At 33.2% G+C, this 72089-nt stretch overlaps 2 long non-coding RNA genes across 2 annotated transcripts; one reads left to right on the top strand and one right to left on the bottom strand.

Annotated features, from left to right (window-relative positions):
* Positions 1-50979: 50979 nt before the first annotated feature.
* LOC125386792 lies at positions 50980-53542 on the bottom strand. The gene is made up of 2 exons (XR_007227185.1): positions 52825-53542; positions 50980-51557 (listed from the first exon to the last, which is right to left on the bottom strand). It is a non-coding gene; the product is annotated as an uncharacterized LOC125386792 (long non-coding RNA).
* Positions 53543-62676: 9134 nt separating this feature from the next.
* Positions 62677-71354, top strand: LOC125386779. The gene is made up of 3 exons (XR_007227170.1): positions 62677-63195; positions 69713-69937; positions 70513-71354. It is a non-coding gene; the product is annotated as an uncharacterized LOC125386779 (long non-coding RNA).
* Positions 71355-72089: the final 735 nt, after the last annotated feature.

Raw genomic sequence — 72089 nt, 5'->3', positions numbered from 1 at the left:
CATTAGGTAACAATATACAACGTTATACGTTATTACGTAATAGTATATATCGCTATACGTTATATGGTGATACTATATATCGTTATACGTAATAGCGTAACAATATACAACGATATACGTTATTACGTAATAGTATATAACGTTATACATTATAACGTAACAATATACAACGTTATACGTTATCACGTAACAATATACAACGTTATACTCTATTGCGTAATAATATACAACGTTATACGTTATTACGTAATAGTATATATCGCTATACGTTATATGGTAATACTATATAACGTTATACGTAATAGCGTAACAATATACAACGATATACGTTATTACGTAATAGTATATAACGTTATACGTTATATGGTAATACTATATAACGTGATACGTTATAACGTAACAATACACAACGTTATAAGTTATTACGTAATAGTATATATCATTATACGTTATATGGTAATACTATATAACGGTATACGTTATTTCGTAATAGTATATAACGTTATACGTTACATGGTAATACTGTATAACGTTATACGTTATATGGTAATACTATATAACGCTATACATTATAACGTAACATTATACAACGTTGTACGCTATAACATAATAATATACAACGTTATACGTTATTACGTAATAGTATATATCGCTATACGTTATATGGTGATACTATATAAAGTTATACGTTATAACGTAACAATATACAACGTTATACGCTATTACGTAATAATCTACAATGTTATACGTTATTACGTAATAGTATATACCGCTATACGTTATATGGTAATACTATATAACGCTATACGTTATTACGTAATAGTATATATCGTTATATATTATATGGTAATATATATCGTTATCCGTCATTAGGTAACAATATACAACGTTATACGTTATTACGTAATAGTATATATCGCTATACGTTATATGGTGGTACTATATAACGTTATACGTAATAGCGTAACAATATACAACGATATACGTTATTAAGTAATAGTATATATCGTTATACGTTATTACGTAACAATATACAGCGTTATACGTTATACCGTACCAATATACAACGTTATACGCTATTACGTAATAATCTACAATGTTATACGTTATTACGTAATAGTATATACCGCTATACGTTATATGGTAATACTATATAACGCTATACGTTATTACGTAATAGTATATATCGTTATATATTATATGGTAATATATATCGTTGTCCGTCATTAGGTAACAATATACAACGTTATACGTTATTACGTAATAGTATATATCGCTATACGTTATATGGTGATACTATATATCGTTATACGTAATAGCGTAACAATATACAACGATATACGTTATTACGTAATAGTATATAACGTTATACATTATAACGTAACAATATACAACGTTATACGTTATCACGTAACAATATACAACGTTATACTCTATTGCGTAATAATATACAACGTTATACGTTATTACGTAATAGTATATATCGTTATATATTATATGGTAATATATATCGTTATCCGTCATTAGGTAACAATATACAACGTTATACGTTATTACGTAATAGTATATATCGCTATACGTTATATCGTGATACTATATAACGTTATACGTAATAGCGTAACAATATACAACGATATACGTTATTACGTAATAGTACATTACGTTATACGTTATTACGTAATAGTATATAACGTTATACGTTATTACATACTAGTATCTAACGTTATACGTTATAACGTAACAATATACAATGTCACACGTTATAACGTGCCAATATAGAATGTTATACGTTATTACGTAATATTATATAACGTTATACATTATAACGTAACAATAAACAACGTTATACGTTATAACGTAACAATATACAGCGTTATACGTTATTACAGAATAGTATATAACGTTATACATTATAACGTAACAATAAACAACGTTATACGTTATAACGTAACAATATACAGCGTAATACGTTATTACAAAATAGTATATAACGTTATACATTATAACGTAACAATATACAACGTTATACGTTATCACGTAACAATAAACAACGTTATACGTTATTACGTAATAGTATATGACGTTATACATAATAACGTAACTATATACAACGCTATACGTTATCACGTAACAATATACAACGTTATACGCTATTGCGTAATAGTATACAACGTTATACGTTATTACGAAATAGTATATATCGTTATATATTATATGGTAATATATATCGTTATTCGTCATTAGGTAACAATATACAACGTTATACGTTATTACGTAATAGTATATTTCGCTATACGTTATATGGTAATACTATATAACGTTATACGTAATAGCGTAACAATATACAACGATATACGTTATTACGTAATAGTATATAACGTAACACGTTACATGGCAATACTATATAACGCTATACGTTATAACGTGACATTATACAACGTTGTACGCTATAACGTAATAATATACAACGTCATACGTTATTACGTAATGGTACATATCGTTATATATTATATGGTAATATATATCGTGATCCGTCATTGCTTAACAATGTACAACGTTATACGTCATTACGTAATAATATACAACGTTATACGATATTACGTAATACTATATATCGTTATACGTTATATGGTAATACTATATAACGGAATACGTTATTACGTAACAGTATATAACGTTATACGTTACATGGTAATACTATATAACGTTATACGTTATTACGTAATAGTGTATAACGTTATACGATATATGGTAATACTATATAACGTTATACGTTATAACGTAACAATATACAATGTTATACGTTATAACGTACCAATATAGAATGTTATACGTTATTACGTGATATTATATAACGTTATACATTATAACGTAACAATAAACAACGTTATACGTTAGAACGTAACAGTATACAGCGTTATACGTTATTACATAATAGTATATAACGTTATACATTATAACGTAACAATATACAGCGTTATACGTTAACACGTAACAATATACAACGTTATACGTAATATGCTAATACCATGTTAATTCTGTATAACGTTATACGTTATTTCGTAATAGTGTATAACGTTATACGTTATATGGTAATACTATATAACGTTATACGTTATTACGTATTAGTGTATAACGTTATACGTTATATGGTAATACTATATAACGTTATACGTTATAACGTAACAATATACAATGTTATACGTTATAACGTACCAATATAGAATGTTATACGTTATTGCATAATAGTATATAACGTTATACATTATAGCGTAACAATATACAACGTTATACGTTATCAGGTGACAATATACAACGTTATACGTAATATGCTAATACTATGTTAATTCTGTATAACGTTATACGTTATAACGTAACAATATACAACGTTATACGTTATCACGTAACAATATACAACGTTATACGCTAATGCGTAATAATATACAACGTTATACGTTATTACGTAATAGTATATATCGTTATATATTATATGGTAATATATATCGTTATCCGTCATTGCGTAACAATATACAACGTTATACGTTATTACGTAATAGTATATATCGTTATACGTTATATGGTAATACTATATAACGTTATTCGTGATAGTGTAACAATATACAACGGTATACGTTATTACGTAATAGTATATAACGTTATACGTTATATGGTAATACTATATAACGTGATGCGTTATAACGTAACCATATACAAAGTTATAAGTTATTACGTAATAGTATATATCGTTATACGTTATATGGTAATACTATATAACGGTATACGTTATTACGTAATAGTATATAACGTTAAACGTTACATGGTAATACCATAGAACGTTATACGTTATTACGTAATAGTATATAACGTTATACATTATAACGTAACAGTATACAACGTTATACGTTATCAGGTAACAATATACAACGTTATACGCTATTGCGTAACAATATACAACGTTATACGTTATTACGTAATAGTATATAACGTTATACATTATAACGTTACAATATACAACGTTATAAGCTATTGCGTAATAATATACAACGTCATACGTTATTACGTAATGGTATATATCGTTATATATTATATGGTAATATATATCGTTATCCGTCATTACTTAACAATATGCAACGTTATACGTCATTACGTAATAATATACAACGTTATACGATATTACGTAATAGCATATATCGTTTTACGTTATATGGGAATACTATATAACGCTATACGTTATTACGTAATAGTATATAACGTTATACGTTATAACGTAACAATATACAATGTTATAAGTTATAACGTACCAATATAGAATGTTATACGTTATTACGTAATATTATATAACCTTATACACTATAACGTAACAATAAACAACGTTATACGTTATAACGTAACAATATTCAGCGTTATACGTTATTACATAATAGTATATAACGTTATACATTATAACGTATCAATATACAACGTTATACGTTATCACGTAACAATATACAACGTTATACTCTATTGCGTAATAATATCCAACGTTATACGTTATTACGTAATAGTATATATCGTTATATATTATATGGTAATATATATCGTTATCCGTCATTAGGTAACAATATACAACGTTATACGTTACTACGTAATAGTATATATCGCTATACGTTATATGGTGATACTATATAACGTTATACGTAATAGCGTAACAATATACAACGATATACGTTATTAAGTAATAGTATATAACGTTATACGTTATTACGTAATAGTATATAACGTTATACGTTATTACGTAATAGTATATAACGTTATACGTTACATGGTAATACTATATAACGTTATACGTTATATGGTGATTCTATATAACGCTATACGTTATAACGTAACATTATACATCGTTGTAAGCTATAACGTAATAATATACAACGTCATACGTTATTACGTAATGGTACATATCGTTACATATTATGTGGTAATATATATCGTTATCCGTCATTACGTAACAATATGCAACGTTATACGTCATTACGTAATAATATACAACGTTACACGTTATTACATAATAGTATCTAACGTTATACGTTATAACGTAACAATATACAATGTCACACGTTATAACGAGCCAATATAGAATGTTATACGATATTACGTAATATTATATAACGTTATACATTATAACGTAACAATAAACAACGTTATACGTTATAACGTAACAATATACAGCGTTATACGTTATTACAGAATAGTATAAAACGTTATACATTATAACGTAACAATAAACAACGTTATACGTTATAACGTAACAATATACAGCGTAATACGTTATTACAAAATAGTATATAACGTTATACATTATAACGTAACAATATATAACGTTATACGTTATCACGTAACAATATACAACGTTATACGTTATTACGTAATAGTATATGACGTTATACATTATAACGTAACTATATACAACGCTATACGTTATCACGTAACAATATACAACGTTATACGCTATTGCGTAATAGTATACAACGTTATACGTTATTACGAAATAGTATATATCGTTATATATTTATGGTAATATATATAGTTATTCGTCATTAGGTAACAATATACAACGTTATACGTTATTACGTAATAGTATATATCGCTATACGTTATATGGTAATACTATATAACGTTATACGTAATAGCGTAACAATATACAACGATATACGTTATTACGTAATAGTATATAACGTAACACGTTACATGGCAATACTATATAAGGCTATACGTTATAACGTAACATTATACAACGTTGTACGCTATAACGTAATAATATACAACATCATACGTTATTACGTAATGGTACATATCGTTATATATTATATGGTAATATATATCGTTATCCGTCATTACTTAACAATATGCAACGTTATACGTCAATACGTAATAATATACAACGTTATACGATATTACGTAATAGTATATATCGTTTTACGTTATATGGGAATACTATATAACGCTATACGTTATTACGTAATAGTATATAACGTTATACGTTATAACGTAACAATATACAATGTTATAAGTTAGAACGTACCAATATAGAATGTTATACGTTATTACGTAATATTATATAACGTTATACACTATAACGTAACAATAAACAACGTTATACGTTATAACGTAACAATATACAGCGTTATACGTTATTACATAATAGTATATAACGTTATAGATTATAACGTGTCAATATACAACGTTATACGTTATCACGTAACAATATACAACATTATACGTTATTTCGTAATAGTGTATAACGTTATACGTTATTTCGTAATAGTGTATAACGTTATACGTTATATGGTAATACTATATAACGTTATACGTTATTACGTATTAGTGTATAACGTTATACGTTATATGGTAATACTATATAACGTTATACGTTATAACGTAACAATATACAATGTTATACGTTATAACGTACCAATATAGAATGTTATACGTTATTGCATAATAGTATATAACGTTATACATTATAGCGTAACAATATACAACGTTATACGTTATCAGGTGACAATATACAACGTTATACGCTATTGCGTAACAACATACAACGTTATACGCTATTACGTAATAAAATACAATGTTATATGTTATTACGTAATAGTATATACCGTTATACATTATATGGTAATACTATATAAAGCTATACGTTAGTACGTAATACAATATAAAGTTATACGTCATAACGTAACAATATACAACGTTATACGTTATTACGTAATAATATACAACGTTATACGTAATATGCTAATACTATGTTAATTCTGTATAACGTTATACGTTATAACGTAACAATATACAACGTTATACGTTATCACGTAACAATATACAACGTTATACGCTATTGCGTAATAATATACAACGTTATACGTTATTACGTAATAGTATATATCGTTATATATTATATGGTAATATATATCGTTATCCGTCATTGCGTAACAATATACAACGTTATACGTTATTACGTAATAGTATATATCGTTATACGTTATATGGTAATACTATATAACGTTATTCGTGATAGTGTAACAATATACAACGGTATACGTTATTACGTAATAGTATATAACGTTATACGTTATATGGTAATACTATATAACGTGATGCGTTATAACGTAACAATATACAAAGTTATAAGTTATTACGTAATAGTATATATCGTTATACGTTATATGGTAATACTATATAACGGTATACGTTATTACGTAATAGTATATAACGTTAAACGTTACATGGTAATACTATAGAACGTTATACGTTATTACGTAATAGTATATAACGTTATACATTATAACGTAACAATATACAACGTTATACGTTATCAGGTAACAATATACGACGTTATACGCTATTGCGTAACAATATACAACGTTATACGTTATTACGTAATAGTACATAACGTTATACATTATAACGTTACAATATACAACGTTATAAGCTATTGCGTAATAATATACAACGTCATACGTTATTACGTAATGGTACATATCGTTATATATTATATGGTAATATATATCGTTATCCGTCATTACTTAACAATATGCAACGTTATACGTCATTACGTAATAATATACAACGTTATACGATATTACGTAATAGTATATATCGTTTTACGTTATATGGGAATACTATATAACGCTATACGTTATTACGTAATAGTATATAACGTTATACGTTATAACGTAACAATATACAATGTTATAAGTTATAACGTACCAATATAGAATGTTATACGTTATTACGTAATATTATATAACGTTATACACTATAACGTAACAATAAACAACGTTATACGTTATAACGTAACAATATTCAGCGTTATACGTTATTACATAATAGTATATAACGTTATACATTATAACGTATCAATATACAACGTTATACGTTATCACGTAACAATATACAACGTTATACTCTATTGCGTAATAATATACAACGTTATACGTTATTACGTAATAGTATATATCGTTATATATTATATGGTAATATATATCGTTATCCGTCATTACTTAACAATATGCAACGTTATACGTCATTACGTAATAATATACAACGTTATACGATATTACGTAATAGTATATATCGTTTTACGTTATATGGGAATACTATATAACGCTATACGTTATTACGTAATAGTATATAACGTTATACGTTATAACGTAACAATATACAATGTTATAAGTTATAACGTACCAATATAGAATGTTATACGTTATTACGTAATATTATATAACGTTATACACTATAACGTAACAATAAACAACGTTATACGTTATAACGTAACAATATTCAGCGTTATACGTTATTACAGAATAGTATAAAACGTTATACATTATAACGTAACAATAAACAACGTTATACGTTATAACGTAACAATATACAGCGTAATACGTTATTACAAAATAGTATATAACGTTATACATTATAACATAACAATATATAACGTTATACGTTATCACGTAACAATATACAACGTTATACGTTATTACGTAATAGTATATGACGTTATACATTATAACGTAACTATATACAACGCTATACGTTATCACGTAACAATATACAACGTTATACGCTATTGCGTAATAGTATACAACGTTATACGTTATTACGAAATAGTATATATCGTTATATATTTATGGTAATATATATAGTTATTCGTCATTAGGTAACAATATACAACGTTATACGTTATTACGTAATAGTATATATCGCTATACGTTATATGGTAATACTATATAACGTTATACGTAATAGCGTAACAATATACAACGATATACGTTATTACGTAATAGTATATAACGTAACACGTTACATGGCAATACTATATAAGGCTATACGTTATAACGTAACATTATACAACGTTGTACGCTATAACGTAATAATATACAACATCATACGTTATTACGTAATGGTACATATCGTTATATATTATATGGTAATATATATCGTTATCCGTCATTACTTAACAATATGCAACGTTATACGTCAATACGTAATAATATACAACGTTATACGATATTACGTAAGAGTATATATCGTTTTACGTTATATGGGAATACTATATAACGCTATACGTTATTACGTAATAGTATATAACGTTATACGTTATAACGTAACAATATACAATGTTATAAGTTAGAACGTACAAATATAGAATGTTATACGTTATTACGTAATATTATATAACGTTATACACTATAACGTAACAATAAACAACGTTATACGTTATAACGTAACAATATACAGCGTTATACGTTATTACATAATAGTATATAACGTTATAGATTATAACGTGTCAATATACAACGTTATACGTTATCACGTAACAATATACAACATTATACGTTATTTCGTAATAGTGTATAACGTTATACGTTATTTCGTAATGGTGTATAACGTTATACGTTATATGGTAATACTATATAACGTTATACGTTATTACGTATTAGTGTATAACGTTATACGTTATATGGTAATACTATATAACGTTATACGTTATAACGTAACAATATACAATGTTATACGTTATAACGTACCAATATAGAATGTTATACGTTATTGCATAATAGTATATAACGTTATACATTATAGCGTAACAATATACAACGTTATACGTTATCAGGTGACAATATACAACGTTATACGCTATTGCGTAACAACATACAACGTTATACGCTATTACGTAATAAAATACAATGTTATATGTTATTACGTAATAGTATATACCGTTATACATTATATGGTAATACTATATAAAGCTATACGTTAGTACGTAATACAATATAAAGTTATACGTCATAACGTAACAATATACAACGTTATACGTTATTACGTAATAATATACAACGTTATACGTAATATGCTAATACTATGTTAATTCTGTATAACGTTATACGTTATAACGTAACAATATACAACGTTATACGTTATCACGTAACAATATACAACGTTATACGCTATTGCGTAATAATATACAACGTTATACGTTATTACGTAATAGTATATATCGTTATATATTATATGGTAATATATATCCTTATCCGTCATTGCGTAACAATATACAACGTTATACGTTATTACGTAATAGTATATATCGTTATACGTTATATGGTAATACTATATAACGTTATTCGTGATAGTGTAACAATATACAACGGTATACGTTATTACGTAATAGTATATAACGTTATACGTTATATGGTAATACTATATAACGTGATGCGTTATAACGTAACAATATACAAAGTTATAAGTTATTACGTAATAGTATATATCGTTATACGTTATATGGTAATACTATATAACGGTATACGTTATTACGTAATAGTATATAACGTTAAACGTTACATGGTAATACTATAGAACGTTATACGTTATTACGTAATAGTATATAACGTTATACATTATAACGTAACAATATACAACGTTATACGTTATCAGGTAACAATATACAACGTTATACGCTATTGCGTAACAATATACAACGTTATACGTTATTACGTAATAGTACATAAGGTTATACATTATAACGTTACAATATACAACGTTATAAGCTATTGCGTAATAATATACAACGTCATACGTTATTACGTAATGGTACATATCGTTATATATTATATGGTAATATATATCGTTATCCGTCATTACTTAACAATATGCAACGTTATACGTTATAACGTAACAATATTCAGCGTTATACGTTATTACATAATAGTATATAACGTTATACATTATAACGTATCAATATACAACGTTATACGTTATCACGTAACAATATACAACGTTATACTCTATTGCGTAATAATATACAGCGTTATACGTTATTACATAATAGTATATAACGTTATAGATTATAACGTGTCAATATACAAAGCTATACGTTATCACGTAACAATATACAACGTTATACGTTATTACGTAATAGTATATATCGCTATACGTTATATGGTAATACTATATAACGTTATACGTATTTGCGTAACAATATACAACGATATACGTTATTACGTAATAGTATATAACGTTATACGTTATTACGTAATGGTACATATCGTTATATATTATATGGTAATATATATCGTTATCCGTCATTACGTAACAATATACAACGTTATACGTCATTACGTAATAATATACATCGTTACACGTTATTACGTAATAGTAAAAGGTATGTAAATATGAAACCGGAATTTCTGTATAGAAAGAAAAGTTTATTGTATGATAATTATTCGTTATATGGTAATACTATATAACGTTATACGTTGTTACGTAATAATATGCAGCGTTATACGTTATATGGTAATACTATGGTAATACTGTATAACGTTATACGTTATATGGTAATACTATATAAAGTTATACGTTATAACGTAACAATATACAACGTTATACGTTATTACGTAATAGTATATAACGTTATACGTTACATGGTAATACTATATAAAGTTATACGTTATAACGTAACAATATACAACTTTATACGTTATTAAGTAATAGTATATAACGTTATACGTTATATGGTAATACTATATAAAGTTATACGTTATAGCGTAACAATATACAACGTTATACGTTATTACGTAATAGTATATAACGTTATACGTTACATGGTAATACTATATAAAGTTATACGTTATAACGTAACAATATGCAACGGTATACGTTATTACGTAACAATATACAACGTTATACTCTATTGCGTAATAATATACAACGTTATACGTTATTACGTAATAGTATATATCGTTATATATTATATGGTAATATATATCGTTATCCGTCATTACTTAACAATATGCAACGTTATACGTCATTACGTAATAATATACAACGTTATACGATATTACGTAATAGTATATATCGTTTTACGTTATATGGGAATACTATATAACGCTATACGTTATTACGTAATAGTATATAACGTTATACGTTATAACGTAACAATATACAATGTTATAAGTTATAACGTACCAATATAGAATGTTATACGTTATTACGTAATATTATATAACGTTATACACTATAACGTAACAATAAACAACGTTATACGTTATAACGTAACAATATTCAGCGTTATACGTTATTACATAATAGTATATAACGTTATACATTATAACGTATCAATATACAACGTTATACGTTATCACGTAACAATATACAACGTTATACTCTATTGCGTAATAATATACAGCGTTATACGTTATTACATAATAGTATATAACGTTATAGATTATAACGTGTCAATATACAAAGCTATACGTTATCACGTAACAATATACAACGTTATACGTTATTACGTAATAGTATATATCGCTATACGTTATATGGTAATACTATATAACGTTATACGTATTTGCGTAACAATATACAACGATATACGTTATTACGTAATAGTATATAACGTTATACGTTATTACGTAATGGTACATATCGTTATATATTATATGGTAATATATATCGTTATCCGTCATTACGTAACAATATACAACGTTATACGTCATTACGTAATAATATACATCGTTACACGTTATTACGTAATAGTAAAAGGTATGTAAATATGAAACCGGAATTTCTGTATAGAAAGAAAAATTTATTGTATGATAATTATTCGTTATATGGTAATACTATATAACGTTATACGTTGTTACGTAATAATATGCAGCGTTATACGTTATATGGTAATACTATGGTAATACTGTATAACGTTATACGTTATATGGTAATACTATATAAAGTTATACGTTATAACGTAACAATATACAACGTTATACGTTATTACGTAATAGTATATAACGTTATACGTTACATGGTAATACTATATAAAGTTATACGTTATAACGTAACAATATACAACTTTATACGTTATTAAGTAATAGTATATAACGTTATACGTTATATGGTAATACTATATAAAGTTATACGTTATAGCGTAACAATACACAACGTTATACGTTATTACGTAATAGTATATAACGTTATACGTTACATGGTAATACTATATAAAGTTATACGTTATAACGTAACAATATGCAACGGTATACGTTATTACGTAATAGTATATAACGTTATACGTTATATGGTAATACTATATAACGTTATACGTTATATGGTAATACTATATAACGTCATACGTTATATGGTAATACTATATAACGAAATGCGCAATAGCGTAACAATATACAACGTTATACGTCATTACGAAATAATATACATCGTTATACGTTATTACGTAATAGTATGTAACGTTATACGTTATAACGTAACAATATACAGCGTTATACGTTATACCGCACCAATATACAACGTTATACGCTATTACGTAATAATCTACAATGTTATACGTTATTACGTAATAGTATATACCGCTATACGTTATATGGTAATACTATATAACGCTATACGTTATTACGTAATAGTATATATCGTTATATATTATATGGTAATATATATCGTTATCCGTCATTAGGTAACAATATACAACGTTATACGTTATTACGTAATAGTATATATCGCTATACGTTATATGGTGATACTATATAACGTTATACGTAATAGCGTAACAATATACAACGATATACGTTATTACGTAATAGTATATAACGTTATACATTATAACGTAACAATATACAACGTTATACGTTATCACGTAACAATATACAACGTTATACTCTATTGCGTAATAATATACAACGTTTTACGTTATTACGTAATAGTATATATCGTTATATATTATATGGTAATATATATCGTTATCCGTCATTAGGTAACAATATAAAACGTTATACGTTATTACGTAATAGTATATATCGCTATACGTTATATGGTGATACTATATAACGTTATACGTAATAGCGTAACAATATACAACGATATACATTATTACGTAATAGTACATTACGTTATACGTTATTACGTAATAGTATATAACGTTATACGTTATTACGTAATAGTATATAACGCTATAAGTTACATGGTAATACTATATAACTTTATACGTTATATGGTGATACTATATAACGCTATACCTTATAACGTAACATTATACATCGTTGTAAGCTATAACGTAATAATATACAACGTCATACGTTATTACGTAATGGTACATATCGTTACATATTATGTGGTAATATATATCGTTATCCGTCATTACGTAACAATATGCAACGTTATACGTCATTACGTAATAATATACAACGTTATACGTTATTACGTTATAGTATCTAACGTTATACGTTATAACGTAACAATATACAATGTCACACGTTATAACGTGCCAATATAGAATGTTATACGTTATTACGTAATATTATATAACGTTATACATTATAACGTAACAATAAACAACGTTATACGTTATAACGTAACAATATACAGCGTTATACGTTATTACAGAATAGTATATAACGTTATACATTATAACGTAACAATAAACAACGTTATACGTTATAACGTAACAATATACAGCGTAATACGTTATTACAAAAGAGTATATAACGTTATACATTATACCGTAACAATATACAACGTTATACGTTATCACGTAACAATATACAACGTTATACGTTAATACGTAATAGTATATGACGTTATACATAATAGCGTAACTATATACAACGCTATACGTTATCACGTAACAATATACAACGTTATACGCTATTGCGTAATAGTATACAACGTTATACGTTATTACGAAATAGTATGTATCGTTATATATTATATGGTAATATATATCGTTATTCGTCATTAGGTAACAATATACAACGTTATACGTTATTTCGTAATAGTATATTTCGCTATACGTTATATGGTAATACTATATAACGTTATACGTAATAGCGTAACAATATACAACGATATACGTTATTACGTAATAGTATATAACGTAACACGTTACATGGCAATACTATATAACGCTATACGTTATAACGTGACATTATACAACGTTGTACGCTATAACGTAATAATATACAACGTCATACGTTATTACGTAATGGTACATATCGTTATCTATTATATGGTAATATATATCGTGATCCGTCATTACTTAACAATATGCAATGTTATACGTCATTACGTAATAATATACAACGTTATACGATATTACGTAATAGTATATATCGTTATACGTTATATGGTAATACTATATAACGGAATACGTTATTACGTAACAGTATATAACGTTATACGTTATTACGTATTAGTGTATAACGTTATACGTTATATGGTAATACTATATAACGTTATACGTTATAACGTAACAATATACAATGTTATACGTTATAACGTACCAATATAGAATGTTATACGTTATTGCATAATAGTATATAACGTTATACATTATAGCGTAGCAATATACAACGTTATACGTTATCAGGTGACAATATACAACGTTATACGCTATTGCGTAACAACATACAACGTTATACGCTATTACGTAATAAAATACAATGTTATATGTTATTACGTAATAGTATATACCGTTATACATTATATGGTAATACTATATAAAGCTATACGTTAGTACGTAATACAATATAAAGTTATACGTCATAACGTAACAATATACAACGTTATACGTTATTACGTAATAATATACAACGTTATACGTAATATGCTAATACTATGTTAATTCTGCATAACGTTATACGTTATAACGTAACATTATACAACGTTATACGTTATCACGTAACAATATACAACGTTATACGCTATTGCGTAATAATATACAACGTTATACGTTATTACGTAATAGTATATATCGTTATATATTATATGGTAATATATATCGTTATCCGTCATTGCGTAACAATATACAACGTTATACGTTATTACGTAATAGTATATATCGTTATACGTTATATGGTAATACTATATAACGTTATTCGTGATAGTGTAACAATATACAACGGTATACGTTATTACGTAATAGTATATAACGTTATACGTTATATGGTAATACTATATAACGTGATGCGTTATAACGTAACAATATACAAAGTTATAAGTTATTACGTAATAGTATATATCGTTATACGTTATATGGTAATACTATATAACGGTATACGTTATTACGTAATAGTATATAACGTTAAACGTTACATGGTAATACTATAGAACGTTATACGTTATTACGTAATAGTATATAACGTTATACATTATAACGTAACAATATACAGCGTTATACGTTATCACGTAACAATATACAACGATATACGTAATATGCTAATACCATGTTAATTCTGTATAACGTTATACGTTATTTCGTAATAGTGTATAACGTTATACGTTATATGGTAATACTATATAACGCTATACGTTATTTCGTAATAGTATATAAGGTTATACGTTACATGGTAATACTGTATAACGTTATACGTTATATGGTAATACTATATAAAGTTATACGTTATAACGTAACAATATTCAACGTTATACGTTATTACGTAATAGTATATAACGTTATACGTTACATGGTAATACTATATAAAGTAATACGTTATAACGTAACAATATACAACGTTATACGTTATTAAGTAATAGTATATAACGTTATAGGTTATATGGTAATACTATATGAAGTTATACGTTATAACGTAACAATATACAACGGCATACGTTATTACGTAATAGTATATAACGTTATACGTTACATGGTAATACTATATAACCCTATACGTTATTACGTAATAGTATATAACGTTATACGTTATAACGTAACAATATACAGCGTTATACGTTATACCGTACCAATATACAACGTTATACGCTATTACGTAATAATCTACAATGTTATACGTTATTACGTAATAGTATATACCGCTATACGTTATATGGTAATACTATATAACGCTATACATTATTACGTAATAGTATATATCGTTATATATTATATGGTAATATATATCGTTATCCGTCATTAGGTAACAATATACAACGTTATACGTTATTACGTAATAGTATATATCGCTATACGTTATATGGTGATGCTATATAACGTTATACGTAATAGCGTAACAATATACAACGATATACGTTATTACGTAATAGTATATAACGTTATACATTATAACGTGATAATATACAACGTTATACGTTATCACGTAACAATATACAACGTTATACTCTATTGCGTAATAATATACAACGTTATACGTTATTACGTAATAGTATATATCGTTATATATTATATGGTAATATATATCGTTATCCGTCATTAGGTAACAATATACAACGTTATACGTTACTACGTAATAGTATATATCGCTATACGTTATATGGTGATACTATATAACGTTATACGTAATAGCGTAACAATATACAACGATATACGTTATTACGTAATAATATATAACGTTATACGTTATTACGTAATAGTATATAACGTTATACGTTATTACGTAATAGTATATAACGTTATACGTTACATGGTAATACTATATAACGTTATACGTTATATGGTGATACTATATAACGTTATACGTTATAACGTAACATTATACATCGTTGGAAGCTATAACGTAATAATATACAACGTCATACGTTATTACGTAATGGTACATATCGTTACATATTATGTGGTAATATATATCGTTATCCGTCATTACGTAACAATATGCAACGTTATACGTCATTACGTAATAATATACAACGTTATACGTTATCACGTAATAGTGTCTAACGTTATACGTTATAACGTAACAATATACAATGTCACACGTTATAACGTGCCAATATAGAATGTTATACGTTATTACGTAATATTATATAACGTTATACATTATAACGTAACAATAAACAACGTTATACGTTATAACGTAACAATATACAGCGTTATACGTTATTACAGTATAGTATATAACGTTATACATTATATCGTAACAATAAACAACGTTATACGTTATAACGTAACAATATACAGCGTAATACGTTATTACAAAATAGTATATAAGGTTATACATTATAACGTAACAATATACAACGTTATACGTTATCACGTAACAATATAAAACGTTATACGTTATTACGTAATAGTATATGACGTTATACATTATAACGTAACTATATACAACGCTATACGTTATCACGTAACAATATACAACGTTATACGCTATTGCGTAATAGTATACAACGTTATACGTTATTACGAAATAGTATATATCGTTATATATTATATGGTAATATATATCGTTATTCGTCATTAGGTAACAATATACAACGTTATACGTTATTACGTAATAGTATATTTCGCTATACGTTATATGGTAATACTGTATAACGTTATACGTAATAGCGTAACAATATACAACGATATACGTTATTACGTAATAGTATATAACGTATCACGTTACATGGCAATACTATATAACGCTATACGTTATAACGTGACATTATACAACGTTGTACGCTATAACGTAATAATATACAACGTCATACGTTGTTACGTAATGGTACATATCGTTATATATTATATGGTAATATATATCGTTATCCGTCATTACTTAACAATATGCAACGTTATACGTCATTACGTAATAATATACAACGTTATACGATATTACGTAATAGTATATATCGTTTTACGTTATATGGGAATACTATATAACGCTATACGTTATAACGTGACATTATACAACGTTGTACGCTATAACGTAATAATATACAACGTCATACGTTGTTACGTAATGGTACATATCGTTATATATTATATGGTAATATATATCGTTATCCGTCATTACTTAACAATATGCAACGTTATACGTCATTACGTAATAATATACAACGTTATACGTTATTACGTAATGGTACATATCGTTATATATTATATGGTAATATATATCGTTATCCGTCATTACGTAACAATATACAACGTTATACGTCATTACGTAATAATATACATCGTTACACGTTATTACGTAATAGTAAAAGGTATGTAAATATGAAACCGGAATTTCTGTATAGAAAAAAAAGTTTATTGTATGATAATTATTCGTTATATGGTTATACTATATAACGTTATACGTTGTTACGTAATAATATACAGCGTTATACGTTATATGGTAATACTATGGTAATACTGTATAACGTTATACGTTATATGGTAATGCTATATAAAGTTATACGTTATAACGTAACAATATACAACGTTATACGTTATTACGTAATCATTATATAACGTTATACGTTACATGGCAATACTATATAAAGTTATACGTTATAACGTAACAATATACAACTTTATACGTTATTACGTAATAGTATATAATGTTATACGTTACATGGTAATACTATATAAAGTTATACGCTATAACGTAACAATATGCAACGTTATACGTTATTACGTAATAGTATATAACGTTATACGTTATATGGTAATACTATATAACGTTATACGTTATATGGTAATACTATATAACGTCATACGTTATATGGGAATACTATATAACGAAATGCGCAATAGCGTAACAATATACAACGTTATACGTCATTACGAAATAATATACATCGTTATACGTTATTACGTAATAGTATATATCGTTATACGTTATATGGTAATACTATATAACGTTATTCGTAATAGCGTAACAATACACAACGATATACGATATTACGTAATAGTATACAACGTTATACGTTATATGGTAATACTATATAACGTGATGCGTTATAACGTAACAATATACAACGTTGTAAGTTATTACGTAACAGTATATATCGTTATACGTTACATGGTAATACTATATAACGTTATACGTTATTATGTAATAGTATATAACGTTATACGTTATAACGTAACAATATACAACGTTATACGTTATATCGTACCAATATACAACGTTATACGCTATTACGTAATAATCTACAATCTTATACGTTATTACGTAATAGTATATACCTCTATACGTTATATGGTAATACTATATAACGCTATACGTTATTACGTAATACTATATAAAGTTATACGTTATAACGTAACAATGTTCAACGTCATACGTTGTTACGTAATAGTATATAACGTCATACGTTACATGCTAATACTATATAACGTTATACGTTATTACGTAATAGTATATAACGTTATACGTTATATGGGAATACTATATAACGAAATGCGCAATAGCGTAACAATATACAACGTTATACGTCATTACGAAATAATATACATCGTTATACGTTATTACGTAATAGTATATATCGTTATACGTTATATGGTAATACTATATAACGTTATTCGTAATAGCGTAACAATACACAACGATATACGATATTACGTAATAGTATACAACGTTATACGTTATATGGTAATACTATATAACGTGATGCGTTATCACGTAACAATATACAACGTTATACGCTATTGCGTAACAATATACAACGTCATTCGTTATTACGTAATAGTATGTATCGGTATACGTTATATGATAGTACTATATAACGTTATACGTTATTTCGTAATAGTATATAAAGTTATACGTTACATGGTAATACTATGTAACGTTATACGTTATATGGTAATACTATATAACGTTATACGCAATAGCGTAACAATATACAACGATATACGTTATTACGCAATAGTATATATCGTAACACGTTACATGGTAATACTATATAACGTTATACGTTATTCCGTAATAGTATATTTCATTATATGATATATGGCAATACTATATAACGGTACACGTTATTTCGTAATAGTATATAACGTTGCACGTTACATGGTAATACTATATAACGTTATACGTTATATGGTAATACTATATAACGCTGTACTTTATAACGTAACATTATACAACGTTGTACGCCAGAACGTAATAATATACAACGTTATACGTTATTACTTAATGGTACATATCGTTATATATTATATGTTAATATATATCGTTATCCGACATTACGTAACAATATACAACGTTATACGTCATTACGTAATAATATACATCGTTATACGTTATTACGTAATAGTTAAAGGTATGTAAATATGAAACCGGAATTTCTGTATAGAAAAAAAAGTTTATTTTATGATAATTATACGTTATATGGTAATACTATATTTCGTTATACGTTATTACGTAATAATATCCAGCGTTATACGTTATATGGTAATACTATATAAAGTTATACGTTATAACGTAACAATATACAACGTTATACGTTATATCGTACCAATATACAACGTTATACGCTATCACGTAATAATCTACAATGTTATACGTTATTACGTAATAGTATATACCGCTACACGTTATATGGTAATACTATACAACGCTATACGTTATTACGTAATACTATATAAAGTTATACGTTATAACGTAACAATATTCAACGTTATACGTTGTTACGTAATAGTATATAACGTCATTCGTTACATGGTAATACTATATAACGTTATACGTTATTACGTAATAGTATATAACGTTATACGTTATAACGTAACAATATACAATGTTATACGTTATAACGTACCAATATAGAATGTTATACGTTATTACGTAATGATATATGACGTTATACATTATAACGTAACAATATACAACGTTATACGCTATTGGGTAATAATATACAACGTTATACGTTATAACGTTACAATATACAACGTTATACGTTATTACGTAATAGCATATACCGTTATACGTTATATGGTAATACTATATAACGCTATACGTTATTACGTAATACTATTAAATGTTATACGTTATAACGCAACAATATACAACGTTATACGTTATTAGGTAATAGTATATAACGTTATACATTATAACGTAACAATATACAACGTTATACGCTATTACGTAATAATATACGACGTTATACGTAATATGCTAATACTATGGTAATTCTGTATAACTTTATACGTTATTTCGTAATAGTATATAACGTTATACGTTATATGGTAATACTATATAACATTATACGTCATATGGTAATACTATATAACGTCATACGTTATATAGTAATACTATATAACGAAATACGTAATAGCGTAACAATATACAACGAAATACGTTATTGCGTAATAGTATATAACGTAACACGTTACATGGTAATACTATATAACGTTATACGTTTTTACGTGATATTATATAACGTTATACGTTACATGGTAATACTATATAACCTTATACGTTATATGGTAATACTATATAACGCTATACGTTATAACGTAACATTATACAACCTTGTACGCTATAACGTAATAATATACAACGTTAGACGTTATTACGTAATAGTATATATCGTTATACGTTATATGGTAATACAATATAACGCTATACGTTATTACGTAATAGTATATAACGTTATACGTTATAACGTAACAGTATACAATGTTATACGTTATAATGTACCAAGATAGAATGTCATATGTTATTACGTAATATTATATAACGTTATACATTATAACGTAACAATAAACAGCGTTATACGTTATAACGTAACAATAAACAGCGTTATACGTTATAACGTAACAATATACAGCGTTATACATTATTACGTAATAGTATATAACGTTGTACATTATAACGTAACAATATACAACGTTATACGTTATTACGTAATAGTATATAAAGTTATACGTTATAGCGTAACAATATACAACGTTATACGTTATTACGTAATAGCATATAACGTTATACGTTATATGGTAATACTATATAAAGTTATACGATATAGCGTAACAATATACAACGTTATACGTTATATCGTACCAATATACAACGTTATACGCTATTACGTAATAATCTACAATGTTATACGTTATTACGTAATAGAATATATCGTTATACGTTATACGGTAAAACTATATAGCGCTATACGTTATTACGTAATACTATATTAAGTTATACGTTATAACGTGATGAAATACAACGTTATAAGTTATTACGTAGTAGTATACAACGTTATACTTTATAACGTTAGAATATATAACGTTATACGTTATAACGTAACAATATACAACATTATACGCTATTACGTAATAGTATATGACGTTATACATTATAACGTAACAATCTACAACGTTATACGCTATTGCGTAATAATATACAACGTTATACGTTATAACGTTACAATATACAACGTTATACGTTATTGCCTAATAGTATATAACGCTATACGTTAAATGGTAATACTATATAACGTTATACGCAATAGCGTAACAATATACAACGATATACGTTATTACGTAATAGTATATAACGTTATACATTATAACGTTACATTATACAACATTATACGTTATATCGTACCAATATACAACGTTATACGCTATTACGTAATAATTTACAATGTTATACGTTATTACGTAATAGTATATACCGTTATACGTTATATGGTAATACTATATAACGCTATACGTTATTACGTAATACTATATAAAGTTATACGTTATAACGCAACAATATACAACGTTATACGTTATTACGTAAGAGTATATAACGTTATACATTATAACGTTACAATATACAACGTTATACGTTATATCGTACCAATATACAACGTTATACGTTATTACGTAATAGTATATAACGTTATACATTATAACGTTACAATATACAACGTTATACGTTATTGCTTAATAGTATATAACGCTATACGTTAAATGGTGATACTATATAACGTTTTACGCAATAGCGTAACAATATACAGGGTTATACGTTATTACGTAATAGTATATAACGTTATACATTATAACGTAACAATATACAACGTTATACGTTATCAGGTAACAGTATACAACGTTATACGTTATATCGTACCAATATACAACGTTATACGCTATTACGTAATAATATACAATGTTATACGTTATTACGTAATAGTGTTACGTTTGGCTATACAAATTTTTAAATTTTAAACAATGTAGTAGTCGCTGCCACCAGAAACAGTCTAAGGACTGTTTCAATTAGATATTTCTTGTTAGATTAGGTAGCGTGGATTGGAGTTTAGGCCACTGGTCAACGCTCTCCACGTTTCGGCTAACCTGCTATGCGCAGGGATACTAGCACGGGAGAGGATTGTTTGGAATAAACAATTATATTATAAATAATTATTACTGGCGGAATTAATGACGAATTATACTAATTATTGATATTATTTATTATTATAATTATTAATTATTAATAATAATTAAAAGTTGACTCACCTCACGTTGGCCTCCGCTGGGGTGATTCCGGTTTTACAAAGATTGACACTTCTATAATTTTTGTTTTAATCTTTATTTGACTTGAACAGTGTTATCAACAGTGTGTCCCGACGTGTTTAACAATTCGAAATTCTAACACAAAAACTTGAGCCAACTATTGTTTTAATTCTAACTGACTAATAACAATTATTTTATAATTCGAACTGACTAATAACATTTATATCTCGTAACTCTTAAACTCGAACTGGAACGAACAATTATTCTCTAATCCTAACTTAAATTCTAATTAAATCAACTGAACGAACTGATATCAGACTCACTCAAATTCAATTGAACGACTAATATCAATTATCTGCTTATTCTACCGAAACGAACCGATTCAACTAATATCGATTATTCCGATTATTCTCTTATTTTAACTGAACCACTAACAATTAATCGCTAACGCTAACGCTAACAATTAATCTATTCTATTTTCGCTAAATTCTACTGAACGCTAACAATTACTCTTTGCTATTCCTTTATTCAACTGACCCGCTAACAATTACTCTCTTTATTTTCACTAAATTCTCCCGAACGCTAACAATTAATCTTACTCTATTCTTTTATTCAACTGACCCGCTAACAATTACTCTCTCTATTCCTTTATTCAACTGACCCGCTAACACTCTCTGACTATATTCGAACTGGTAACGATTACTCTCTTTTATTCTAACTGGTAACGATTACTCTCTTTTGAATTGTGTCGCTACGCTTTTTATAATGACATCCCCAATGGGATGACAGTCACGTGACAGTTCATTCCGGCGGGAATCGCAATGCTGCAGGTTTTTAGAGTTTCCATGAGAGAACGTGGATTTTGATGATTACAGGTTATGTTGAGTCATGGACACAAAAGCGTCCGCGCCTGTGCGAACTGTGTGAGTATGTGTTTTTAGTATTCTATCTCGTTTCGCATGTTGTTTGTTTCCTTAAACTTGTGAATTTGTTTTAGCGCAAGAGGAGGAAGATATGTGAATGGTACGAGATGACGTGATCGACGTGCGTGTGTGAATATGTGCAAAGGATGATGCTGAAGGGGCGGTTTTCCATCCAAATAGGCACAGTGGCATCTTCGTTGGCGTCGTGTCCTGATGATCTTTTGACAATTTGGTTTTATTTGACAATATGAGATATATTTTGCTCCTTGTAGATTTATATGTCCATATTTGCTATATATTAAATCGTGTATATTTTATATTACTTTCTTGTTATTAGGTTATTAGTTGTGTAACTCCAGTTTCTGGTCTATGGAAAGTGGTGAAACGTCTTCACGAAATACAATTTCATTATTGTATGATAATTTTACGTTATATCGTAATACTATATATCGTTATACGTTATTACGTAATAATATACAGCGTTATACGTTATATGTAATACTATGGTAATACTGTATAACGTTATACGTTATTACGTAATAGTATATAACGTTATACGTTATATGGTAATACTATATAAAGTTATACGTTCTAACGTAACAATATACAACGTTATACGCTATTGCGTAATAATATACAACGTCATACGTTATTACGTAATAGTATATATCGGCATACGTTATATGGTAATACTATATAACCCTATACGTTATTACGTAATAGTATATAACGTTATACGTTATAACATAACGATATACAACGTTATACGTTATATCGTACCAATTTACAATGTTATACGTTATTACGTAATAGTATATACCGTTATACGTTATTACGTAATAGTATATACCGTTATACGTTATATGGTAATACTATATAACGTTATACGTTATTACGTAATACTATATAAAGTTATACGTTATGACGTAACAATATTCAACGTTATACGTTATTACGTAATAGTATATAACGTTATACGTTACATGGTAATACTATATAACGCTATACGTTATTACGTAATACTATATAAAGTTATACGTTATAACGCAACAACATACAACGTTATACGTTATTACGTAATAGTATATAACGTTATACGTTATAACGTAACAATATACAATGTTATACGTTATAACGTACCAGTATAGAACGTTATACGTCATTACGTAATATTATATAATGTTATGCATTATAACAAATACCAGAGTTATAAAATATTAGAATACGTTAGAATATTAGAATACATTAAAATATCAGAAATGTAGAATATTAGAATATAGGTTAGACGATACGTTATAATAAAGGCAATTTTTGAGCTTTAGAAAAAAATTCATACATAATTTGTCATGTTTAAATGTTACATTTAGTCCCATTTAAAAAGATAATAGTCGCCTGAAGATTCTAGAGATATTTTTACATAAATAAGAGTAGTATTTTTACTTCTAATAACAAATAGGTTGAAGAATAATTGCGTATAAATATTTAAAGAAATATAACTCGTAAATACGAATATGTGTATACATTCAGTAATAAAATTAAATGTCGCTAATTGTATACGTATAATAGAATAATTACATAAAATCTTGTCAATATCAACATTAGGTACATATAAATATTCTTTTTTTATATTAAATTATTCATATAAAAGTTTATATAACCTAACCCCAATCTGGAAAACAATCATGGATTTCAACGACTACTGACAATTGAATATGAACAGAATTATATGCATTCATCATTATTATGTTTGAAACTTATAACCAATTGGGATATGACAGCAAAAAATCATATAACAGAGGTCTTAGGAAAATATGTACTGTTCTTTTTATCTTCATAGAATGTTTGCGTAAAAAATTTCAAGTAAAATTTTGTTACAAAACTGCATGTTACTCTTTGTGTTTTTTAGGCTTTGTAACACATGAACACAACTTTTAAATTCATACAATTGACAATTATTAAGTTTGAGATTGTGTCACTTAAATTTAAAAAAATATTAAATAGGATAAATGTTTTAAAATTTATGTAGATATTGTAGCTGCTGCAAGTAGTATACAAGGTATTCCTCCAACTCTGTTGACTTCATTTTTATTGTTTCAAATAATAAGAGAAGAATAAGAATTATTTACAAAAAATTAGGAGGAAGACATACTTTGTTGTAATAGTTTCTTTGTAGGCGAAAATGTTAAACGCTCTGTACAATTTGTGTTGTCAAGGGATATAACTTTTATGTCTGACTTCAATAGAATAGGGATTATATTGAAAATAATTCCTCATACATTTGAGTTTGTCGAATTTATTACTTGCATTGTGAAATATTTCTATTATATTTTGCAGTGTTACTGATATACTACCCAACAAAACATCCAAAAATAACAATTGTAAGGTTCGAGCGGGCCAAAAAATTGTGTTTCTGGTATGAAAAATATGTGTGGTTTAGACTTTCACAATGTCTCAATATCAATATTCTTGTAAGAATAACGCCAACAATCTAACACTGCTGTTTGTAATAGTCACTATTTACTGTTTGCTTGTATCTAAAATATTAAACGTGTACTTATCTAAGCAAAGGTTGTACTAAATTACAAGCCTCATTACGATAAACAATATATGCACACATACACATCTAAAAAAGACTAATAAAATTAATCATTCTGTAAAGAAAGATAGAAGGAATCTTAGTAACACTGAATTTTACAATTAATCTAATGAAGTACTTTTATGTTCATTATTCAACATTTTATGTAATTGGAACTGGAAAAATGAAACTGACATGAAGGTCTTAAAAGGTCTTGAAAGGTCTCTGAAGATCTTTTGTATATGATATCACCATATATATATATATATATATATATATATATAAAAGAAAATACATCGTCATCATATTAGATCTGTTTTAGAATCTAAATATATTTTATAACTTACTCTTTTCTGTTATTTAAAGTAATAAGAGATATTTCAGATAGACAAAGTTGGTATACATCTTTTATAATATCCTTTTGTAAGTTAGATTTAGGATACTCAGTAATTTGTTAAAGTATTTGAAGACGACCTCTAAATCTTTATTATACATGAAAATTGTAAAATAATATCATTCTTAATAGTTCGCTTAATAATGTTAAAACAGTCTGATAGAAATCATTTGTCGCTATGTCTATTTAATGAGGCTTATCATTTTGTTAGGCCATAAATCTCTTAAATATACTATAAATATTTACACATATTAATAAGTCTGTAAGTAGTAACCAGTCATACGAGGTTCTAAACATGGTTTCTTCAAAGTTACATGTACCATTTTATAATCATATAGGAGATATACATTATATTGTATACCTAAACAAATATTTTTTGAGCCGTTTGCTTAAATAAGAGAGAATTTATTTTAGTATAACCAAAGAAAAAAATCTAAATATTTTCAAAATGTATATGATTGACTGTTTTCATAATTACTATTACTAATATTTATTACTAGTAATAGTAGTTAGCAATACTAATATTACCAACTACTACTACTAATACTTTGTGGTCGTAGGCTTTTTGCAGTAATAGCAGCGACACGGTAAAGTCCTAAGTTTCTATGTTATTCATTTCTGGTGGTTTTAGACAAGTCCACAGTAATTTTGTAAATAGGTAGATGTAAAATGACAAATGATAATATTAATTAAAATCGTTTTACATATTGTTTTTGGAATATACAGTAAAAGATTCAAATAATTGGAAATTTGCTGTACATATAAATATATATATATATATATATATATATATATATATATATAGATACATATCTTTTCTTTCTTTTTTTCTTTTTTCTTTTTTTTTTTTTATTTAATTTGTACTTTACAATTTGTCCAGCTGGATATTTGGTAAATTTTTCTAACCTAACATACATACATATGTATGCAATATCTGTATAGATGTATATTTCAATATTAGAATATGAATGATCTCTTATATGTATAAAATTAAATTATAACTTACAATGTTCATAAAAGGTGACCTTCACGAATATTTAAATTGTTGTCTGTTTTAGAACTTTAAGCACTACATATATACATAGAACACGAACGTGAAAACCACTAACTTTCAAATAGTCTTTTTATGAGATATGGACGTCACAGCAGAAAGGAAGTTTCATACTATCACAATTATATAATAGAGGTTTATGTAATGGATGGAGTGTTTAAAGTGTTCAATTTGTTAATAGTAATTTTGATGGAAGTGCAGAAATGCTACCTACCTTTCCATTTCCATGATTCTTAGACATGTTCTAAAATTCAAAATTTCGAACAACTGTGAGACTGCAATAAATGTCTATTATAACCATAGATATACAAAGAGTTAGAGTACGCGAGTCATATAGTCTTAAATTATCGTGTAAGTGGATGCGATATAGGAGTAGAAAGAACGCTGCATAAAAGTGTCTTCTGTCCTTGTCTAATCAGGCATGACACTGACAATGTTTGTGTTGGCTATACACTTATATATTTGCTATACGAATGACCATGCGTTATTAGACAAGGACACAAGAGGCCTTTATGCAGCGTTCTCTTTCGCTTTCGCTTTCTCAGCTCGCCCTCGCACTCTATCCTTATATCTCTATGATTATAATTTACAGCTAAATTAAAAGTGAATATGATCTATGTTTCCGATTTGGTTTAGCTTTTTCAATGCCGTTGCCAGAGGGTTGGGTTGCATGAAATAATAACGAATCAATTATTAGAATAGTAGGCGAATGATTAATTAGATAACATTATTCTATGATAATAATATTTTTTATTATTTCACGTAGTGATTCGAGAAGCTAACTCAAACTCAATACATAGATAATATTCATTTTTGATTGAATTACGACAGATATTTCTTACAGCCTCGAGTATGTTGGTTGTGCACGGTGTTTTAAGTTCGCTTGATCCCCGTTGATAACAATGGTTAAGATTACTCTATTTACATATTACAGTATAATAAGTATACTGCAGCAACCTGCATTTGGTATGGCAATGCTCGAGTGCCATGCTATGAAACTTCAACTCGTTTATATTTATATTATTTAAAATCTCGTCAACTTTATATTTATTTGTATTAAATTGCAATACATTGCAAAAGAAAGTCCTTATAACAGTACATTATAACAGAAAGCTTGTATCTGTACTGATACAAATTACAGTAAATGTATTAATAGCGTGCGCGTTAATGGAATTATGCGGGATGTTCGGCCACAGGTGTAAAAATATTTAAGGGGTGATTCCTGAAACTAAAATAAAGTCAAAATCAAGGATAAAAAAAATTGCGTTTCGGGCTCTGTTTTTTTAGTTATTCGCAACTAAATATTAGTTTCTTTCTGAATGGACTCTCCACTACTATCTTGTTACATAACATGTTTAGATTTTAGAAATTTGGTAGGAGGGTAAAACAGTTCTGGAAGGGCAGGATCATTTCAACAGCCAAACATAAAGAACAAACATAAAGTTTAATTTAGTAGAGGTTTAGGTTATTCTACTGTAGATATTTTCGAGCCGTGCCGTTTTTAGTTTTTTAAACGTTTTGATTTCTTTTACTTTTAAATATTATTTGTCATTCATTTACGATTTTTCTTACAAAGCGTCGCGCAAGATGGTTTACGTCGTCAAATGTCATAATATTCTTTTCTACGATTTGTGCTAGGCAAGCCTATGTGTCGTTCGATTTGAGGAACCCTGTGCGTCTCGCTGTTTAGGCTGACCTACTTTTGTTCAGTTAAGGAGGTTTGCTCGGACACAGAGACATTGCGGCTAAGTTTTAATTGACAATAACTAAAAAACAAATCTGAAAACGCAATCTTTTTATTCTTGATTTGCATCTTATTTTAGCTTGAAGAATCGCTTAAATTTTTCAATTTTTCTACAGCTGTAGAGTATCGCCCTGTATATGTGTATATATATATATATATATATATATATATATATACACACAGAACCCTGAGAAACAAATAGCGTGGAAGAAATCTGAGCACATTTACCATTTATAGAAGACTAAAAAGAAAACACCCCACTGACCTCGCTAAAGAAACAAAATAGTCAAACTCGAAGATAGTATCCCACTGGGGGTAGCCATCCACATATTATTTAGCAATTAAGTTAGAAAAATTTACCAAATTTCCAGCCGGACAAATGCTAAGTACAAATTAAATAATAATAATAATAATAATAAAACTTACCATTGGGGAGCTGAAGGTACTTGTTTAGTTTAGAAATTTAGCTGTGTCTGGCAATAAAAACGAACTGATCGCACGCTCGATGGCCGCTGACCATTGATATTGAGCCGATCGGAGGATGCTCGATCTTCGATTCCATCAGCGATTAGCACGAGCTGTAATTGGAAAATAATATCATTTAGGATTCAATAAAATCGTCGAAAGTATTAGTAGAGTACATTGGTTGACAGAAAGTAAGACAGAAATATTTTGGCAATTGTTTGAAATGCTCAAAGTTTTCGCCGACTAGTGGTAAAATCGAAGGATATTTGCGTAGTTGAGAAAAGGTAACGTACCTTTTCAAACGGTTATGCCCATGCCAGTCGACAAAGACATAAAAGGTTGGTGTTTACCAATATGAGTTTTCATGACGAAATATTTTAGAACTTAAAGTAGACCCAGACGAGTAATTAGCAATCGAGGCTTTTGTTTTCTCGACTGGGCCATTCAAAGAATTCCTAACTAATAATGCGGTCGAACATGTTACATTCGGTACTCCACAGGCAAACGGAACACCGATGCTGGCAAAATTCTCGGAAACACCCGGGAAATGGCAGTCTTGAGTCTAGAGTCCAGTCGAATTCGCCTAGAACAATACAGTTTGCAGGTCAACGGGAGAAAGTCTTTCGCAATTGTTGTTTGAAATAAATCAGCTTGGCTTCATTAAGCGACAGGAATAAGTGACAAGCCTGAGCAAGAAAATGAACGCGTCTACGACAGAAAACATAAAAATGCGACAGGGTATCAAAATCGACGATACGTGATGATCGGATACGTGATTCGGTCGTCGCACCGGGAGTAGATAAGGAATTGGTACCGAAATTTGAAAGCCCCTACGTTATTAAAAAGATTTTAGAGAAAAATAGATATGTTGTTACAGATATAGGTGGGTTTTAATTAACACGTATGCCCTTTACAGGAATAGTAAGAGTCGATCAGATGAAATTTTGCATTTCAGAGGATAATTAACAATTAATAATTCGATTATTTATAAAGCACACCTTCTGTCATTTTACTTTTGTATTTGCGTGATTACCTCGAAAATGAAGGTAAATTCGCCGGCGATATTTTCGATATGTGTGTATACCCATGCGATATACATAGGTTAAGAATATATTTTTGTAATATTTATCGGAAATCCGTGTCTACGTATGCATCGCATTATTTTAGATTTATTGTTACATCAGTTTTGGTTTGATTTTGCCGTCGGAATATCTTGCATTTCATTTGACTACATCGTACTGACAAGCTCTGTTTGGATTCGTTCTGTAGTTCGTATTTCTTTCGTTTATGTTAATGAGAAGTCGTAAATTCGTGACTATTATCAAGGTCGTCACTATTGTCAGGAATGGCTGTAGACGGTTATTTTACGACTTTCTCAATTAGCCTCTTTGGAAACTTAGAGACAGTCCAGACCATCACGAGCTCTGAAACAGTTAAGCATCCCTAAATATGCCCTGATCGTTTTTCCATCGTATTGTGTGCTAAACGCTTCAGTTGAAATCCAGGCATATTTGTAAAGTTTTAACCCTTCTCCTTACACTTTGTACTCATCTTAACAATAAAGGTTATCTTTATATATGTATTTAGGATATGTCTATATATTGTAGTATCTTTAATTTTGCGCCACCTTCGAAAAGGTTGCGGTATATATAATATGCTGTTTAGTAAGTGAATGAGTAATCCTAACTATTGCCATACGTGCGTATAAATAAAATATAAATATGGTTGAAATTATTTAATCCTTGTAACATTCCTTATTTGTATAAATACAAAGAAAATTATTTGTCACTTTGCAATGCATTTCAAAATTGATAATATTTCTCTGGAAAAGATTTTTCATCTTATTCTACATTTTTTAGTGTAGCAACCAATAATACAGGGTGAACGTAAAATGGTTTTCATTGTTATTGATAAGGCGGTAATTTCTTTCTATCTATTTATTACTGTTGTTTCGTTTCTTTATACTTATTAATGAATAAACAATTGTGTGGGCTATCCAGTGCTGTATGCGAATAAGGAGTAAACCAGCTATACTGCGCCAGCAGTATTATACTTTGAACAGTGACAGAGAAGGATATTTCTATAACTTAATAGTGCGTCAGACATCACGTCGCGGCGAACAGATTTCCGTCGAAAATGAATAATTCGCAGAAGATCGTATCCTGTGACGATTTATGCCGACTAAAGAATATACAATGACCAATTAGATTTATATGTCGGGTTATCGTTAGAAATTTTAGGCGTGATATAATTAATAAGTATAGCAAAAGCTATTGACAATGTTTCTGGGCTCAATAACGAATCCACGGTCAACGGGTAAACTCTTTGTACAATGGAATACATTTTGTAGCACGCAGACACGTTAACTCAGACGCTGGGTTACTTTCAGACTGACAGCCAAGACGATGACAGTAAACTCTCCAAGGTGATTGCAAAATAAAAGACAGATACAGTCACATATGTCAAATACATATCGATCGGGAATATCAACAAATTCCCAAGCGCCGTAACTAGGCAGTCCCGCGTAAACCAGCATTGCTCCTGATCGAGACTTGATTGCTTATACAGCGTGTCCCTCAACATCGGTACCTCCTCTGTAAGACATTTCGTTCATCCCGTGACCGTGGCTACGTTCGGCGACCAGTTACGTCACCTCGAGCCCAAGTATTGGGGATCTTCCTAAAGAAAGGCCCGATGTCCCTACATCTCCGACATATATAAAGATTGACGTTACTGTCGTTGAAATATTTGGGATAATTTTGTATCTGTCTGTTTCCCCTTGCCTATTGAGAAAGGCACTGCTATAACCGCGTGACAGGACAAAAGTTTGAACAGGAGGAACGAAAGTGACGTCATAAAAGATAGTTGATTGTTGATGAGATCTCAATGGTATCTTACGAGAATTTGCGAATAATTCATTTAAGACTGCAAGAATTCAAGATATATAAAAAAATATTTGGTGACAGAAATGTATTTCTCTTCGATGACATCTCTTTCATGCAATTATTCCCAGCAAAAGAACATTGATGTATTGTATAAAAACAGTGGTGTGCTGTAAAGATTAATTTATAGTACCAAGTTTCATTCTGCGAACTCATCATTAATATGAGGTAAAAGGATGATACAGAGTTTATCGACCTATTAGATAATTTACAGTTTGGCGAAATAACAACTTCTGAGTTTGAAATACTATGAGTGCGAAGGAGTGATATATAGCAGTAAGAATATTCCAGATAGTAAGATTCGTAGACGAATATAACACAAAAATGATTGATGAATTAGCGAAATTACGTCGTGTGTACGTTATTCATTGAGTAGGCGAGAGTCGGGAAGCAGCTACATGCGAGAAAAAAACTTCCGAAAATATTATTCATGCAGATGTAAATAATCATGGATAACTGTTGCATGCAATAACATTAGCCGAGGGATCACGAGTTATGTTGCGACGAAACATACCAATTTCCGTTGGTTCGATAAACGACGCAATGGGAATGGCAAAGAAATTTATTTGTCAGTACTTCGAAGAGGTCAGCTGAAAGTGAGAGAATTGGAAGCAGATTCAAATATGCTGACGGCTACATTCCCATATCTCCAGTAATAGCAATGTTTCAACTGACGAAACGTTTCGGAGATGTTGAATAAAGAATGTCATCGCTTGTGCTAAGCTGGACAGTAGCGGTACACAGATTACAAATGGCTATAATAGATAGGACCGTAATTGATCTTGGCAAAGAGAATTTTGCAAAAGTGCAAATCTATGCCGCTTCTAGTCGTGTGGAAAGTTTAGGCAGCTTGGACATATCTGAATCTGAATAGCATCGAATGAAATTTTTATCAAACCATGTGACGAAAGAGCACTTGCAGCGGCCAGTTTCCATGGAGAAACGCTCAGACACAAAGAAATGAAATTGGCGAATAATAACATATCATTCGCAATAACAATAGTTAAGAATGGAAAAGTAGGAAATTTGCAAGCTATCTCTACAAGACGTATAAGATTACGTCACAATAGCTTAATTCAATCCAAAGTAATCAATAAACCTTTAGAATTCTATCTTGCTTTTGGCATCAAATGTGAACAAATGGTTATTTATAACAGTGTCCTCTGCGGGAACCAATGCGGCTTCGCAAATCGTGCCCAAAGACGGGCAGGTTATTATCCGCTAACTGTGAGAGGGCGATTGCGAAAACCGGTAGGCGTTTTCAGCTACTGAAGATACCGTAACCCGTTGAGATTCTTTCAACCGCAGCAGGGTCGAAGGTTACAACAGCGAATAGTTGTTTGTAGATATTTGCTATTATTAATTATTATATCAGGAAATCAGAATTTATATTTCAAACGAATATATATTTCAAATCGAATTGATATTTTCAAAATAACGCCCTTGTAAGTTGGTAATAAGTTGAACGCCCTTCGCCGACAAGAGGTCGGATTGATAGCTCGTCTACGCACTACCTCAAATTCTCTTGCAGCCGCCTCATTCTCGCTTTTGGTTCGTTTCTTAGAACTCGCGACAGAATTTGTTTGTACAACTCTACAATTCGCGCGATGCTCGGTGCATCCTACAAAAACTTCATCGCAACCGTCCGTCTCGTTTCCACCCAACGCTATTGCGGTTATGTTTGTCGCAACCGATTCATCTAACGAAATTTTGTTCATTACGACGGTGTCCTTGAGACAAGCACTCGTGGGAACTACAACTGCCTGCTTGTGTTGCACGTTCTCGACACGAGATAGATCTACCTCACGCGCTCCCGTCTCTATGTATACTTTAAGGACCTCTGGAAACCCATCGGAATTCTCGTTTTTTATTCTACTAATGTAGATATCTCCCCTCTTCATGTTTATCTCGACGGTATCCAGGAAGTCTGTACCTATCAACAACGAGTGTTGCATCGCAGTGTTCGGAACTACGTGTATCGTTATATGATACAATTCACCGTCTATAATAATATCCGTCGGAAATTTCCCGAGCGTAAAATTTCTTTTAGACCCGATACTGTGAAATTCAATAATGTCTCGACTTAATTTGGGCGCTCCGATTCTTACATACTGATTATACCGCATCAAGGTTAACTCGCTACCGGTGTCTACCAGCGCGCTCAGTTCGAAATTTCCGATCTTCACGTCTTTACCACGCTTCGTCGGTAACAATCGAAACACACTACCAACCTCTTTAATGGACTCGCTCAGATTGTCGCACCTCGATGCAATGTATCCGTATTATCTACACTTGAAACATTTAGGTCCCCTCGACTTGTTCGGACACTCTGCACACACGTGTTCTTCATCACCGCAATTATAACACCTTTTACACTTCGCTACATCTTCCGACTGCTTGTATCTTCCATTGTCCTTAGCTCTCACCGGTCTCATAGTTGACTCTGCTATACGGGATTTTTGTTCCTCATAGATGATAAGATTTTCTTTTAGCTCTTTTATTGATTTAGCCCCGTACAATATTGTTTTATTGACTTCTTTGTCTCTTATTCCATCTATGATGTACCTTATCTTTGCTGCTTCTTCCATATTCATTTGACTGGCTATACCAAGCATTCGGTACATGTACGCTGTACATCCTTCGTCGTCTCTTTCTCTTTTTTTTTTCTTGTTTCCTGCAGTTTGCGGTGTATTTGCCAAGTGCTAAATTTTTTCGAAAACTCTCTTATCAGACCTTCTTTTAACTCGCGCCAAGTTCTAGCATGGCACTCATAATTCACAAATATGTTTGCCGATCCGTTGATCAACTTTTTTGCATAAATTACCTTTTGTTCTTTTCCACCTACATATGCTTGCAGTTTCTTCGGACGCCTCGAACCATTGATTAATATTTTCGTTGTTTTCGCCTGTAAAAACTTCTAAGGCGTCTTGGACATCCTGAAAACTTACTGTTGTATACCTACGTGCTTTCCAACGGAATTTGTCAGGTTTTTGATATACACCTCGCGCGTTCCTTTTGCTTTCTCGTTCGTCTTCTTCGTCGTCTTCAGTTTCGCTTTCGTCGCCGCTCTCTTCTTCCGACGACGTATTCTCTTCTTCCATCGCCGCTTGTAGTCTCACATGTAGTTCAGCTTTTCTTCCTCTCGTCTCTAGCCCCATACTAGCAAGACGTTCTCTTAATTCTTTTGTCCTAAGCTTCTCGAGATCTTCGTCTTCCTCTCGATCACGCTTAGTTTTTGGTATTGCCCCTGAACCTTGCTTCTCCGTGGTCTTTTTACCGTTTGCTGGCTCTTTAGTACTTGGTTGTCCAGTACTATATGCTCGACTTAGCCTGGCAACCAACACTGTCCTTGCACCAGATATTGGTAGATTTAACTGTGCAAGCTTGTTTCTTAATTCTTCCAGCGTTGGATTTTCCTCACTTGAAAACTGTTCTTCTTCACAATTTGCCATTTTCAACTCTTTTCTTTTCAGCACGAGTAGTTCCGTAAAACGTGTCGTTCTCGGTCTGATTTCAATCCCGGACGAGCCCCAAAATGTAGTATCGGAAAGGATAGGATTAGGATAATTTAGATTTGTAAAATTCTCCTAATGCTATTTATTTAAGATAAATAAAAATAACAGAGGTTTATTTTACAGAGAACGATAAATGTTCAACTTGAACTAAACGCAAAAATCTTATTCTACTCAAATCACTCTCGCAACTCTATAACTCTAACAACCCAATCTCACAACAACGCTAGCAACTCAGGCAACTCCGCTGACTCTTTCAACTATACAAATCTACTCCTCCGCTTCTCGACTAACTCTGACCTCTCGATAAAACGATCTCACTTCTCGATCAACGTTATTTTGTCCTTTTCCTAATCCGGTCCTGTTTTCGTGCCGCAAGGACTAGGTGACTTTAGTCAATAGGTTTTTCTCTTATGTAAACCAACAGCCGAAGGTCAGACGACAATGTTTTGGTTTGTTTCTAACCAGGTTTTTTCCTCACGATACTACAATACACATGTATATATATATATCCATAAACAGGGTGGTTGGTAACTGGTGGTAAAAGCGGAGAGGGAGTGATTCTACGCGAAGAAAGAAGTCGAAAATATAGAATAAAAATTTTTCGTTTGAGGCTTTGTTTTCGAGAAAATCGCGACTGCCAGAATACTGGAACCTTCCCTTCGGAACTTTGGGAAGACCCCTAGTATTGTAATTTAGATTTCACCATAGCCGAATTAAGAAACTGTTGTCATTCGATTCGACTGTACTTATTTGAAATTTATGATAGTGAGCTCGGGCTCGAGGCGACAACCAGTCGCCGAACGTAGTCGCGGTCAAGGGATGAACGCTTTGTCTAACAAAGGCATGAAGTAACCCTATAGCTCTCCTTAAAAGAAATACTTAGGACGGGGCACGGCGGTAAGCATTTCAACGATTTCTGTCCCGTGGCTCGCCACCCGCAGACTATATTCTTTGAGTAAGATGATTACCAGATGTCGACGCGTCTCCACAGTACATGTTCAGCTTGCCCGAGGACCGGCTATAAATCTTAAGATCTGTTTAACTAAAGTCCTTCAAACCGACAAACAGTCCTCGTCCCAACTACGAGAAAATAGGAGAAATCTATTTTTCTCACCAACGACGCTTCCTCTTCTCGAACTTTCTCTTAAGAGCGGCTAGCACCCTTCCCTAACCACCAACATGGAAATTGACCAATTAACAGTAACGCCAATTTCCCTCACTTTCCGAATGAAGGCTTTTCTCCACGAATCCGATGATTTCGTGCCCTTAGGCACACCCGTCATAGCTTTCCGCGACAGCGTTACCGTGATGGAGAACCACTCTCCGGTACGATCTCAAAGACGATTCAAGTAACTCTCAGATACGTAGTGATTGCCTCGTGCATTAATATTCAGTACAACTTAGACGCTGAAGAAAAGTAGAGTTCGTCATCCCCTTGACCGCGGATTCGTTAGTGAGCCTAGGAGCATTGTCATTAGCTTCTCGAGTATCTAATTATCGCGATTACTTGTCCAATTCCATCATAGTCATATTTGCACTAGTAAATATCTCCTCTATTGCATAATGATCACGTCTAGCGCCAATAGGGATTCGTTTCACGCCCTAAACCCTAACTCAAATCTTAACGCCAACCCGACATCAGAAGTGGGATCAGTGCCGATTATAACAATGCTAGAACTTACGATCATCGTGCGCAAGTTGCAAGTCGTCCGCAATTCAGTCGCTAGTGCAAATCGAGTGTGAAACCTAACAATTATCGCTACCACGTTTTAACCCTTAAAATCGCGTGCTCCGACTCCGCTGCATGGGGCGCAGCTGCCAACCTGATTATGGAAGGAAACTATAATTTCAATAACGGGTGGCGAGTCGACTTCTACGTACTGGAAGCACCAACGGATAGACCAAGTCATCTGGGTGAGTCGTTTCCATTTTACTCCGATTCGGGAGCCGAGCGTTCACTAATTAAAGAGTCCGCGGCCTCGAGATTTTCTGGCAAAGGAATGACTGACATATTAGTAATGCGAGGAGTAGGAAATACTTGTATAAAACATACGCCTCCCATTTGTTCATCGTGTGTATTAATGATTTTTACATCGAAGATAATTTCTCATGTCCTTGCTGATAGTGATGTAAAATATGATATCGTGATTAGTTGCGGAACTCTAAGTCTGGGTTTTGACGTAACATTACACAAAATAGCCTCGCTATGTGTAAAACAAAAATAATTAATGTCTGTAATGAAACCACTGCAAACGAGATCGTCGTTAATGAAGCTGACACTGATGTACATGGTAATAATAAAAGTCGATCAATTTCTCTTCTCGACAAATTCAAAGATTCATTCGTTACGGGTTCCCTACGTATTCGCGTAAATACAGGCCGGCTAAAAATACGATTAATTGATCCTAACATCACCGTACGAGGAAGTCCTTATAGACTTAGCGAGGAGGACCGAAGAGCGGTACGTGAGAAAATAAGCGTTTTAATTAAAGCAAAGATCATAAGGCCTAGTAATTCGCCATTCGCGAGCCCTACGTAACTCGCGAAGAAGAAAACGGCTCAGATAGATTACGAGTGGATCCCTGAGAGCTAAATCAAAGTACCGTCGCGGATCGGCACCCTTTACTCCTTATTGCGGATCAAGTCGCGAGATTGCAAGAGGTGAGATATTTTATTAGCCTGGATATGGCCAGCGGGTTTCACCAAATTCCTATTTATCCTAATTCAGCGAAGTATACAGCGTTCGTTACTCCCGACAGACAATATGAGTAGATAACGATGCCGTTTGAACTGAAGAATTGCGCCGTCCGTCTTTCGGAGGGTCATTCGCAAGGCCTTAGGTGACCTCGCTCATTCGTACGTTGTTATTTATTTCAATGACGTCCTAATTATTGCCAACTCGATAGATCAAGCTTTAGAAAGATTGAACACCGTATTAGATACCCTCGTAAAAGCCGGATTCTCTTTTAATTTTGCGAAACGTTCTTTTCTAAAGACATCGGTGCTCTATTTGCGATATGTAATTCATAACGGAGAAGTTCGTCCTAACCCGGGTAAAATACACACCTTAAGTTCTTCACCTGTGCCAACGACCGTTATACAGTTCAGGCAGTTCATAGGGTTAGCTCCGTACTTCCGAAAATTCATCCCTAAATTCTCACAGACGATGAAGCCCCTGTATGCGCTCATCTCAGATAACAGAAATATAACTTGGACAGATAGACACGAGAAAATAAGACAACAGGTAGTTTCCGCCCTGACCGACGCGCCGGTGCTAACGATATTCAACCCCAATTACCCGATAGAACTACATACTGACGCTAGCTCGGAGAGTTACGGGGTGATTTTGACGCATCAAGCCGAAAGGTAAGAACAAGGTAATAGAGTATTACAGTAAAAGAACCAGCCCCGCGGAATCCAGATGTCACTCCTATGAACTCAATACATTAGCTATCGTAAACGCCGTAAAACATTTCTGTCACTATCTATAGGGACGGGAATTTCTTGTCGTCACGGATTGCAACTCGTTGAAAGCATCGAGTGATAAAGTACATTTAAATGACAGGGACCATAGGTGATGGGCTTACTTGCAGACTTTTATTTTTGACATTATGTATCGGGAAAGTAAACGGACGGCTCACAAATTTCTTGTCGCGAAACCCCACAGGCGTTGACCCTATTAAATTCGACAAAATCAAAGAGAAAATAGTTGACTGGCCGAAATTTCGGAAGATTGGCTATTAGCGGGACAACGTTGTGATTCTCAAACCTTGGAAATCGTCAAGGGATTGCAAAACGATGGACTCGCGGAAGACATCTCGAATACATACGAATTACGGTTCGGTACTCTGCACCGTAGGATACAAAGAAAAGGCAGGATTCTCTGTGTACCTATAGTCCCAAGATGTTTTAGATAGTCTGTTATTAACCATGTGCACCAGTCAATTATGCACTTAGGTTGGGAGAAAACGCTGAAGAGACTATACGAGTATTACTGGTTCGAAGGGATGGCGAAGTACGTTAGCCGATTCATTGAGAACTGTCCTGCTTGTCAAGTTTCGAAAGCTAGTTTAGGTAAGATACAAGCCGAACTGCATACTATACCTAAGACCAGCATACCCTTTTTTTTTTCTTTTTTTTTTTACGTGGAGAGATCCTCATGGACATGGACTACCCAGCTGCAAGCAGCATGGGTAGTGTCGGACTCTTACCGACTAAAACTCCACGGTGGTCTTCCAGACGGCTGTTCGAGGAGGGCTCAGGATCTCTTGCGAACACTACCAAGCGCTCCTCGTCGTCTATCTCCCTGCTGGGCGGGAGACTTCCTTGTTAGACAGAAGATCGGGGCCGCCAGGGGGGACCACGCCCCCTAGCGCCCCTTTCCTTGGGTCTTGTTACTTCCTCGATGACTCCTTGGGCGCGTTTACGGCGGGGGCACCGCCGCTCCGTGACGCGCGGAGACTCCTTGATGTCGCGCTCTGCTGGTATGCTGGGCTTTCTCTCTTTCTCTCTCCGCTCGCTCCTTCACGAGCATAACTTGCTCGCAAAAGGTGCTGACGGCTGTGTACTCCTGGAGCCCCCTGAGCATAGCTTCGATGAGCGTATCAGGGGCCAATCTCTCGCCGATCTCAAGTCGTAAGACACGTCGCGGTACCTCCCACGCCGGGCAAGCCTCCAGCGTGTGCTGCACCGTGTCCTCCTCCTCCCCACAGTGGTGACAGATGGACGTCACCTCTCGCCGGATCTTGAGCAGGTACTCGCCGAACACCCCTTGGCCGGTGAGCACCTGAGTCGTTCTGAATGTTAGCGGGACCCCGCCTTTGTCTCTCCACTTGTCCCAGTTGGGCAGGACGGCGCGGACGGCCCGATGAGGGCGTACCGCATCCTCTTCCAACAGCTGCGAGTGCCACCGCTCCCATGCTTCTAGTCTTGCTTCCTCCCGAACATCCACGGTTGATGCCGTCGGCGTGGCCCGTCGGTCCAAGGTCGCGGCCCTCCGATGTTCGTACACCCGACGAAGGGCAAGGGCCTGTAGCTCGAATGGGGGGGGGCGCGGCCAGCACGGTCGCTGTCGCGTAGGACACCGTCCTGTATCCCCTCGCTGCCGGGATGGCGATCGTCCTGTGGAGCCTTCTCACCAGAGTCAGGCTACGCCGGCTCGCCGCCAGATCTTCGGCCCATACAGGTGCTCCGTACTCGTGACCGGATCACTCCTTCGTAGAGCCTGCGCACTCCCAATCCTGCCCCGCCGATGTTAGGTAATAGGCCGCATAAGGCGTTGGCTGCGGCCGTCACTTTCGGGGAAGACCAGCATACCCTGGCATACGGTCCACATGGACATAACAGGCAAGTTGAGTGGTAAAAGCAATCAAGGGAGTACGTCATTGTTTTGATCGACGTCTTCACTAAATTCGTATACCTGCATCATACTCGTAAGATAGATTCCCTTAACACAATTAAAGCGCTTAAATCCGCTATATTTTTATTCGGGAGTCCCTGCCGGATAATAGTAGATCTTGGAAGATGTTTTAAGGGTAAAAGAATTTCGAGAATTCTGCGAAAGCAAACGAATTAAAGTTCACTTGATAGCGATCGGTGCTAGTAGAGCCAATGGACAGGTAGAGCGTCTTATAGGTACATTGAAAATTATGTTCACGGAAGTAGATATATATATATATATATATATATATATATATATATATATATATATATATATATATATTTATATATATATATATGTAAGGTCGTAAATCTTGGGATAATTCAGGGATCGATTCTGTAGTCTATATATATATGTCGGAGATGCAGAGACATCGAGCCTTTCTTTTGGAAGATTTCTCAATACTTGGGCTCGGGGTGACATAACTGGTCGCCGAACGTAGCCACGGTCACGGGATGAACGAAATGTTTTACAAAGGAGGTTCCAGTGTTAAGGGATACGCTGTATAAACAATCAAGTCTTGATCAGGAGCAATGCTGGTTTATGTGGAACTGCCTAGTTACGGCGCTTGGGAATTTGTTGATATTCCCGATCGATATGTATTTGATATATGTAACTGTTTCTGTCTTTTATTTTGCAATCTCCTTGGAGAGTTTACTGTCATCGTCTTGGAGTGAGTCTTAGAGAAACCCTGTGCCCGTGACCGTGGCTACGTTCGGCGACCAGTTATGTCACCCCGAGCCCAAGTATTGAGAAATCTTCCAAAAGAAAGGCTCGATGTCTCTGCATCTCCGACATGTCGAATTGTCGTTTGGATTTCGAGCGCGAGACGATTCTTCGTTAGCATTTGCCATCATGATGTTCAATAAAGGTTGTATTTACATAAAATTATATTTCTTTACAAAGTTAGTTTATCGGTTAACTAAGATATCAAACAATAAGTAAACAAATGCTTTAAATAATATTCTTGGGTTCTGTATCGAATCCACGGTCAACGGGAAACTTTCTGTACGTTTTAATATATTTTTGATAACACACTGACACGTTCACTCTGGCACAGGGTTTCTCTAAGACTCACTCCAAGACGATGACAGTAAACTCTCCAAGGAGATTGCAAAATAAAAGACAGAAACAGTTACATATATCAAATACATATCGATCGGGAATATCAACAAATTCCCAAGCGCCGTAACTAGGCAGTTCCACATAAACCAGCATTGCTCCTGATCAAGACTTGATTGTTTATACAGCGTATCCCTTAACACTGGAACCTCCTTTGTAAAACATTTCGTTCATCCCGTGACCGTGGCTACGTTCGGCGACCAGTTATGTCACCCCGAGCCCAAGTATTGAGAAATCTTCCAAAAGAAAGGCTCGATGTCTCTGCATCTCCGACACGGCCATCCTGACAATCACCCGTCCTCGGGTGCATCTAAAATATTCGGTTTTCTTAACATTAGACTCAATTTAACATCTTTTACAATTTAACAAAACATTCTAATAAGCCAAGGGTCCACCACAACAACAAAGATTCTTACTAAATATTTGTTAACAAACATAAACAACAATCTGTCATATTACAATGTCTTTCTCCAAAACTGTTATTTAGTTGCATCCTCTGATCCTCCAGTCATTAGACTTCTGAACCTCTCACCAGAACACATCACAGTACTACTCTTATACATGAATATACCAAATTATATCACAACACCACACTGGGCGTGTGTGAAACACCAAATTACTTCACAACACCACATTGGGCGTGTGTGAAACATCAAATTACTTCACAACACCACATTGGGCGTGTGTGAAACACCAAATTACTTCACAACACCACACTGGGCGTGTGTGAAACACCAAATTACTTCACAACACCACATTGGGCGTGTGTGAAACACCAAATTACTTCACAACACCACATTGGGCGTGTGTGAAACACCAAATTACTTCACAACACCACATTGGGCGTGTGTGAAACACCAAATTACTTCACAACACCACATTGGGCGTGTGTGAAATGTTATGATCAAAACATTCCTTCTCAATCACTGTACCTCAATCGTCACTGTCGTTGCCAATATCATCATTACACACATCCAATTCAGCAGGAATACAACCATCTGGCATTTTCCTTAACTTATCATGACTGTACTTATACGACCGTTTGCCATCCATCGTTTTTAAAATATATCTATCTCCTTCCAAAATCTCTGCTATTATAAATGGACCCCTGTACTTAGGATCTAATTTTGTTTGATTTCTCTCTTCATTTTTACGTAATACAAAGTCTCCAAGAGTAAATTTAACTTTTTTTGCCTTAGTTCTATCAAATCTTTCCTTATCATATTTAGCGTTTGACTCTATGTTTTGTATAGCCTGCTGTCTTACATTGGAGATATCTACTTCCTTTTCTACAAAGTCATCGGGAAGCAATAAACCATAAGGTCTTGCTGTTTTCCCAATTAGTAATTCCAAAGGACTTGATTTAGTCACACGATTGGTGGTGCAATTTAAAGCCAATTGTATTTCACCAATCGCCTCTTGCCAAGATCGACCAGTCGTTTCCACAGTTGTAAACATGTTTTTCAAGGTTCCCATGACACGCTCCACCTGACCATTGGCCCTACTAACACCGGTAGCTATTAAGTGAAGTTTAATATGTTTACTTTGACAAAAATCCTGAAATTCTTTACCAGTAAAACATCTACCCTGATCCGCTATAACTCGGCAAGGACTGCCGAATAAAAATATTGCTGACTTAAGCGCCTTTACTATATTAGAAGAATCTATTTTACGAGTATGATATAAATACACAAATTTTGTAAAAGCATCAATCAAAACAATGACATATTCCTTTAAATCACTTTTTCCACTCAACTTACCCGTTATGTCCATGTGCACCGTATTCCAAGGTATGCTGGTCTTAGGTATAGGGTGGAGTTCGGCTTGTGGTTTGCCCGAACTTGCTTTAGAAACCTGACAAGCATGACAGTTCTCTACGAATTTGCGAACATATTTCGCCATTCCTTCGAACCAGTAATACTCGTACAACTTCTCAAGCGTTTTATCCCAACCTAAGTGCATAATTGATTGATGCACATGGTTGATAACGGACCATCTAAAACCTCTAGGAACTATAGGTAAACAGAGAGTCTTGCCTTTCCTTTGTATCTTACGATAAAGAGTACCAGACCGTAATTCATATGTACTCGCGATGTCTTCTGTGAGTTCGTCATTTTGCAACTTTGTTACAATCTCCAAAATTTGAGGATCACGACGTTGCTCCACTAACAACCATCCTTCAGAAATTTCAGTCAAATTAATCTCTTTTTCTTTAATTTTATTATTTTTAATACGTTCTATATCTATGGGGTTTCGTGAAAAGAAATCTACGTGAGTCATACGTTTACCTTCTCGATATACAATGTCAAAATTGAAGGTTTGTAGATAAGCCCACCACCTGTGTACTCTATCATTTAAATTCACCTTTTTACTTGATGCTTTTAAAGAATTACAATCTGTTACAACAAGAAATTCTCGTCCGTGTAAATAGTGACGGAAATGCTTAACAGCGTTCACTACCGCCAACGTCTCTAATTCATATGAATGGTACCTAGATTCCGCAGGGCTAGTTCTTTTGCTAAAATATTCTACTACTCTGTTCTTACCTTCCACCTTTTGCATAAGAATAGCCCCATATCCATCCATACTTGCATCAGTATGTAACTCTATTGGATATTTTGGATCAAATATAATCAACACTGGCGCATCAGTCAATATAGAAATTACCTTTTGTCTTATGCTTTCGTGCCTATCTGTCCAATTTATGTTCTTATTACTAGAAGTGAGTGCATATAAAGGCTTCATTATTTGTGAAAATTTTGGAACAAATTTTCGGAAGTAAGAAGCCAGTCCAATGAACTGTCTAAGCTGTGTGACTGTCGTTGGAGGGGGTAAAGAACTCAAAGCTTGTATCTTTCCCGGGTTGGGGCGTACCTCCCCGTTATGAATTACATATCCTAAATAGAGTACTGTTGTTTTAAGGAAAGAGCATTTTGCGAAGTTAAAAGAAAAACCAGCTTCCACAAGAGTTTTCAACACAATATCCAATCTTTTTAAAGCTTGATCTATCGTATCAGCAATAATCAAAACATCGTCTAAATATACAATAACATACGAATAAGCAAGTTCACCTAAAGCTTTGAAAATGGCTCTTTGGAAAACAGATGGAGCATTTTTCAACCCAAACGGCATTGTCACATACTCGTATTGTCCATCTGGGGTAACAAACGCTGTAAACTCTGTCGAATTAGGATGAATAGGGATTTGGTGGAAACCACTAGCCATATCCAGACTTATAAAGTATTTAGCCTGTCTCAATCTCGCAATCTGATCTGCAATAAGTGGTAGAGGATACCGATCCGCAACCGTATTTTTATTTAACTCCCGGTAGTCTACACATAATCTATCTGAGCCATCTTTCTTTTTAACAAGTAATATAGGGCTGGCAAAAGGAGAATTACTGGGCCGAATAATTTCTGCTTCCATTAATTTGTTTATTCTTTCACGAACAAGCCTACGCTCTTCCTCACTAAGTCTATAAGGACTTCTTTGTACTGTGACATTAGGATCAATCAATCGTATCTCCATTTGGCCCGTATTCACACGAACACGAGGAAAACCCGTAATAAATGAATCTTTAAATTTTTCAAGAACAGAAATTAATCGGCTTTTATCTTCTCCTATAACTTCAGTATCAACATCATTAATATTAATCTCATTTTTAGTGTCTTTATTACACACATTAATTACTTTTGTTCTACTAATAGCAACACTATTTTGAGTGATTTTTATATCAAAACCCCGGCTCAAAATTTCACGACCAATCATTATGTCATATTTTAAATATTTATCAGCAAGGACATGGAAAACTATCTCCAACGTAAATTCGTTAATACACACAACAGACAAAATTTGTAAAGTACTCTTAATGGTAGTATTTCCTATTCCTCGCATCACTACTACATTCGTCTCTCTTTTACCGGAAAATTTCAAAGCCACAGATTCTTTAATCAGCGAACACTCTGCTCCAGAATCAAAATAAAATGGAAACGACTCACCCAGATGAGTTAATCTACCCATTGAAGTTTCCGTAACACAGAAGTCGACCCGACGCTCATTATTATAATCATTGCTACCCTTTGGTGTACTACTGTTATTTTTCCCCTTCCGCAACAGCGGACAATAAGGCGCAATATGTCCCTCCTCGCGACACTTAAAGCATGTCACTTTTGATGATGTAGCTGATCGCCTTTCCTCTGAGTTCTGTATGTTTTTCTGCTTTCCAAATTTTATTCTTCTCTGACAATCCACTACTTTATGACCGTAGTTACCACAGTAATGACATTTGTTTCGGAAGAAATCAGAAATCTTATATCGTTTTGCTTCAGCACGTATCCCACTTCTGATGTCGAATTGTCGTTTGGATTTCGAGCGCGAGACGATTCTTCGTTAGCATTTGCCATCATGATGTTCAATAAAGGTTGTATTTACATAAAATTATATTTCTTTACAAAGTTAGTTTATCGGTTAACTAAGATATCAAACAATAAGTAAACAAATGCTTTAAATAATATTCTTGGGTTCTGTAACGAATCCACGGTCAACGGGAAACTTTCTGTACGTTTTAATATATTTTTGATAACACACTGACACGTTCACTCTGGCACAGGGTTTCTCTAAGACTCACTCCAAGACGATGACAGTAAACTCTCCAAGGAGATTGCAAAATAAAAGACAGAAACAGTTACATATATCAAATACATATCGATCGGGAATATCAACAAATTCCCAAGCGCCGTAACTAGGCAGTTCCACATAAACCAGCATTGCTCCTGATCAAGACTTGATTGTTTATACAGCGTATCCCTTAACACTGGAACCTCCTTTGTAAAACATTTCGTTCATCCCGTGACCGTGGCTACGTTCGGCGACCAGTTATGTCACCCCGAGCCCAAGTATTGAGAAATCTTCCAAAAGAAAGGCTCGATGTCTCTGCATCTCCGACATATATATATATCGGAGACGAAAGGACACTGAGGCCTTCCCTTTGGAGTTCTTCGGAAACCCCCCAATATATTAGTCTCTATGATTTAACTCGATTATAATTGTCGGATATTTGTGATAGTGAGTTTGGGCTCGAAGGGACAAGTCACTGAACGTAGCCGCGGTCATGGGATAAACGTTTTTACCTAACATAGGGATGGAGTAGTCCTATAGCTCTCCTTAAAAGAAATAGTTGTAACTGCACGCGACAGTAAACATTCCAACGGTTTCTGTCTCGTGGCTCGCCACACACAGACTTTATTCTTCGGGCACGATGATTACCAGATGTCGATGCATCTTCGCAGTGCATGTTCAGCTAGCCTAAAGACCCGCTATAAATCTTAGGATTTTGTTAACTAAGGTCCTTCAAACGGACAAATAGTCTATAATCTAACCGTCCCTAAATCTATCACCTACTACGGGAGGATGCGGGACATACGTTTTCTCACGACCGACGCTTCCCGCTAGCAACTTTCTCTCAAGGGCGGTTAGCATCCTTCTTCAACCACCAACATAGAAATTAATCGATTAACAGGAGCGTCCATTTCCCTCACTTTCCGAACGAAGGCTTTTCTCGACGAATCTGATGATCTCGTGTCCTTAAACACACCCCATCATAATTTTCCTCTTGCAGCATCATCGTGACGGAAAGTCATTCTCTCGTGCGATCACATCGACGAAAAGAGTATCGTCTTTACGATCAGTGAATATTTCACGTTTTGTTAAAAAAAGAGTTAGACTTGGACTTTGTGATAACGTACATCTTTCATCCCGTTGACCGCGGATTCGTTATTGAACCTAGGATCGTTGTCATTATCATCTCGAGTATCTAATTACCGCGGTTACTTGTTAAACTCTATGATACTCATACTTGTACTAGTAAATATACTCTCTATTGCATAACGACAACGTCTAACCCAAATGAAGATTTGTTTCACGCCCCTATAGCTATAGAATTACTCCATGTCTTTGTTCGACAAAACGATCATCCCTTGACCGCGGCTACGTTCGGCGACTGGTTGTCGCCTCGAGCCCAAGCCCACTATCATAAATCTCTAATAAATAAACTTCGATTGAATGACTACAATTGCTTAATTACGGCTACGGTAGAATCTATATTACAGTATTAAGGAGTTTCCCTAAAGTTCCAAAAGGGAAGCTGTCTCTCTGGAGGTGGCGGACTTCCATTACATATTGTACTCATCGCAAACGGCCCTTTCTCTCGAAAAAATAAAGAAATAAAGTTTTAACAATTTTTAAAGTAGCTTTATTCACAATGCGATTGCAGTTTTATAACAAAATATTTTTTAGATAAAATAGGATATCAAAAAACTATTTGTTGTAGCTGTTATATATAGTTATAAAGGCTATATTATTTCTGTATCCATAAACAATCGTTCGCTCTTGTAACCTTTGACTCTGCTACGGTTGAAAGAATCACAACGAGTTACGGTGCCATCAATAGCAGACGACACTTACGGGTTTTCGCATTTCTCCTCTCACTATTAGCAGGAAATCACTTGCTCGTCCTTGGGCATGATATGCGAAGCCAGGTTGGTTTCAGCAGACAACACCGACGTAAGTAATCAGTTGGTTTGAAACATACATTCTTGCTTCCATATACGTTAATTTGTGGAATTAAATAATTATAACAAGAACGAATATTAATAATATAGTTTATTTATAATAACAAAAATATTAATAATATAATAAGAAGAAAATATTATAAACGATCATTCGCTGCTGTAACCTTTGATCCGCGTGCGGTTGAAAGAATCGCAACAGTTCCGTACATAGTTCCGATTATGTGACAGCAAAAAAATTGTTATCACGGATGATAATCAATGCGTACTAATTTCCCCTGAGCTAACGAATTTATCTGATTTGTAGTCAGTATAGGCAACTGCTCGGCGCACAGCCGACACTCGTCTGCGGGTATTAGCCGTCCTATTCGTTTTTCGCATGAGTCGCAACGAAGGACACGTGCGCGGCCTGAGACTCCGCAAATGCTATGATAATTTGCTTCTTCGTACATCCGTACGTCCGCTTCCATCATAAGTAAATTTCTGTAGCAAAATCCACAAAGTGAATAGTCGTTGGTGCGGTAGGCAGGTGCGACTCGTATCAAACAATAATATCTAGGTAGGTCAACATGGCGTGTCAGTTGTCTTGGAATTATCATATTCAAAAGACCATAATTTGCTTGTACTTGTTCTCTGTTGCAAAGGTTGATGCACATTCTGTAAAGATAGAAAAATTTCGTATTATTTGCACGTTCGTGTATTCGTTGTCCTTAGTTTGCCCGTTTGTCGATCCGTCATTGTCTATTGCGATTATGAACTACTTACAATTTATTTATGGTGACATATTGTGGAATTTACTGATTGCAGCGCGCACACTTCCTGAGTTTCAATTGGGGTTTTCGTATTCGTTGTCTTATCGTTTCTCCCTAACTCAAAGTGGCATGTTTTATAGTTGATTGATCTCGGCGCGCACATTTCGCGACTTCTCGTTGGTCTTTCACAGGCTCGTTGTTCTATTACTCCTATTTATCCAAAGTGGCATGTTACGTAATTAATTGCTTATGGCACGCGTATTTCACGAGATTCAATTAGTTTCACGTACTTGTTGCTTTCCCATCTCCCTATTCCATGTAACATGTGCAAGTTCCGTAAGCTGCGATCAGTTTTTTTACACGATCGTTACTTATTGTTTCAACTTCAGTTCTAGATTAATACGTTACATTGTAATTGACAGGCGTTTGCAGTTTCCGTTCATTATTATAATCGGTGCCCACGCGTTGCCGGTTCGCGAGTTTTCCTGATAGTATCTTTTTAATTTTGATTGGCAAATTAATACATAGTAAAAGTATCTGAGCGTGTTGTAATTGACAGGTTTCTATAATTCCCGTTTGTAATTATTATACGGTGTTCGGACGTTGGCAGTTCGCGGATTTCCCCCATCATATTATTTGAATTTTGGTTGTAGATTAATATTGTAAAAAGTGAAGATATCAGAACGTTTTGCGTCTTTATTCCCCTAAACGTTCTTTGCCTAATTCTATTATCCCCAGAGTAGTGTCTCGCATCATTCGCGAGTTATGACGAATTCTTACTCTGTCTCAAGTTACGGCTCGTGTTGAGCGCGAGACGCGACAAGAAGATTTCAACGAAATTCTCCAAGAAATTGCATTTTACAGATATGTGCGCACTTCGTGCAAAACATCCATGCGATGCATTCGGCATCGAAACAGAGTAAAAAGAGTGCTTAGTTGACAGGATATCCCTTATTCGAGCGGAAAAGCAACAGGTTTCAACGTATATCCCCATAAGATTGCACTTTACATTACAATGCGCGCTGCGATCAATAAATTTCACAATATGCCACCATGGATAAGATAGGATTAATAAAGCGATAAGAAAAATAACCGGAATTCACGAAACGCGCACACCGCGATCAGTAAAATCCACATTGCTTCGTTTTCAATAAAATAATAAAGAAACTCACGTAAAATACTCGTTACGAATCGTTAAACACTTCAAGAAATTTCGTAGAGATACTTCGTTGTATCGAAGACTACGTAGGGATAGGTGTTGCGCGGTTCAGAGTTGGCGTAACATTGAGACGTCCGCTGATGCGCTCTGCCTTGCGCGCGCTCTCCCCACCACAGTACACAGTGCAGTAAGCAGCGAATGGGAGCTGAGGGACGATGATGTTCTCAGGTAAAGTCAGCAGGGGGAAGCAGCTGCGACGCGCCAAAGGGTCGAGTATCACCGCGAGCAGAGATAACCACGTGCCGAGAAGAGTTCGACTCATTATCAGCAAAACGTAAAACTGCAACGCTCGTTGGGAGATCGTATCAGCAGGTGGATGAAACCGTAACACACTTGGGAAGGAAATCAGCAGAAGCGAAGACTGTAGCGTCCGCAGAGATAACTACGTGCCGAAACTACGCGTTCTCGTGGGAATAAACCGTCACGAGGCAATTATCCCATGGTAGTTTTATTATAAATAGGAGTTGTCGCCTACAACAACAGTCAGTCATTAAGAAGTTAGTCACAATTATGTTCCGGAGCAATTACGGTCCATCAGATTCTGCAGTTACGCAATAAATATTAAGAGCCACTATCAATAACCACATACTCTCGTAATGCGATAGACAATATATTATATACAGGGTGGTTGGCAACTGCAGGATGGTGGTACAAGCGGAAAGGGGGTGATTCTACGCGAAAAAAAAGTCGAAAATATAGAATAACAATTTTTCGTTTGAGGCATTGTTTTCGAGAAAATCGACTTTGAATGTTCGCTCGGTACGCGTGCACTTTATCACGTCTCGTTATAACGGATCTCCCTGTAGATCGTTGTCTCGATGGATGTTATTGCAGTTTAAGTTTGTTTCTTCCGTAACGGAAAATTAGGAATACATAATGAAATAATATGAAGTAATCATAAAGTTTATTACTACAAAAATTGCTGAAAATGTTGCCCATTCTGCCGAACACATACTTCTGCTCTTCTAATTAAATTTCTATGAACACTTTCAAAGTCGATTTTCTCGAAAACAAAGCCTCAAACGAAAAATTTTTATTCTATATTTTCGACTTCTTTCTTCGCGTAGAATCACTCCCTTTCCGCTTTTACCACCAGTTACCAACCACCCTGTATATGGATATATATATATACATGTGTATTGTAGTATCGTGAGGAAAAAACCTGGTTAGAAACAAACCAAAACATTGTCGTCTAACCTTCGGCTGTTGGTTTACATAAGAGAAAAACCTATTGACTAAAGTCACCTAGACCTTGCGGCACGAAAACAGGACCGGATTAGGAAAAGGACAAAATAACATTGATCGAGAAGTGAGATCGTTTTATCGAGAGGTCAGAGTTAGTCGAGATGCGGAGGAGTAGATTTGTATAGTTGAAAGAGTCAGCGGAGTTGCCTGAGTTGCTAGCGTTGTTGTGAGATTGGGTTGTTAGAGTTATAGAGTTGCGAGAGTGATTTGAGTAGAATAAGATTTTTGCGTTCAGTTCAAGTTGAACATTTATCGTTCTCTGTAAAATAAACCTCTGTTATTTTTATTTATCTTAAATAAATAGCATTAGGAGAATTTTACAAATCTAAATTATCCTAATCCTATCCTTTCCGATACTACATTTTGGGGGCTCGTCCGGGATTGAAATCAGACCGAGAACGACACGTTTTACGGAACTACTCGTGCTGAAAAGAAAAGAGTTGAAAATGGCAAATTGTGAAGAAGAACAGTTTTCAAGTGAGGAAAATCCAACGCTGGAAGAATTAAGAAACAAGCTTGCACAGTTAAATCTACCAATATCTGGTGCAAGGACAGTGTTGGTTGCCAGGCTAAGTCGAGCATATAGTACTGGACAACCAAGTACTAAAGAGCCAGCAAACGGTAAAAAGACCACGGAGAAGCAAGGTTCAGGGGCAATACCAAAAACTAAGAGTGATCGAGATGAAGACGAAGATCTCGAGAAGCTTAGGACAAAAGAATTAAGAGAACGTCTTGCTAGTATGGGGCTAGAGACGAGAGGAAGAAAAGCTAAACTCCATGTGAGACTACAAGCGGCGATGGAAGAAGAGAATACGTCGTCGGAAGAAGAGAGCGGCGACGAAAGCGAAACTGAAGACGACGAAGAAGACGAACGAGAAAGCAAAAGGAACGCGCGAGGTGTATATCAAAAACCTGACAAATTCCGTTGGAAAGCACGTAGGTATACAACAGTAAGTTTTCAGGATGTCCAAGACGCCTTAGAAGTTTTTACAGGCGAAAACAACGAAAATATTAATCAATGGTTCGAGGCGTCCGAAGAAACTGCAAGCATATGTAGGTGGAAAAGAACAAAAGGTACTTTATGCAAAAAAGTTGATGAACGGATCGGCAAACATATTTGTGAATTATGAGTGCCATGCTAGAACTTGGCGCGAGTTAAAAGAAGGTCTGATAAGAGAGTTTTCGAAAAAATTTAACACTTGGCAAATACACCGCAAACTGCAGGAAACAAGAAAAAAAAAAGAGAAAGAGACGACGAAGGATGTACAGCGTACATGTACCGAATGCTTGGTATAGCCAGTCAAATGAATATGCAAGAAGCAGCAAAGATAAGGTACATCATAGATGGAATAAGAGACAAAGAAATCAATAAAACAATATTGTACGGGGCTAAATCAATAAAAGAGCTAAAAGAAAATCTTATCATCTATGAGGAACAAAAATCCCGTATAGCAGAGTCAACTATGAGACCGGTGAGAGCTAAGGACAATGGAAGATCCAAGCAGTCGGAAGATGTAGCGAAGTGTAAAAGGTGTTATAATTGCGGTGGTGAAGAACACGTGTGTGCAGAGTGTCCGAACAAGTCGAGGGGACCTAAATGTTTCAAGTGTAGATAATACGGATACATTGCATCGAGGTGCGACAATCTGAGCGAGTCCATTAAAGAGGTTGGTAGTGTGTTTCGATTGTTACCGACGAAGCGTGGTAAAGACGTGAAGATCGGAAATTTCGAACTGAGCGCGCTGGTAGACACCGGTAGCGAGTTGACCTTGATGCGGTATAATCAGTATGTAAGAATCGGAGCGCCCAAATTAAGTCGAGACATTATTGAATTTCACAGTATCGGGTCTAAAAGAAATTTTACGCTCGGGAAATTTCCGACGGATATTATTATAGACGGTGAATTGTATCATATAACGATACACGTAGTTCCGAACACTGCGATGCAACACTCGTTGTTGATAGGTACAGACTTCCTGGATACCGTCGAGATAAACATGAAGATGGGAGATATCTCCATTAGTAGAATAAAAAACGAGAATTCCGATGGGTTTCCAGAGGTCCTTAAAGTATACATAGAGACGGGAGCGCGTGAGGTAGATCTATCTCGTGTCGAGAACGTGCAACACAAGCAGGCAGTTGTAGTTCCCACGAGTGCTTGTCTCAAGGACACCGTCGTAATGAACAAAATTTCGTTAGATGAATCGGTTGCGACAAACATAACCGCAATAGCGTCGGGTGGAAACGAGACGGACGGTTGCGATGAAGTTTTTGTAGGATGCACCGAGCATCGCGCGAATTGTAGAGTTGTACAAACAAATTCTGTCGCGAGTTCTAAGAAACGAACCAAAAGCGAGAATGAGGCGGCTGCAAGACAATTTGAGGTAGTGCGTAGACGAGCTATCAATCCGACCTCTTGTCGGCGAAGGGCGTTCAACTTATTACCAACTTACAAGGGCGTTATTTTGAAAATATAAATTCGATTTGAAATATATATTCGTTTGAAATATAAATTCTGATTTCCTGATATAATAATTAATAATAGCAAATATCTACAAACAACTATTCGCTGTTGTAACCTTCGACCCTGCTGCGGTTGAAAGAATCGCAACGGGTTACGGTATCTTCAGTAGCTGTAAACGCCTACCGGTTTTCGCAATCGCCCCCTCACAGTTAGCGGATAATAACCTGCTCGTCTTTGGGCACGATTTGCGAAGCCGCATTGGTTCCCGCAGAGGACACTGTTATAAATAACCATTTGTTTACATTTGATGCCAAAAGCAAGATAGAATTCTAAAGGTTTATTGATTACTTTGGATTGAATTAAGCTATTGTGACGTAATCTTATACGTCTTGTAGAGATAGCTTGCAAATTTCCTACTTTTCCATTCTTAACTATTGTTATTGCGAATGATATGTTATTATTCGCCAATTTCATTTCTTTGTGTCTGAGTGTTTCTCCATGGAAACTGGTCGGCAAGTGCTCTTTCGTCACATGGTTTGATAAAAATTTCATTCGATGCTATTCAGATTCAGATATGTTCAAGCTGCCTAAACTTTCCACACGACTAGAAGCGCCATAGATTTGCATTTTTGCAAAATTCTCTTTGCCAAGATCAATTACGGTCCTATCTATTATAGCCATTTGTAATCTGTGTACCGCTACTGTCCAGCTTAGCACAAGCGATGACATTCTTTATTCAACATCTCCGAAACGTTTCGTCAGTTGAAACATTGCTATTACTGGAGATATGGGAATGTAGCCGTCAGCATATTTGAATCTGCTTCCAATTCTCTCACTTTCAGCTGACCTCTTCGAAGTACTGACAAATAAATTTCTTTGCCATTCCCATTGCGTCGTTTATCGAACCAACGGAAATTGGTATGTTTCGTCGCAACATAACTCGTGATCCCTCGGCTAATGTTATTGCATGCAACAGTTATCCATGATTATTTACATCTGCATGAATAATATTTTCGGAAGTTTTTTTCTCGCATGTAGCTGCTTCCCGACTCTCGCCTACTCAATGAATAACGTACACACGACGTAATTTCGCTAATTCATCAATCATTTTTGTGTTATATTCGTCTACGAATCTTACTATCTGGAATATTCTTACTGCTATATATCACTCCTTCGCACTCATAGTATTTCAAACTCAGAAGTTGTTATTTCGCCAAACTGTAAATTATCTAATAGGTCGATAAACTCTGTATCATCCTTTTACCTCATATTAATGATGAGTTCGCAGAATGAAACTTGGTACTATAAATTAATCTTTACAGCACACCACTGTTTTTATACAATACAACAATGTTCTTTTGCTGGGAATAATTGCATGAAAGAGATGTCATCGAAGAGAAATACATTTCTGTCACCAAATATTTTTTTATATATCTTGAATTCTTGCAGTCTTAAATGAATTATTCGCAAATTCTCGTAAGATACCATTGAGATCTCATCAACAATCAACTATCTTTTATGACGTCACTTTCGTTCCTCCTGTTCAAACTTTTGTCCTGTCACGCGGTTATAGCAGTGCCTTTCTCAATAGGCAAGGGGAAACAGACAGATACAAAATTATCCCAAATATTTCAACGACAGTAACGTCAATCTTTATATATGTCGGAGATGTAGGGACATCGGGCCTTTCTTTAGGAAGATCCCCAATACTTGGGCTCGAGGTGACGTAACTGGTCGCCGAACGTAGCCACGGTCACGGGATGAACGAAATGTCTTACAGAGGAGGTACCGATGTTGAGGGACACGCTGTATAAGCAATCAAGTCTCGATCAGGAGCAATGCTGGTTTACGCGGGACTGCCTAGTTACGGCGCTTGGGAATTTGTTGATATTCCCGATCGATATGTATTTGACATATGTGACTGTATCTGTCTTTTATTTTGCAATCACCTTGGAGAGTTTACTGTCATCGTCTTGGCTGTCAGTCTGAAAGTAACCCAGCGTCTGAGTTAACGTGTCTGCGTGCTACAAAATGTATTCCATTGTACAAAGAGTTTACCCGTTGACCGTGGATTCGTTATTGAGCCCAGAAACATTGTCAATAGCTTTTGCTATACTTATTAATTATTTCACGCCTAAAATTTCTAACGATAACCCGACATATAAATCTAATTGGTCATTGTATATTCTTTAGTCGGCATAAATCGTCACAGGATACGATCTTCTGCGAATTATTCATTTTCGACGGAAATCTGTTCGCCGCGACGTGATGTCTGACGCACTATTAAGTTATAGAAATATCCTTCTCTGTCACTGTTCAAAGTATAATACTGCTGGCGCAGTATAGCTGGTTTACTCCTTATTCGCATACAGCACTGGATAGCCCACACAATTGTTTATTCATTAATAAGTATAAAGAAACGAAACAACAGTAATAAATAGATAGAAAGAAATTACCGCCTTATCAATAACAATGAAAACCATTTTACGTTCACCCTGTATTATTGGTTGCTACACTAAAAAATGTAGAATAAGATGAAAAATCTTTTCCAGAGAAATATTATCAATTTTGAAATGCATTGCAAAGTGACAAATAATTTTCTTTGTATTTATACAAATAAGGAATGTTACAAGGATTAAATAATTTCAACCATATTTATATTTTATTTATACGCACGTATGGCAATAGTTAGGATTACTCATTCACTTACTAAACAGCATATTATATATACCGCAACCTTTTCGAAGGTGGCGCAAAATTAAAGATACTACAATATATAGACATATCCTAAATACATATATAAAGATAACCTTTATTGTTAAGATGAGTACAAAGTGTAAGGAGAAGGGTTAAAACTTTACAAAGATGCCTGGATTTCAACTGAAGCGTTTAGCACACAATACGATGGAAAAACGGTCAGGGCATATTTAGGGATGCTTAACTGTTTCAGAGCTCGTGATGGTCTGAACTGTCTCTAAGTTTCCAAAGAGGCCAATTGAGAAAGTCGTAAAATAACCGTCTACAGCCATTCCTGACAATAGTGACGACCTTAATAATAGTCACGAATTTACGACTTCTCATTAGCATAAACGAAAGAAATACCAACTACAGAACGAATCCAAACAGAGCTTGTCAGTACGATGTAGTCAAATGAAATGCAAGATATTCCGACGGCAAAATCAAACCAAAACTGATGTAACAATAAATCTAAAATAATGCGATGCATACGTAGACACGGATTTCCGATAAATATTACAAAAATATATTCTTAACCTATGTATATCGCATGGGTATGCACACATATCGAAAATATCACCGGCGAATTTATCTTCATTTTCGAGGTAATCACGCAAATACAAAAGTAAAATGACAGAAGGTGTGCTTTATAAATAATCGAATTATTAATTGTTAATTATCCTCTGAAATGCAAAATTTCATCTGATCGACTCTTACTATTCCTGTAAAGGGCATACGTGTTAATTAAAACCCACCTATATCTGTAACAACATATCTATTTTTCTCTAAAATCTTTTTAATAACGTAGGGGCTTTCAAATTTCGGTACCAGTTCCTTATCTACTCCCGGTGCGACGTCCGAATCACGTATCCGATCATCACGTATCGTCGATTTTGATACCCTGTCGCATTTTTAGGTTTTCTGTCGTAGACGCGTTCATTTTCTTGCTCAGGCTTGTCACTTATTCCTGTCGCTTAATGAAGCCGAGCTGATTTATTTCAAACAACAATTGCGAAAGACTTTCTCCCGTTGACCTGCAAACTGTATTGTTCTAGGCGAATTCGACTGGACTCTAGACTCAAGACTGCCATTTCCCGGGTGTTTCCGACAATTTTGCCAGCATCGGTGTTCCATTTGCCTGTGGAGTACCGAATGTAACATGTTCGACCGCATTATTAGTTAGGAATTCTTTGAATGGCCCAGTCGAGAAAACAAAAGCCTCGATTGCTAATTACTCGTCTGGGTCTACTTTAAGTTCTAAAATATTTCGTCATGAAAACTCATATTGGTAATCACCAACCTTTTATGTCTTTGTCGACTGGCATGGGCATAACCGTTTGAAAAGGTACGTTACCTTTTCTCAACTACGCAAATATCCTTCGATTTTACCACTAGTCGGCGAAAACTTTGAGCATTTCAAACAATTGCCAAAATATTTCTGTCTTACTTTCTGTCAACCAATGTACTCTACTAATACTTTCGACGATTTTATTGAATCCTAAATGATATTATTTTCCAATTACAGCTCGTGCTAATCGCTGATGGAATCGAAGATCGAGCATCCTCCGATCGGCTCAATATCAATGGTCAGCGGCCATCGAGCGTGCGATCAGTTCGTTTTTATTGCCAGACACAGCTAAATTTCTAAACTAAACAAGTACCTTCAGCTCCCCAATGGTAAGTTTTATTATTATTATTATTATTATTTAATTTGTACTTAGCATTTGTCCGGCTGGAAATTTGGTAAATTTTTCTAACTTAATTGCTAAATAATATGTGGATGGCTACCCCCAGTGGGATACTATCTTCGAGTTTGACTATTTTGTTTCTTTAGCGAGGTCAGTGGGGTGTTTTCTCTTTAGTCTTCTATAAATGGTAAATGTGTTCAGATTTCTTCCACGCTATTTGTTTCTCAGGGTTCTGTGGGCATATATATATATATATACACATATACAGGGCGATACTCTACAGCTGTAGAAAAATTGAAAAATTTAAGCGATTCTTCAAGCTAAAATAAGATGCAAATCAAGAATAAAAAGATTGCGTTTTCAGCTTTGTTTTTTAGTTATTGTCAATTAAAACTTAGCCGAAATGTCTCTGTGTCCGAGCAAACCTCCTTAACTGAACAAAAGTAGGTCAGCCTAAACAGCGAGACGCACAGGGATCCTCAAATCGAACGACACATAGGCTTGCCTAGCACAAATCGTAGAAAAGAATATTATGACATTTGACGATGTAAACCATCTTGCGCGACGCTTTGTAAGAAAAATCGTAAATGAATGACAAATAATATTTAAAAGTAAAAGAAATCAAAACGTTTAAAAAACTAAAAACGGAAAGGCTCAAAAATATCTACAGTAGAATAACCTAAACCTCTACTAAATTAAACTTTATGTTTGTACTTTATGTTTGGCTGTTGAAATGATCCTGCCCTTCCAGAACTGTTTTACCCTCCTACCAAATTTCTAAAATCTAAACATGTTATATAACAAGATAGTAGTGGAGAGTCCATTCAGAAAGAAACTAATATTTAGTTGCGAATAACTAAAAAAACAGAGCCCGAAACGCAATTTTTTTTATCCTTGATTTTGGCTTTATTTTAGTTTCAGGAATCACCCCTTAAATATTTTTACACCTGTGGCCGAACATCCCGCATAATTCCATTAACGCGCACGCTATTAATACATTTACTGTAATTTGTATCAGTACAGATACAAGCTTTCTGTTATAATGTACTGTTATAAGGACTTTCTGTTACAATGTATTGCAATTTAATACAAATAAATATAAAGTTGACGAGATTTTAAATAATATAAATATAAACGAGTTGAAGTTTCATAGCATGGCACTCGAGCATTGCCATACCAAATGCAGGTTGCTGCAGTATACTTATTATACTGTAATATGTAAATAGAGTAATCTTAACCATTGTTATCAACGGGGATCAAGCGAACTTAAAATACCGTGCACAACCAACATACTCGAGGCTGTAAGAAATATCTGTCGTAATTCAATCAAAAATGAATATTATCTATGTATTGAGTTTGAGTTAGCTTCTCGAATCACTACGTGAAATAATAAAAAATATTATTTTCATAGAATAATGTCATCTAATTAATCATTCGCCTACTATTCTAATAATTGATTCGTTATTATTTCATGCAACCCAACCCTCTGGCAACGGCATTGAAAAATCTAAACCAAATCGGAAATATAGATCATATTCACTTTTAATTTAGCTGTAAATTATAATCATAGAGATATAAGGATAGAGTGCGAGAGCGAGCTGAGAAAGCGAAAGCGAAAGCGAAAGAGAACGCTGCATAAAGGCCTCTTGTGTCCTTGTCTAATAACGCATGGTCATTCGTATAGCAAACATATAAGTGTATAGCCAACACAAACATTGTCAGTGTCATGCCTGATTAGACAAGGACAGAAGACACTTTTATGCAGCGTTCTTTCTACTCCTATGTCGCATCCACTTACACGATAATTTAAGACTATATGACTCGCGTACTCTAACTCTTTGTATATCTATCGTTATAATAGACATTTATTGCAGTCTCACAGTTGTTCGAAATTTTGAATTTTAGAACATGTCTAAGAATCATCGAAATGGAAAGGTAGGTAGCATTTCTGCACTTCCATCAAAATTACTATTAACAAATTGAACACTTTAAACACTCCATCCATTAAATAAACCTCTATTATATAATTGTGATAGTATGAAACTTCCTTTCTGCTGTGACGTCCATATCTCATAAAAAGATTATTTGAAAGTTAGTGGTTTTCACGTTCGTGTTCTATGTACATATGTAGCGCTTAAAGTTCTAAAACAGACAATTTAAATATCCGTGAAGGTCACCTTTTATAAACATTGTAAGTTATAATTTAATTTTATACATATAAGAAATCATTCATATTCTAATATTGAAATATACATCTATACAGATATTGCATACATATGTATGTATGTTAGGTTAGAAAAATTTACCAAATATCCAGCTGGACAAATTGTAAAGTACAAATTAAATAAAAAAAAAAGAGAAAAAAAGAAAAAAAAGAAAGAAAAGATATGTATCTATATATATATATATATATATATATTTATATGTACAGCAAATTTCCAATTATTTGAATTTTTTACTGTATATTCCAAAAACAATATGTAAAACGATTTTAATTAATATTATCATTTGTCATTTTACATCTACCTATTTACAAAATTACTGTGGACTTGTCTAAAACCACCAGAAATGAATAACATAGAAACTTAGGACTTTACCGTGTCGCTGCTATTATTGCAAAAAGCCTACGACCACAAAGTATTAGTAGTAGTAGTTGGTAATATTAGTATTGCTAACTACTATTACTAGTAATAAATATTAGTAATAGTAATTATGAAAACAGTCAGTCATATACATTTTGAAAATATTTAGATTTTTTTCTTTGGTTATACTAAAATAAATTCTCTCTTATTTAAGCAAACGACTCAAAAAATATTTGTTTAGGTATACAATATAATGTATATCTCCTATATGATTATAAAATGGTACATGTAACTTAGAAGAAACCATGTTTAGAACCTCGTATGACTGGTTACTACTTAGAGACTTATTAATATGTGTAAATATTTATAGTATATTTAAGAGATTTATGGCCTAAAAAAAAATGATAAGCCTCATTAAATAGACATAGCGACAAATGATTTCTATCAGACTGTTTTAACATTATTAAGCGAACTATTAAGAATGATATTATTTTACAATTTTCATGTATAATAAAGATTTAGAGGTCGTCTTCAAATACTTTAACAAATTACTGAGTATCCTAAATCTAACTTACAAAAGGATATTATAAAAGATGTATACCAACTTTGTCTATCTGAAATATCTCTTATTACTTTAAATAACAGAAAACAGTAAGTTATAAAATATATTTAGATTCTAAAACAGATCTAATATGATGACGATGTATTTTCTTTTATATATATATATATATATATATATGGTGATATCATATACAAAAGATCTTCAGAGACCTTTCAAGACCTTTTAAGACCTTCATGTCAGTTTCATTTTTTAGTGAAGTGTCTTATATTCCAATTTCATAAAATGTTGAATAATGAACATAAAAGTACTTCATTAGATTAATTGTAAAATTCAGTGTTACTAAAATTCCTTCTATCTTTCTTTACAGAATGATTAATTTTATTAGTATTTTTTAGATGTGTATGTGTGCATATATTGTTTATCGTAATGAGGCTTGTAATTTAGTACAACATTTGCTTAGATAAGTACACGTTTAATATTTTAGATACAAGCAAACAGTAAATAGTGACTATTACAAACAGCAGTGTTAGATTGTTGGCGTTATTCTTACAAGAATATTGATATTGAGACATTGTGAAAGTCTAAACCACACATATTTTTCATACCAGAAACACAATTTTTTGGCCCGCTCGAACCTTACAATTGTTATTTTTGGATGTTTTGTTGGGTAGTATATCAGTAACACTGCAAAATATAATAGAAATATTTCACAATGCAAGTAATAAATTCGACAAACTCAAATGTATAAGGAATTATTTTCAATATAATCCCTATTCTATTGAAGTCAGACATAAAAGTTATATGCCTTGACAACACAAATTCTACAGAGCGTTTTACCTTTTCGCCTACAAAGAAACTATTACAACAAAGTATGTCTTCCTCCTAATTTTTTGTAAATAATTCTTATTCTTCTCTTATTATTTGAAACAATAAAAATGAAGTGAACAGAGTTGGAGGAATACCTTGTATACTACTTGCATCAGCTACAATATCTACATAAATTTTAAAACATTTATCCTATTTAATATTTTTTAAATTTAAGTGACACAATCTTAAACTTAATAATTGTCAATTGTATGAATTTAAAAGTTGTGTTCATGTGTTACAAAGTCTAAAAAACACAAAGAGTAACATGCAGTTTTGTAACAAAATTTTACTTGAAATTTTTTACGCAAACATTCTATGAAGATAAAAAGAACAGTACATATTTTCCTAAGACCTCTGTTATATGATTTTTTGCTGTCATATCCCAATTGGTTATAAGTTTCAAACATAATAATGATGAATGCATATAATTCTGTTCATATTCAATTGTCAGTAGTCGTTGAAATCCATGATTGTTTTCCAGATTGGGGTTAGGTTATATAAACTTTTATATGAATAATCTAATATAAAAAAAGAATATTTATATGTATCTAATGTTGATATTGACAAGATTTTATGTAATTATTCTATTATACGTATACAATTAGCGATATTTAATTTTATTACTAAATGTATACACATATTCGTATTTACGAGTTATATTTCTTTAAATATTTATACGCAATTATTCTTCAACCTATTTGTTATTAGAAGTAAAAATACTACTCTTATTTATGTAAAAATATCTCTAGAATCTTCAGGCGACTCTTATCTTTTTAAATGGGACTAAATGTAACATTTAAACATGACAAATTATGTATGAATTTTTTTCTAAAGCTCAAAAATTGCCTTTATTATAACGTATAGTCTAACCTATATTCTAATATTCTACATTTCTGATATTTTATTGTATTCTAATATTCTAACGTATTCTAATATTTTATAACTCTGGTATTTTCATATATTCTAATATTCTATAATTCTGGTATTTTAATATATTCTAATATTTATATAAAAGCATTGTTCTTTATTACTTAACGTACATAATATACGTCACCGTGATTCTTCAGGACTAACGTTACTCTATTAAACCAGTTGCACTACCAGCCAAATCTGCATTAACGGATTCTGCTATTAGCTTTTGTGAACAGAAAGGCTGCAGATTTGATATGGGATCAGTTTTATTCGGTTATGTTAGCGGACTGTCAATAGAAATATAAGAAAACCTCGTGCAGCGGATCTTCGCAGAAATCAAACAGATTCTGTTCATTAATCTAATCTATCTATTTGTAATAAAATACTGGGAAAAATAATAAAAGATATACCGAAGAAAATAGTAAAAGTAAAATTAAAAATATGGTCACAGTTATAATAATAGTTCGCCCGAGTTTAGTTCTGAATTGTCTAAATGTCTAAATATTGGCAAATTTTCTTCGCATTCTTCATTATCAGCAGACTGGTCTTCTTCGTCCATTGCTTGTTCTGGATTTATGTTACATGTTGATGGTTAATGGTTCTGATTGGATGTATGGGGTACGTAATAATGACGGTACTTTTGATTTACTTAAATTCTTTAGTTATTGCTTATGAACTCTGTTTTTAAGGCTAATGCATGAGATATATGGATCTGATGTTTCCGTAGCTCTATTAAATATATGTATGCTGTAAATTGTTCTTACAACTATTTTTGCAAGCGTGAAAATTGTCTATCATATTTGTAAAATTTGTTTTTAGATTCCGCTGCGTCTTCTGCTAAGTGGCCTTGAGATTAAAATGCATTGTTGAAAATCTGCTTGCTACGTATTAAAATTTTGTGTATGGTTTGTGGCATTGGATACCACGAGGATGCCTTTTTAAATAATTTTGCATTGTGAAAACAATGTGATTTAAATTTCTTTAAATCTATAGCAAATTGGCAAGATATTGTTATTACAATCGTTCGTAAATTCTAGGGTAGGTTGATGTTTACACCTGTTGTGTTTGCCAATATTTGTGTTTGTTGAAATGCTCGACGAGCTGCGTTCTCGTCATTTGAATTCTCGCTACCTGCAGGTTTAGGAATAACTGTTATATTTATTTTTTTTTCAATGAAGAAGCTATTTTTTGTCGTCTTTTTGTTTTATTTACCATTTTTCAGTTCTCATTCTGCGAGATATATGAATGATGCATTCCAGAAATCGAATCCACGCATGAAGGGGACTGAAGTCACGTTGTAAATTTCCATTTTTTTTTTTTTTTTTTATTTAATTTGTACTTTACAATTTGTCCAGCTGGACATTCGGTCAATTTTTCTATCTTTATTGCTAACTAACATGTGAATGGCCAGCCCTAACGGAATACCATCTTCTAGTTTGTCTATTTTATTTCTTTAGTGAGATCAGGGGGGTGTTTTCTCTTTAGTCTTCTTTTTATGAGATTTCTGCTCGTTTCAGCTGATTTGTATGTGTTGTCATTCTTTTCTTATAATTTTTTGCGTATCTGCCGATTTTTTCTTTGATCGTTGGTATTTTTAGGTCTCTCCGTAAATCCTTGATTCTGACATACCATGGGGCCGTTGACTATTGCTCTGAGTATCTTCGATTGTAGCGACTCGAGTTTATTTATGTGACTCATTGCTGCTGTCTCCCATAGTGGTATTCCGTACGTTCAAATTAGTTTTATTATCGTTTTGTAAATTTTTAGTCTATTTTCCATGCTGAGCTTAGACTTTCGACTAGTTATCCAGTACATCTGTCTTTCTTTTATTCATATTTTGTCTATAATTGATTTAGTATGCTACTTCCATGTAAGTTGTGTGTCTAACTGGAGTCCTAGATATTTAACTTCTTGCTTTGTTTGTCTTATGTGCGTGCCATCCAATTGGATATTTGGTGGTTTCTGTTTTCGTAGTGTAAATGTAATATGGTTGCATTTATTGGGGCTTTCTTCTGTTTGTTTATCTTACAGTCATTTTGAATTACTTTTGCCGTTGTATGTTACTCGCGGGTTCTTCATTATCGAGATATTTGCAAAAAACAGTCGATACCACTACAGTCAATTCAGCCCATATGTGTGTATTTGTGAAGCTCACTAGCATAGCCGCTTGACGATCTGTTTACATCCATCAGTCATTGATCTGTTTACCTTGGTGTTAAATTTTACAAAACTAAATAATCGTTTACAACTGCATATGTGAGACTGCAAGAGATTTTTCTAAAAACCTATTTCGACGACAATTTTGACAGTCGAACAATTAAATTCCTTGATATTATGGTTGAGATGTTTGCAATTTTTAATAATAGCAATACGATGTAAAAGGCTAATATGAATTGTAATTATATTATTATTTATTATCCAAAATCATAGTCAGCCGTTTTACGGTGTGACAGTTGGATTTAAAGATTAAGTCAAACTTAACGCAGGTCATTAATGATAATTTTTTTCACTATGCAGTTGTACACAGGACTGCAATATGCAGGATATATAATAGGTATACTCATTGAAATACTCAAGCTGGCCTAGCCTTTGTTTATAGTTAATATATATTACCTGATACCATGACATAAACAAAATGTAAGATATGTAATGTGTGTTTTTTTTTTGCGTGAGGAGGGGAAAATGCTGTTACGCATGCCCAGTGACCCGCATCACTGGGTTATGTGGGACTCGGGCGGATGTTGTTGCCATACCCACTAAAAACCCCTCCTCCTTCTTCCTCTGCTTTGAGGACAGACAACCCCGGTAAAATAATAATAAATAATAAAGCTCAGAAGTAGTTGTCTATAATTTAATCCGATTATGTTTGCTCGAGATTTATGACAGTAGGCTTGAGCTCGAAGTGACACAACTGGTTACTAAACGTAGCCACGGTCACGGGATGGACGTTTTTACCTAACAGAGGTATGGAGTTGCTGTATAGCTCTCCTTAAAAATATAGTTGTAGCGGCACACGTGCTCGAGGACAAATCAAGCCACGAGTAGTTTTGCCTCGGAGTATCATTATCGTAGGACACACACATATTGCATTAATAATCAAACTCCGAGCAGAAACAATGTCGCTGTTACGTGGAACCGTCTAACAAAGGCGATTGGAATTTTATCGGTACCCCCTCGACCAATATAATGTAAACGAACGCGGTCGTAAGGAGAGAAGAGTTTCATCAGTCTCAATTATGTGCGTTGGTCCAACATCAGCGAGTTACACACGTCCTAGCGAATATTTTTGTATCTTTTATTGTTGAAGATATACTCTCTACGCTTCAACAAGAGTTAGTTAGAGTTCTACTTGTACTGTGGACAAGTAAGTTGAGTTACACTTGAATTGTGGACAAGTAAGTTGGAGTTCGACTTAGACTTTGGAAGAAAGCGCATTTGCCATCCCGTTGATCATTGTCATTAGCATCTCGAGTATCTAATCACCATGGTTACTTGTTAAATTCTGTAATAATCATATTTGTACCAGTAAATATCATCTCTATTGTATAACAACAATGACTAATCCAAATGAAGATTCGTTACACGCCCCTAACCCCGATGAGAGCTCGACATATATATACATTAATAAGAAATACCAATTGAAAACATGTACTGATTTTCTCAATCAATTCTAGTATATAAGAGAATAACAATGTTACTATTTATAACTTTAAATTAATTTATAATTGTTTACCATTATATTATTTAGTAAATAATTAGCTTCTTTTAAAATTACATTATTACAGATGTCCATTCATTGGGGTATAGCAGGTGCTGAAAAAATATCACATGGTTTTGTAACATGCTTACGAACATTACCAGAATCCGAACATGTAGTTCTTGCAGTAGCGGCACGTGAACTATCAAGGGCACAGAACTTTTCTAGCTTACATAAAATTAAAAAGGCGTTATTACAATTATGTAGAGCTAGCTCTACAATTATGTAGAGCTAGCGAAAGACAAGAATATTGGTATGTTTCGTGTTTTTTTAAGCTGAATTAATATAGAAATAATCTTTTTATAAACGTTTTTGAACGTCATTGAATCTAACAAATCCGCCTTACTCTCCTTGCCTCTGGAAACGCAAGAGCACGCAAGAGCAAGAGAACGCACGTTCAGTTCCTCGCTTGAGTGCGACCCATACCATGGTTCCTTTGGGACCTCTTATCCTCATAATGAGTGGAATACGTTACAATAAAAAACAAATTTGGCCTTGAAAATCATGCTCCAGATCAATTTTGCACATTTTATTACAAATCTCCACCGATCCAGATGTTTAGAATCACGCTACGGTGGTTTTTACACATACTTTTCATACACCCTGTACATTGTACACTGTACATACTCGCCACTCGGCAAGGAAATCATACACGCAATTCATTTACCACACGTTTTTTCATCACTTCGACACTCTCTAACTTCGCATGCGCAATTACTCTACAGATACGCATCTCCGAAATACCGAAAGCTAAATACGATAGCCAGTTTTTGTGAAATAACACAAAATTGTTGTAATCTATTGTTTTGTATTTTTTTACATTTACAGATGTCGTATATATTGGAACGTTACATCCTCAACACTTTGACATTGCAAAATTAATGTTAAATCATGGGAAACATGTTTTATGTGAAAAACCTTTAACTATGAATTTGAAGCAAACAACAGAGTTGATAAATTTAGCAAAGCAGAAGAAGTTGTTCTTAATGGAAGGTATTTGGAGTAGTAGTTGTTTTCCTATATATGAAACTCTTAAAAAAGAAATTGTCATAGAGTGTTATCAGCGTTGTCATAGACTGTTGTCACCATATTTTAAAAAGAATCGTTGTAACGAAGTTAGTGAGTAACGAACAGTGATTGCGCAAACATAGATTGCCGGAGCATCAAACGATATTGTAACAATCATAACGTTACCAAATCTACTAGCACTATACCATTTTCCTACATATATATATATATATGCTTAAGATACAATAAGTTACATATATATAAAATATGTATGTATGTATATTTCAATACTCCTATAAGATATACAGGGTATATTGTTTAATACCAACCACCATTTCTCGAGTGTTTCCAATAATATTGTAACGTCGCGTGAAAAGGTCCGCGCGACGTCCTTCATTGTCTGACCGTCAAGGCCCAAGCACCGTTAGAGAAACACTCAATAAACCTAAGGCCCCACCATAAACCGAGTCTTATTAGTTGGCAGGAAGCTTTAACCGTACAAGTATTTTCAGTTTATTACTGGTACTTAAAAGGTCCTTAGGTCTATTGTACATTCTTCCAAATTACGAAGAAAGGAAGTAGTTACCTAAAGGGAAAAACGAAAAAATTGCCTAATGGAAAAGCTGGTAACATAACCGAATAAAACTGATCCCATATCAAATCTGCAGCCTTTCTGTTCACAAAAGCTAATAGCAGAATCCGTTAATGCAGATTTGGCTGGTAGTGCAACTGGTTTAATAGAGTAACGTTAGTCCTGAAGAATCACGGTGACGTATATTATGTACGTTAAGTAATAAAGAACAATGCTTTTATATAAATATTAGAATATATTAAAATACCAGAATTATAGAATATTAGAATATATGAAAATACCAGAGTTATAAAATATTAGAATACGTTAGAATATTAGAATACAATAAAATATCAGAAATGTAGAATATTAGAATATAGGTTAGACTATACGTTATAATAAAGGCAATTTTTGAGCTTTAGAAAAAAATTCATACATAATTTGTCATGTTTAAATGTTACATTTAGTCCCATTTAAAAAGATAAGAGTCGCCTGAAGATTCTAGAGATATTTTTACATAAATAAGAGTAGTATTTTTACTTCTAATAACAAATAGGTTGAAGAATAATTGCGTATAAATATTTAAAGAAATATAACTCGTAAATACGAATATGTGTATACATTTAGTAATAAAATTAAATATCGCTAATTGTATACGTATAATAGAATAATTACATAAAATCTTGTCAATATCAACATTAGATACATATAAATATTCTTTTTTTATATTAGATTATTCATATAAAAGTTTATATAACCTAACCCCAATCTGGAAAACAATCATGGATTTCAACGACTACTGACAATTGAATATGAACAGAATTAT

The sequence above is a fragment of the Bombus terrestris genome, chromosome 17 (assembly GCF_910591885.1).
Source record: "Bombus terrestris chromosome 17, iyBomTerr1.2, whole genome shotgun sequence".
NCBI lineage: Eukaryota > Metazoa > Arthropoda > Insecta > Hymenoptera > Apidae > Bombus > Bombus terrestris.
The sequence above is the reverse complement of the archived record's forward strand: the minus strand, read 5'-3'. Positions and strand labels throughout refer to the sequence as shown.